Consider the following 72,089-nt stretch of genomic DNA (forward strand, 5'->3'; position numbering starts at 1 on the left):
TCACCATTTGGTCACCAAATTTGACCCTGATTTGGATCTGGATCACCCGGTGAGTGAATAACACTTCTTTCCCAAATCCTCTTCCACATTTCCTCACTGCCTGAACTCACGTTAGCTGTCTCCTCATGGGATAGCTTGGCTTGCTATGCTTCTGAATAGACTGAACAGAAAGGCAAGCTGTCATTGCATTTCTAGCAAAACGATTGCAGGCTTGCAGGTACATCTCATGCTCACCAGTTTAAAGCTTTAATAAATTAATTTGCACTCCAGCTTCTCAAGAAGATGAGAAGCATACATTGAGTTGACTTGGAAGTGCCTATTCACTCTAAGTAGAAAACATGGGAGGTGCTTTTTTGCTTGTTTAAACAAAGTCGCAACTGATGGTGAACACATCCTTGCCTGTCTAACCATGAACAACCTGTAATAAAAATTGTCCATTGTCAATATTACAACTGTACAGTGCAAAAATGTGAGGTAACATTCTGGCTCTGTTCTTTCCTCCAAGGGATTCTCTGATCAAGTATATCGGCAACGAAGGAAAATGATAGCAGAAATTGCCTTCCACTATAAGCAGTAAGACTTGCTGCCTTGCATAGCCTCACCTGCTGAGACTTCCATGCATACACTTATTTATCTCTTTGCTCTCCATATTCTGCCCTTCCACACTCTTGGTTTTTCCCTTCCACTCTCCTGCTTCATGTTTTCAGTGCTTCATGGCTGCCAGTTCCATAGAGCTTTTGCAGTCATCCCTGAAAGGTCCATTGCAACACAGATAAGCAACCCAAGAAGTGAATTGTTGAACGCAACCATTTCAGTGATACATATGGTGTCTTCTTTGCCCCATGTCTGGGATGCTGCTGCAGAAACTATGCATTCTTGGCATTTGTTACGCATTCAGACTCAAATTAAAAGATTGTAATGAGGCTTCAGGGCTGGTTTCTCTTCTCAATACCAAGAGGGATCCAGGATAGAATGGCAATTTAAATATTCTTTCCTTATTGTATTTGCAAAAAATGAAAATAAATAATCAGCTGCCCATTATTTGTATTTGTGATTTAGAATTTAAATATGTTTGCTACATTCATTTTATCTATTTATACAACATACCACCTATATTACTGTTTCCCCCATGCGGTACGTAATGTGGCAACACCCAGGGCCACTCTGGAGACCTTTCACAAGGCAGAAGGCTACCACATTGTCCTTGGCCTAAATCTTCCTAATAACTTGGAGGTGGCCAAAAAACAGACCCAGATGGTACAAAACAGCTGCTTGAAATGAGATGAGTTTACATTTGCATTTGAAATGATGATAAAGCAAGGATGCTTTTGTAACAATCTTTACTTTCAAAAGGAGCCAGTATTTGAAATGGGGATATTGGACAGGGAGGACATGCTAGAGAGTGAAGGGAGCTTTATTTTGGTAAGGCATTTTGACAAGTTTGTTATTTTTCTCATATTTATATTATATCTGAAATGACAGCAAAGGGAGAAAGGATTCGGTTTTTTTTAAGGTTAGCTGATTCCCCTGATGATTGTACACTTTCTCCTCAACAGTATGGCATAGCGTACTTGTTTGAGCTTCCTGATTACACTTATATTAACACCAATATTTCCAGCATTACTTCCAAGTGGGGCAACAGCTACCCTTTTATTGTCATTATTTATCACCCTTCAACAATCAAGGTGTTTTAAGTGTGCTAAGGGGTACTGAATTACCTTGTGCATCCTGAAGTGCCCCTTATAATCTAAATGGGGCAAACTAATCTGCATCATGTATGTTGGTGTTAGTCTGTTTCAGTGTCCTACAACCCTACTGTTCCTTACTATTCTATCTATACTCATACCTAGAAGTCTTACATTTCTCTGCAACCACAAGAGCTACTTGTTTTTAAAAGGAACTTTCAAAAGTCACAAAGATTTAGTCCTCAGATTTCTCCTCCTCATAGACAGGGCCTGGTCTGCATTGTAAATTTGCACCACCTTGTGTCTGGGCTGGGTCTTTGTGTGTTAGCTTTGTGGTTTTAAATATTGTCTATCCTGTTCAAACCTTGCTTTGTCTCTTGGACATGCATTAGCTATATACTCCATCTCAGTTATAAGTGGGCAAAGGTTTAGCTTAAACATTATTGGCCCCTAATATTTGTTGCATTGCTATTTTGTCTCCCTTCTCCTTGTTCTTTTTCTTACTATTACCTATTATAGTGGCGACCCAATTCCTCGAGTGGAATACACAGCAGAAGAAATTACCACCTGGTGAGTATGAATGCACCTTTCCTAGCTTCTGCCAGATGCGGCACAAATCAGTAGACTCCCAGCTATATACCCCACAATTTCCATTGGGTCTTTGGGTGGCAACATTCACTCACAGTCACTCTGGGTTAGTAAAACTGGTATTTTGCAGCTAAAATAGTTTTAACGGTTAGGAGAAGGATGGCAGACTAGATGTGCCTTTGGGCTGACCCAGTAGGGCTTTCCTTATGTTCTTATCGTTCTGAAGGAAGGAGGTGTACAGCACACTGAAGAGTCTCTATCCCACTCATGCCTGCAAAGAACATCTGGATGCCTTCCATTTATTGGAGAGATACAGTGGCTACAGTGAAAATAATATCCCTCAGCTGGAGGATGTTTCCCAGTTCCTAAAAGGTGAGGACTCAGATAAGTTTCGCTTCTGAAGTGAAAAGGCTTTGCTCTTCACAATGATCAAGAGGGTTGGGAAAACCCTTTTCAGCTAGAGCTGAAACGAAACCTCTTGCAACCTGCAAGCATTCTGAAAAGGTTTGTGCAAGTAAAGGCTATAAACATGAGCACTGCTCATTATCCAGGGGCAAAGGCTACAAAATGATGCAATACATGGCTCTTTAAAGCATAATATCACTTGCATTAATTCATACAAACCTGGGGCTATAACTCAGCAGTAGAGCATGTGTTTTGCACACAGAAGAAGTTCCACTCTGGCATGTCCATTTTAATTTTGGTGCAGAATTTGCAGGTAAGATCACACCTTCTTGTTCAGAAGCCTAGGCCCAGAGCTCTCCCTCTATGCCCTCCAGGCATTTTCCTTAGGCCACTGTTCTCTCTCCACACACCCTGGCATTTTTTCTTATATAGTAAGCTTAGATACATAATTTTGTTTCTGCTAGATGCTTGTCTGCAGCATTTTCTAAAAGTGTCTGTTCCAGAAAAGTACCACTTCATGGCTTGGTGGCCCTGCCTCAAGTAGATCCTGCTTGACCTCAGACAAGCCCCAGATCCCCCCATGGCACCCTGCCTTGACTCAAGGCAAATCCCAAGTTCATAAAATAATTTTTAAAATGGATTGGGGTCACTTATGAATACTGTCAATCAGTATATGCAGACCATCACACACAGAAAGGACTTGAATGTGGACCCAATGGAATTCCACTTGACTATAAGTATTCTTATGTACTTATAAGCACAAATTTGCAAAACATTAAAAAGCGTAATGGAAGAGTCCTGTGCAAATAGAAATATAATTTTGGCCAGATTTCTAAAATGAACAATTCCAACTAAAGCGTATCCATGGCAGTTTCTGCAGTGAATGATATCTTAGATAACTTGATGTTGCTTTAATTATTTATTATTAAAAATAATATCCCATCCTGCGTCTGACTCAGGGTAGAAAGCATGCAAATGATAAACACCTAAAAACTTCTAAAAAATGATTCTAGTACCGATGCAGGCTGGGAAAGTTCTCTACTTGTTCTTCTAACACAAAGTTGCACATACACAATTATTTATGAGCATTATTTAGTTTTTTTGAGTTCCTATACTGCCAGCGGTAGAAGCTCTATAAAATGTGGCTCAGATGCTACACTCGGCTACAAAGACTGGTTTGAACTATTTCAGAGAGAACTGGGTTCCAGCTCCGACCTGTAGCTGGTCTCCTGTCTGCTCGGGACTTCCTAGCCAGCTTGGCCTTCAGGGTGTTTCAATGTACACAGTACATCCGCCATGCCTCTTCTCCCATGCACTCTCCAGAGCCGTGAGTACTAGCTCTTGAATTGCCTCAAATCTATCATCATACTGTATTCTTGGACTTGGACGTGTTAATGTCTGGCTTGCTGCTTCAGACTCAGCTGTTAACTAAGTGTCTTTCTTCCAATGCCAGGGACTGCTGCCATGAGCTTCTGGGGCATGTACCAATGTTGGCAGATAAAACGTTTGCACAGTTCTCCCAGGTGAGCAAGAGGTGAAATGCCTTGTGTTTTAAGCACAGCCTATGCTTGACTAGATAGTGCATGGAGAAGTGCATAGCATTGCACTATAAAATGAGCAAGTTGGATGATCAACTAAAGCCATCCAAGCCAATTCCTATACATGAGATTATTCCTTTTGCTCCTAGGACATTGGACTTGCATCTTTGGGAGCAACGGATGAGGAGATTGAAAAACTTGCGACCGTAAGACCCTAATTCTGGATTTATTTATTTTAAAAAACCCTTTGCTTTCACTTTATCCAAATCTAGCTATATTTTCCTTAGTTATAACTGTATGAAATGCCCAGTGAAAGGAAAAGGTTCCATGTGGCCAGCTAATCTTGAATATGTATGGATTTAAAAGAGTCATTACAGATTTGAGTAACCAACTTCCTTTGGGATCCCGTTTTTGTTTCCCAGCTTTACTGGTTCACAGTGGAGTTTGGCCTCTGCAAACAGAATGGAATCATCAAAGCCTATGGAGCTGGACTCCTCTCCTCTTACGGGGAGCTAGTTGTAAGTGCTCACCTATTCCTCCTAGCTAAATTGAAGCACACGGCTGCCTCTTAGCTTGTGCTCTCCTGTTCCATTCATTAGTCCTTTGTCACAGTAGTCACTTTAGGGGTTTTCCTGCAAGAAACTTTGGCATTTCCCTCCCTTCATTCAGCACTCTTTGTCGGATGAACCAGAGCTAAGGGACTTTGACCCTGATTCTACTGCTGTGCAGCCCTATCAAGATCAAGCCTACCAACCAGTCTATTTTGTATCAGAGAGCTTCAGTGATGCCAAAGCAAAACTCAGGTAAGATATACCGTACTTTTCCGTCTATAAGATGCCCCCATGTATATTTTGGGGGACTCAAATTTAAGAAAATGGGGGGGGGGAGAGAATGATGATGATGTTGATGATGATGATGATAATAATAATAATAATAATAATAATAATAATAATAATAATAATTTATTTATACCCTGCCCATCTGGCTGGGTTTCCCCAGCCACTCTGGGCTGCTTCCAACAAAATATTAAAATACACTAGTGCTTCATATTTTAAAAGCTTCCCTAAACAGGGCTGCCTTCAGATGTCTCCTAAAAGTCTGGTACTTGTTTTGAGATGGCCCAGAATTGATGAGCTTTTTGGGGGAGGATTGCCCAAGGTTGTTGAGCTGTTGTTTTTTTTGGGGGGGTGTATGCCCAGGGTTGAAGACCGTTTTTTTTGGGGGGGGGAATGCAAAAAATCACTAACCCGACTAACAAATGCTGACAATCGCTCGCGCTGCCAAAAACAACATGCGTCTGCTCACTCACCAACAGCAGACACCAATAGCATGCCTGATTGTCGAAGTGGCAGCCAATCCAAAGCAACCCTTGACACAGCCACTAATCACACACAAAACCACCGCTGATGAGCTCCTGCTCCCGGCTGCAACCAATCACCCGTTACCCCCACGCACTATCCGTGTATAAGACGAGTCCCGGTTTTTCACATGATTTTTGAGTAAAAAAACCCTCGTCTTATACACAGAAAAGTACGGTAGTTGGGTAGATCAGCAGGGCAATGGGGATCCATATGTGGTAGCTGTACCTATATTCTACTGTTCTTGCTGCATGCCATTTATGATACATTTTCTTCTTAATCCAATATGAACATTTTCTCTCACTCACTCACGCACTCACTCACTCACTCATTCACACACACTTCTGGAAAAGCGTTAAAACTAAGGTTTTGCTGTGGATTGTTAAAAGGAAGTACAGATAAGTTACAGTGCAATCTCAGCATAGGTTTGGTGCATATATTCGGGGGGTACGTACATTAAAAAAATGCATCGTATTAGGGAAAATTGCATATAAAAATTAGGAAAAATTTGCTGGTGGCTTTTAAAAAGTTGGCAAATTGCTGCAGATTGTAGGGAAAAAATTAAGAATGGGAAAATGAGAAATTTAGATAACTATTGCAGTCCCCAACTGCAATATGTCAAAACAGGAACAAAACACAACACTTCCAGGGAACTGATAACACATTTGGGCACCATAGCATTTAACCAGAGTTTGGAGGAAAGAAGCTCAGAGGAAAAGGTGAGCACAATTTCTGTCTATGAAGGGCAGGGGAGCCACTTGACAATATCAGCAGGGAAATGAGGGTGCAGGAAAAGTTGAGCAGCCTGCCTGCTACTTCTCAATTGCCCCCTCTAGGAATCATTTCTCTCTTCAAAAAGGACCATTGGGGCACACTTACGCACACTTTACTGCAATGATATTTCGTTTTTGGCTGGGTTCTACAGCTAACTCTCACAATCTGACTCTTCTTAAGAGGATATTTACAACTAGAATACATGAAGAAAATCTGTTCAGAGGTCAAAGGCTCTAATATAGCAAGAACCAAAAATATGGGGAAAGGTGGGCATTTTCTTTCACTCCCCCCCCAGCTGAATGTCATTGAAAACACCACTAGAGGGTGTTCTAACACAAGCAATAGCAAATTCTTACAGCAAAACCTCCAACTCCTCTGCTGCAGCATGAGCTGTCCTGAGCTTGACCATACTTCATCGAATAAATCACATTCCTTCATGCACAAGGCATAAATGTCCAATAATACTCAGATGTATGCTCCTGGTACCTACCTCCAGCGGCTATTCTACTTTGCATTCTATTAACATGCTTATTATTATTTGTTACATTTCTATCCCATTGTTTCCTTCACCATAGAACTCAAAAGAGTGAGATTCCTGGGTGGCCTCCCATCCAAGGTCTGGTCAGACTCAGACCTGCTTAGCAAGTCTTCTGAAGAGGTTAGCTTTAGACCATGCTCCAGGAATTACTTTGCTACGGTCCCCTGTAATGAATTAGCACAGGATAAACCAGCCTTTGGCATCCTAGTGCCCTGCAGATGTTTTGGAGTGCAACTCTCATTATTGACCTTCTGCTTTTCATACAGATGGTCCCAGGTTGAATCCTGGACATCACTAGACAGGACTGGGAAGGATTCCTGCCTGAAATTCTGGAGAGCTGCTGCCAATCAGCAGTGACAATATTGTGAGCTAGGTGGACCAGTGGTCTGATACAGCCACAACAACTTCCTACATTCCTAGACATTGTTTGAAATGTTGAGTATATCAGGGATAGAGAACCTGAAGCCCTAGAATGGCATACCACTCAACCATCCCAATAAAACCAGGACATGCTGCTTTTTTTGCACGAGAACATGGCCATTTTGGGCACCATGATCTGTCCCCACTAAAAGAACTTTTTCACAGCTGCGATCTTGCGTGGCACCCCAAAATGCACATGTGAGAGCACACCACACCCCAAATCACTTTTTTTCAAGGCCGTGATCTCGCACGGGTTACATGACTCACAGGAAAGTATGGCCCCGGAAGACAGTGTCCCGGATTTTTGCCTTGATGTGTTGGAGGTTGTGTGATGGTCATTGTAATTCAATGACATCTGGAGGGCCAGGAGGTTCTCCATTTCTGCAGCATGTCTTCCGTTGCCCTTGAGTTCTAGCCTATCGAGGCCAGCCTCCTTTCATCTCTGCACTCTCTCTTGCAGGGCCTATGCAGCGCACATCAAGCGTCCCTTTTCTGTCAAGTATGACCCGTACACATACAGCATTGAGCTTCTGGACAACCCGCAGAAGATTCGCCACTCCCTGGAGATTGTGCGCGATGAGCTTCACTCATTAATCGACGCACTCAATGTTATCAGCTAACACACACATTTCTTCGACCCTTTCCCTCCTTCATGCCAACGCCTGTCCCTGCAGCTGCCAAACTGGCTTCCTGCAGTGACTCCCTGCCACTGCATCATTTGGGCCGCCACGGTTTCTTTTAGGGTTTGTGTTGCTATCCATTGCCAGAGTAACAACAATGGTGTGTGTTTGCTGCCCATATGTTGGACGAGAGAGGCATACTTATTATTTAATGGCCAGCTAGATTGAAGAAAAATAAAAGGAAATGGAATGTATCAATATATTGTATCAAACTAATCAGACTTGAAGCAGGCCCACTGGGGGGAAAATGAATAACTTCAGCCCAATGATTTCAGAGTGGGCCTATTCTGAGGATGACTTAGATGGATGCAAGCCAAACAGGACTTACTTCCTGATAAAAGTGCTTAGCGTGGCCTTTTAATTTTGCTAGAGAAGAATAAAAATATAATAAAAAAGAAGCAAAAACAAGAAGAGGAGAGGTATTGCTTTAACAGAATACCTACTCAAATAGAATTATTGGGTCACTGGAGAAGGCTTTCACTGAAACATGTCTGGCAATTTACTAGTTGCTAAAGTTCCCTACATTTCTTAGTACAAATCTGAGGCCTCTTTCCCCTGGCCCCGCTTACACTTCTGCTACATACCCAGTGACTTCAGAGAAAAACATTCCTTTATAAACTCGCCATTATGCCAAGAAGCCTTCTAACCACATTTTTAAGTGAATTCAGAGTCCAGACAGGTAGAAACCTCAGTATGCTGACCCAAAATCCAATTCTGATGGTAGGATGAGCTCTTAAAATTTCAATACGATGACTCAAAACAAGATCCAGAGCGCGACCACTATCTGATTGGAACAACCTTCTCGCTGATCCTAATCCCTCAGTCTGGGAAAAATTCCTTCAGGATGAAACAAACCTTTGACTGGCTGCAATGCTCTGTACTCCAAATAGAGGCAAATCCTCTGGAACTCAGCATAGCCTATTGCCATGCAAGTGTGTGGAAAACTGAAGCATTGCCTTCTTAGTCCAAAATGGAATCCCACACCTAGCAGCAAATGCTACCATCTCCTAGGGATAACTGTATTGGTCCTGGTCAAGGTAGCAGGAAACAGGTAAGGGAGAAGGACCCTCCATTTTGAATGCGCTGATCTATTTCTGTGGAGCACTCCTTAGCAAGGTGATAGATATGTCTCCCATTTCTGGTCATGTGATATTGATAGATGTATCATATAGCCTCCTTCCTTCTCTAGGCTTGGTAGGGAAATGCTCTGTCTTTGTCAGGATAGAAAGGAGTATCCTTTGTGGAAAAGCACCATGAAATTATTGCCAAAGTCGAAGAACATCTGGAGAGCATCAGCTACAATGGAAACATAGGTAGATGATATCGCAAGGACACAATACTCAAATGTATTGCTACTAGCTCTGCAAGGTCTAATAGTTGCCATACATTGTTCCTACATTCAGGCACAATGCTGAAGATGTTTGAATCAAAACAGCCTGGAGAGATGGAGAGAGAATCAGGTCACTGGGTCAAATGCTTCACGTTTGAGAATGAGACTCAAGAGAAGAAACACACGGAACCTCCCTTTTCTGTCTGGCTTTGGTTTGCTCATGGTATTTGTGTGCACTAAAGCCTCAAGGAATGGATCTCACTGCTATTGCTCCTGCTGTGTGGGTGGATCTGTCTGTCTTGCTGCATAATGAAGATATTTATTTCTCAGTTTTGAGTCATGCTGCTGCTGAGAGGCTAGGTTTATTCATAATAAAGTTATATTTCTGGTCTAGCATCTTGGGTTTGTCTTCGTGATCTCTCCCCTTTTAAACAATGGCACTCTGCTTCCAGCCCTCTCTGTCTTGTTCCCTTATCACACATGCTGTATATCCAGTGAGTTCCTGTGAAAAGTTCAAGTGGTTTCCTGGCCACGCATTTTAGAGGGATATAGCAGGTGCTGACAGTATTGTAGATTGGTGCCAGTTATGTGACTTCCAGACTGTTACATCACAACAGCTTAGCAGGGCGAGCAGGGAGGAAAGTGGCAAGGAAGTAAGACTTCAGTCCTGTTGTAGCTTTCACAGGGTGGGAAAAAACTCCCTCAAAGGAAGGTTCCACAGAACCGATGTACTGCCTTCCCCTTCATCTCTCCCACAGCAAATGTGCACAGTGTAGGGACATGATGAACCCATGTTAACAGACGAGAATTGACCTAGACCTTCATCCAGAACTTTCAGCAACAGAAGTTGATCCTTGAAAATAAGAGCGCTTTCCATACTTTCCCCTGGTGTGTGTGTGTGTGTGTGTGTGTGTGTGTGTGTGTGTTTTGCACTACACTTTTTTTTAAAGGTCAGCAATGTTGAGTCATTATTCTGGGGGGACAGAAGCAGAAGTGTCAGATTCTTATGAATTTTCTTTAAAAGAGATAAAGAAAGCAGGGAAGGTTAAAACACAGACAGGCAGGGAATTCCAAAGAGTAGATGCTGCCACACTAGAAGATCATTTTTTGCAAGTGTGGAATGAGTATTGTGTGGCCTTTGTAACGGGGTCAGTTCAGTAGATTGAATTGGTTGAGTGGGCACATATGGGGTAAGATGAACCAGCCGATCAACAGGTTCCAAGCCATTAAGGGCTTTATATACCAGCAGTAACACCTTAAAGTTAGCCCATAACAAATTAGCAAACAGTGCAGAGTTCTGAACAGAGGCGCTATAGGCTGACAGATTCTCACTCCTGCTGGCAACTGTGCTGCTACATTCTGCACTAACTGCAGCTCCCAGATCAAGCGCAAAGGAGGCCACACATAGAACCCCGCCTTTCTCAAAACATTCCTTTTTAACTCTGATTCTTGCTTCAGAACAGAAGAAGAGCCTTGCTGGATCGGGCTAAAGGCCCATCTAACCCAATATCCCATTCCCACAGTGGCCAACCAGATGCCTAAGGAAAGCCCACAAGGAGGACCTGAGTAAAACAACCCTCTTCCCACATATGATTCCTAGCAACTGGAATTCAGAGGCATATAGTCTCTGACAGTGGTGGTAGAAAATGGTCATCATTACTACAGGTAGCCTCAGATTTGTCTAATCCTCTTTTAAAGGCACCCAACTTGGTGGCCACCAACAGGAGCTGCTCATCAGGTAGAGTAGAAATGCTACTATAGCTTCCCAGTAGGTGGGTCACTGTTGCTTATGGGGAGGAAGAGGAGGAGGGGCAAAGCTGTGGGAAGGACTGTGTGGTGAAATACATGGTGTCTGCATTGGTTCCTCTGATGCATGTGCACTGTGCTAGCCTCCTTACTGCTTCAGCTCTCCCCTCTTCCACCAAGTAAGCTTCTTGTGGGAGCGAATTCTATAGTTTAACTATACAGTGTGTGAAGAAGTGCTTTGTTTTTGTCAGTTCAGAATCTTCTATCAACCAGCTCCATTGGATGTCGTCTGAGTTCTAGTGTTATAAGAAAACTTTTCTCTATCACTCCCTCCAGGCCATGCATAATTTTATACTGTGCTTTTTAGGGGTACTCTCATTTTGACTCAAGAAAATCACCATTTTACAGTTCAAATCGGGGAAAATAAATACACTGCTTCACACATTAAACGCTCGCTTCTGCCTGGGACTCAGGAAACAGCACGACAGGAAATGAGGCCACCATCAGGGGTAGCAACGGAATTGACTATTCACCGTGCTGGAGAAGAAACTATATATATGTTTCTTATCTCATTAGATTCACAAAATATTTAGGGGTATGCATTCCCCTGCATCCCCCCAGAAAAAAACACTGATTTTATATATTTCTATCATGTCTCCTCATACAGTGGTACCTCGGGTTAAGAATTTAATTTGTTCTGGAGGTCCGTTCTTAACCTGAAACTGTTCTTAACCTGAAGCACCACTTTAGCTAATGGGGCTTCCTCCTCCTGCTGTGCCACTGCTGCACGATTTCTGTTCTCACCATGGAGCAAAGTTCTTAACCCGAGGTAATATTTCTGGGTTAGCAGAGTCTGTAACCTGAAGCGTATGTAACCTGAGGCACCACTGTACTTGTCTTTTCACTAAACTAGAAAGTCCCAAATGTTGTAAGCTTTCCTCACAGAGGAGTTGCTCCAGCCCTTTGATGATTTTTGTTGCCCTTTTCTGGAGATTGCCCAGCTTTCTTCTTCCGCTTTGCCCTTTCACCTCCTTTTTTTCTGGACTGGGTATCTTGTTCAGCATCACGTGCTGGGGAGCAATCCACCTGCCTGGCTGCCTAGCATAAGAGGCAGACCTCCAGATTTGCAACAAAATCCAAAAGAGCACAATCAAATTAGAAGCTTAAATGCAGCAGCATCCCAAAATATACTTACTTGGATGTAAAGTATTGAAATTGGTGTGATTTACTTCTGGGTAAATGTCTTTGTGACCAGAGCACTGATAGAAACTGGGATTTCACCCAAATATTGTCTAGATGTCTCGGAAGCGGTGGAAGATTACAACAGCAGGAGACCTGGGGCATGTTGTTCAAGGTTAACTCCTGGGCACCCTTCCCTTCATTCTTATCAATGTTTAGAAGCAAGACTTGAAGCTGCTTGTTGGCACTTTGAAGTGGTCAATCCACAGTTCAAGAGAGAGTTCAAGGCAGCACCAGAAAACCAACATTGGAGGGTAAAGGCAATGCAGGGGTGAAGGCCTTTTCAAAGAGACAGCCTTCTCAGCCACAATATCTCTGCGTAGTATTCAGCTATGTTTTACCCAGAGCAGACCTATTGAAACTAATGGGCTAAACCCAATCACATCCATGAATTTCAGTGGGTCTACTCTGACTAATACTCTACATTTTCCGGCATGTGTAAGCTAAAAAAAGGGGTATCAATTAACAAATGCCCTGTATGCCATGAGGCAAGTGATGGCAGGCAGAAGGGAAGAAGGAGGAAATGTTCAGATTAGAGCTACCCTGATGTAACATGTAACACACTATGATGTAATGGACAAGACTTTCCGGGGGTGCTTCCTGACAACTTGCTGCTTGAGGATTCATCATACAATGTCACTGATGACTGAGAATTCCTTCTTATTTGTTTGCATGGCACTATATGGTATTGTGTCAAGTCGTCCCACCATTTTTCTAGAAAAATAGCTGCCGGAACTCACTATGAATGCCTTCCTTGTTCTCTTATAATGGCAGCCACCTGAGAGGTCCCGGAACTGAGTTCTGGTGAGCTCTGGATGAAAAAGTGTCCTGCATCCCACACTTTCCAGTGCATTTCCACATCACTTTCCTTAGTTCAAAAAGTCATTTTTTTAAAAAGTGGGTTTGTTGCACAATAATGCCAAACGCACTTTAATTGCATGACCTAAATTTGCCGGTATACTATTGAGTCAAACCCACAAAATAGCCTAGAAGCAATGTGGGTGTCTGTTGTCAAATGCATCTTACATTTTGATGACTTCAGCTGTCCTCCAGTAACTTTCAAAAGTGCATTTTTTGCTTACTCTGCAGAACAATTCTTTTTTTTAAAAAAAGCATCTCCCCAGATGCCACCCATAAGGTGAAGTTAAAGGATATTGGCAATCTACTGCATTAGTTTACTGCAGTGGCCAGTGAGATGGTTCTCTGATGGAATGATACCCCTTCTCACTTTGGGAGGGAAAAGAAGGTGGCACTGAGTGATTTGTACCATTGGTGGCTTACAAATCTCCCCTCCCTCAGATCATTGCAAGGGTCAACATACAGTCATACCTCAGGTTACAGATGCTTCAGGTTGCGCATTTTTGGGTTGTGCATTGCGCCGAATCCAGAAGTACCAGAACAGGCTACTTCCGGGTTTCAGGCCCTGCACATGTGCCAAACCACAACCTGCACGTGCGCACACACGGCGCTGCAGGTTGTGAACACTGTGGGTTGCAAACGTGCTTCCCACATGGATCACATTTGCAACCTGAGCGTCCACTGTATACCCCATGAAACACAGCACCAAAGTGACTGTCCCCTGTTGATCACCTCTGAACATGGTGGCAAACATGGTCCACCTTGGGAACCACTCAATGTCACAGAGGGGGAAAAAGCAGTGCACCCATCCTATCACACCCTAACCATGTCCATCTCCCTTGCTAGAATCCATCACGTCATAAATCTCTCTCCCCACCCACTCTGTCCTTGGCTCCTTCATTTCTGCATTCAAACATACCACTGTTCCCCATTAAAATAATAATAAAAAGAAATCCCTCAACCAAACCTTCCTCTACAACTGTGGCTCAATGTCTCCCCTACCCTTTATCTCCAAACTCTGCCTGGCCTTAGTAACAGATGAGAGTGAATAAACTGAAATCTGATCCAGATAAGATGGAGTTGCTTGGGTTTGTGAGCCAAGGAATCCAGGAGTGGTGGGTTGACCTATTTCTGAAAGGGTTACATTCCCCTTGAAATACAAGGTTCACAACTTGGGAGGCTCCTGCATTTGGCCTTGCTCCTGGATGCTCAGGCAGCAGCTTTAGCTGATATATGTTACCTGCCTTTCTGGATGACAAGGATCTCACTGCTAGGTTGCATTGATTACTGAAGCATGATCTACGAATCCAGAAACTTCAGCTAGTCTACAATATGCTGGTTCTTTTGTTCATTGGGTCCAAAAGCGCCAAACCTATTATCCAGCAAGAGATCCTTGGGCTGCTTTCTAAGTCTATCTAGAGTTCGAGACCAAGGGTGAGGAACCTCGGACTAGGAGCTGACTGTGGTCCTCCAATCCTTTCTATCCAACCTTTGGGATTCTCCCCAGGTCACACCGCTCTCCCAGACCAAACCCCTCACTGGCACTCCTCCATTCCCTCCTCAAGTGCTTTTGCCTGAGTGGATTGCGTTCCTGAACTGTGAACTCTTGCTTGTCTAGGTGGAGAAGACAAGTATGCATATATGGGAACCTCAAAACTAATGCATGACTGCAAAGGAGCTGGGCCAAGACATTTTGGCACTTGAGGCAAACCACAAAATGGCACGTGCTCCTGCCAGAGAACAGGGGTGAGCGAAGATCTACAACAGGCACAAGAGGAGAATAAAAATCTACACTGGGAACGAGGGCATAGAGGAGACCAGTGGAACCTTCTATTCACCAAGAGGCTGCTGGAGAGGCAGTATGGGGGCAGAGCTGAGGAGGAGGAGGCAGGTCCAGCTTCCAAGGAGCATGTTGCAAGTGTTGTTGCCACCTAGGCAGTGGCAATGGGCAATGCATTCCTTGGATCTGCTGCCTCTGTTGCCCGAGGGGTCGCCTCTCCTTGCCCCCTTGCCTCATGGGCACAGAGTCCTGGTACAGAGCTCCCAGGTACATTCCTTTCTCTACCCATTCTGGCTCCACCCACCACTGTCTTGCAGCCTCCAGAAGAAATTGAGCCTGGAAAAATGCTATCCATTCCTGCTCTAGACCAAACTCACTGTGACATCTCAGCCCTTTTTGGGAGAATTTTAATAAGCTTTTCAAAAATGTCTTGGGAGGGAAGAGGGACGGAAGGAAGCAATAACTAAAATCAGTAAGGAGAAGTGAAATTTTGAACCATGGGCCTGAAACAAAGTGCATAACTACTTATTCTCTCTTCCACTTCCTTTCCTTTCTGTCACGCAGGATGACCAAGAAGTTGTAAATTTAGACTTCACACTTCCAGAAGTGAATTTGTACTGGTGATAAACAGAGAAGAGAGCCTTGACATTTGTCTCATTTATTATTAAATTTATACCCCACCTTTCCTCCAAGGAGCTTAAGGTGGCATGTATGATTCCCCCTCCACATTTTATCTACACAACAACCCTGTGAGGTAGGTTAGGCTGAGAGACAGTGACTGACACGAGCTTGCTGGCTGAATGGGGTGTGAATCCAGGTCTCCCAGATCTTAGTCCAGCATTCTAACTACTACATCCCACACTGGCTCTCTTAAAGTGAGTAAAATTAATTTTATTGTGTGTTTTTTTTTAAAAAAACACGTTTCCAACTTTATATGCAGCCCAATAACTGAAGTCCTCTGTAAAAAATACAACATGAAAATAAAATCTAAAACAGATTAAAATCACCATCAGAGAAGAATGTTTGCTCCCTTTGGAGGTTGTAGAGATTTGTGTGCTGGTCTCCACTACAGCCCCTCTCCAGCCTGCCTCTGGCTCCATCCCAATGACCTTTGTAATACTAACAGCTCTTATCAGAAGGATTTACACCTCGTTGTCTAGATACTTGACAAGTTCATAATCAAAGTCTACCTACCAGTTGTTGGGCCGCCTCTGAAAATCCTCATCTCTTGCTAAACTGCTCCAAATAATCCACTCAGGCAGGAATTGTTATTGCAACATGGCCTTGGCAGGCTCGCACTTTAAACAGTGAGATGATGGAAGAGAGAAAAAGAAAGGCAAGGAGTTTCATTGCCCCTAAAGTGTTACCCTCCACTAACTTGATAATTACTCCGTGTAATGAAACAAAAGAGGAGGGGAGTCCTCCCCTGCCCTACAGAGGTTTGAAGGATATATCAAAGATCTTCATTCGAACAAACATATCCAACAGCTTTTGCATGTCTTTGAATCACTACACAAGCCTGCAAACTCTGGCTAGAGACCTTAATACAACCTTCCCTAACTTTGGACACATGCTAATGAAGTTCACCCCAACTGGTGACCATGCTGGCTAGGAATGATGGAGGTTGTACCCCAACAACCCATGGGGACTAAAGGTTAAAGGTAAAGGGACCCCTGACCATTAGGTCCAGTCGTGACTGACTCTGGGTTTGCGGCGCTCATCTTGCTTTATTGGCCGAGGGAGCCGGCGTACAGCTTCCAGGTCATGTGGCCAGCATGACTCAGCCACTTCTGGTGAACCAGAGCAGCACACGGAAACGCCGTGCGGTACCTATTTATCTACTTGAGTGGCATGCTTTTGAACTGCTAGGTTGGCAGGAGCTGGGACAGAGCAACAGGAGCTCACCCCGTCGCGGGGATTTGAACCACCGACCTTCTGATTGGGAAGCCCAAGGGGCTCAGTGGTTTAGACCACAGCACCACCCACGTCCCTGGTTAGAGATAGCTTCTTAGCAGAACAGAGAAAGTGAATGCATGCATCTGTGAGTGACACTAGTTTTATTGTGTTGAATGTTACAGGTAATCACTGATATCCTAATGGCAGAATAACTACCCTCCCCTGTATTCAAAATAATAAAATGTGTGCTTCAGGGAACAGAACTGCTACAGGAGGTGGTAGGCTCTCCTTTGCTGGTATTTAACCATCATCAGATTTGTTTGAGGGGGGGTAGCTTTCTCTGGTTGCACTTTTCATTGTGCAGTTCATACATAAGTAGACATAGCGGAAAGTCCTTCTAGTGCATTGTCATTAATTGTTTCCTTACAACATTCCCAAATTTTAGTCAGTTACCACTTCCATTATTCTTCTGCATTTAGAGAGCTGCTGCCGCTGCCTGTATGTGCATATGCTTACTTTCAGCTGACTTTTTGATTTTATTACTTTTTTGTTTGTTTCTGTTGTTTTATAGTTTTATAGTTTATATTGATGTTTTTATTGCTCCAATTGCAATTGTGTACAGTGCATATTGCCTTGCTGTATTTTTTAAAAAATGAAAGTGTGGTTTATAAACATTCAAATAAATAAGGTGTTATATTGCACACTCTAATCTGTATAGACAAAAAAAATTCCTTCCAGTAGCACCTTAAAGACCAACTATGTTAGTTCTTGGTATGAGCTTTCGTGTGCATGCACACTTCTTCAGATACTTCTTCAGATTCGTATCTGAAGAAGTGTGCATGCACACGAAAGCTCATACCAAGAACTAACTTAGTTGGTCTTTAAGGTGCTACTGGAAGGAATTTTTTTTGTTTTGACTATGGCAGACCAACACGGCTACCTATCTGTAATCTAATCTGTATAGAAATCTTGTTTCTTATTTGAGCAGAAATTCTTATTAAAACATGAATGAGCTACTCAAGCACTACAGAGCAGGGCGGGGGGGGGGCTGTGGCTCTCCAGATGTTGTTGGATTTCAACCCTAGTTGCCCCTGACCAATGGATATGCAGAGCCAGAAACATCTGGAAGGCCAAAGCATCCCTTCCCTTGCTGCAGAGACAAGGCTTTCAATTGCAATGCTTCTTCATTATCTCACAACAAGCTCATAACCTCTTTCCTCCCATTAAGAGGGGAAGATAACAACCAGGGCATCGTGAGATAGCAGGCTGAAAAGATAAAAGAATGGGAGAACATCTATGAAGGGTGCAGACACAGAAGAGAGATGCCCTGACCAATAGACATTACAAATGCATCCTGTCCTTTTGTGACTACAGCATTTCCTTTCTGGAAAAGTGGTTCACTTCTATAACCGACATTTCATTATAGCAGGCAGACACCCACAAATCCGGGGTTCTTATCCATATCACTCTCCAGTAGGTTTGCCACTATTTTAAGAGGAGGATTTGAAAAGGTTTTAGGTTATCAACAAAGGCGCTGAGGATTGGATAATCCAGGGATGGGGCACCAATGGTACTCCATAAGCTGTTGGACTCCAGTTCCCATCACCCCTGGTCATTGCTGGCTGGGGCTGATGGGAGCTGGAGTCCAACAATTTTGAAGGGCCAAAGGTTCCCTATTCCTAATCTAGCCCATGTTCCTCTTCATACAAATGATTGGAGTTGGGATAAAAAGTTCCCCTGCCCTGCCCTGGAAGATGGCATCAAATTACATTCTGAAGGTAGTTGGCACATGTGTAATTCCCATTGAAAATAATTACACATCATTTTTATTATCTCATGTGAGAAAAAGTTTAAAGGTTCCCAATGGCAGCAAACAAATAAAAAACGCTTAAATGTATACAGCAGTGGTTTTCAACCAGGGTGCCTTGAATGATAGCCAGGGGTGCTGCAGGCAACACTGGCCTCTGTCCCTCTTTCCTTCCCTCCTTCCTCTGATGCCCTCTTGCATCTCTGCCTCCCAAAGGTTTGCACATCAGTTTGTTGCAGCAACCCTGGCTATGAGCTCTCCAGGTGAATGATGCCTCAGGGGCTGGCCATTGGGTTGCTTCCCAGCCTCCTGTGGGGCACTGTGAGGAGGCACCTCTCTTTGGGGCAGGGGGAGAGCTCAGAGACCAGGGGCAACAGCTGCGACTGCCCAGAAGACTCCCAAGGAGAGGGGAGAGGAGGCTGAGGGAACACTCCACAAGGGAGGGTGTTTGAAAAAGAGTGAGAGGCTGCCAGCTCTGCAGGCGAGGGGTGCCGCAGAAAGAAAGTGGTTGGTCAAGGGAGAAATGGACTCAGAAAGGTAAAACCTCTGGTATACAGAGTTGACAGATTTTATTTCAAGAATTCTGCTTGATGGGTGGGGACAGGGACAACCTGGTGTGCATGAAGGCACCCTAAAATGATGCTGCCAAAAACCAAATAAACAGCTTTACACAGAAGAAGTGTGCATGCACATGAAAGCTTACACCCAGAACAAACTTAGTTGGTCTCTAAGGTGCTACTGGACAATTTTTTAAGCTTTACACAGATACATTCATTTTTAATCCAGATTATTAGTTCAAGCATTCTTCCCACAAATGCTGTTTCAAAACTTGTATCAAAACCTAGGAACTCCCTGGCTGACGTTCTTCTTGTAGAAGGAAGTGGGGCAGAGTGGGAGAGCTCATGCGCTGCATGCAAAATGTCCCAAGTTCAATCCTTGGTATCTCTGGGAAATGCATGTCTGAAATCCTGGAGAGCTGCTGCCATTCAGAGTAGTGATTACCAAGATGGACCATGGATCTAAGGCATGTTCTTACGTTCATAAATTATTGTCCCTTACCAAGTATTGCAAGTGACATTTTCCCCATTTGCTCCTGTGCATCAAGAGCACAGGTAGGCAGACGATTAGTGGACATGGGAAGTGGTGAAGAGACTCCTGGCCCATTGAAGAGAAACAGTAGAAAGGCTTTCTGCATCATCTGTACTGAACTGTGATCATCTGAGATACAATGGGGGAAAAGGTAGGACTACCTTACGTCCGGATTTCCCATTACTGGGATCTCAAAGGCAGAATTGACGTCCAGGGGGGAATTATGGCAACCCTAGAAAAGGGGGGGAGAGAAACTATTTCTTCAACCTGAAGTTAAGGGGGGGGGGAGATGTAAGCTGGGAACCTGAATCCGGGCAGCTGGGAAATAGTGCATGGTGACTAACTTGAATTAACTCCCAATCTCAACAAAGAAAGAGATTATTTGCCTCCCCTGCTCCTTCTGGTTGTCACACCAATAGTTCCTACAACCTGCAGGTGCTTCGTTTTGGCTCTGGTGTTGTTTTCCTGCAAATCTATGATCTCTGAGCTTCCAGGAACCAGATGTGTCGGTGCCTGATAAGTGCCTCGAACAGTGTTGGCACTGAGGGCCAGGAGGGATCAGAAAACAGGATAGAGGTTCTGCCACCAGTATTATGAATTCATATTCGCCCCCAATGCATTTATGACAAATGGTCAATCAAAATTATTTTAGGGCATGACCTAGAGAGACGCTTCAGCACATGTGAGGACTTGGGCAAGGGACACAAGTCCATGTTCTGTATCACAATCTGGTGACAGAATGTTTAGTGGCTCATGGGAAGGGGAGGCTCTGAATCTTTGGAACATGGGAAGATCTCTTCTTCTAGTTCATCTAGTTCAGGGACATCAGCTCTCCAGGATGTCAGATGGCAATCTTTCCTAATCCTAGATGCCGGGAAAAAGATCCTGGGATCTTTTGGATGCAAAGTGTGTTCTCTACCACTGAACTGGGTAATACTATATAATCCTCTGCAGGATTTGAAATATCAACCACCTGGAAATCTTCTTCTTAAAAATAAACAGGGGAGGGAGACCAGGTTCCTTATTTTCATCTTATCAACATGAAATTCACAGACCTGTGAAAGCATCAATGCTGGCTTGGCTTAAATAAAAGCTACAAAAAGATTTAGCTCCAAAGCTCTATGACAATTACATAATGTACTTGCTGAGCTAATGTAATTGCTTACTGGACAGTTCTCTTCCTTCCCTATTTTTTTCCATCAAGATCATCAGACAGGAAATGTCAAAGCCTCATCAAGAGACAGGCTGCCCGAGGACAGTCAATCTGTATCCTGAAACTCAGGGTTACCAAAAAAAGAAAAAGAAAAAAACCTAACAACCCCCCCCCCCCAAAAAAAAAAACCAATACCACACCACACACCAGTTTACAGATCATTCAGAAATATAGAAGTGAGACTGCCATTGCATTTCTTGGTTTCTGCATCTAGCCCACATCATAGTTGAACCCAAGTCTAAGCAAAGTTCATCTAGAAAGATGTGAATGAGACCTTACCGAATCACACAAAAAGCTTGTACTAGTGGCTTTTATTTGAGATTAGTTAAACAGGTATAAAATAGATAAAAGGCTTCTGGACTGAACTTGATACTGTATATGGGGGTCAGGAAACACCAATGGAGCTTTTGTGAAGGCAACCCTTTCTCCAAGTATAGTTAACCTGGGAGGAAATGCCACTCCTGTTTTTGGTTCTCACAGTTGCAAGATATTGCTGGTTCCAGATGCATTCTCTGGCCTCTCGATGTGATCTTGGTACTACATAATTCATATTATTAAATTTTTTTATTGCGTGCATAGTCCACCTTTTCCTCCAAGGAGCTCATGGTGATGCACAGGGTACTTTCTCTCCTCATTTAATCCCCATAACAGCCCTGTGAGGTAGGCGAGGCTGAGAGGCAGTTGCTGGTCTAACCACATAGAAGCATATTTTTGTTCACAGCATTTGTGTACTGAAAACACAATAACACAAGTTTTCAGCATATTTTATCTGTTCCGGATGAACAATTATATATACAAATTTCCCTAACAGAAACAAAGTTGCAAGCAATTTCCCCTAATACAGCATACATGGGAAATAACGTATCATCAATGTATGCAGTTTACGTACACTTTCACCTACCGTATGTATTTTTGTACACATTTTTGGGGTGGTTGGAGAACTGCAAAAATGTGCAAAGGTTGAAGATTAACTGCATTTTGGACTGTGTATTGTCCCAGGAACTGCACAATAGGTAAACTGAATTAAAATGCAAAATGGCACTGAATTTATCCTTCACTCCCTGGACACTTTCCTTGTCATGTCTGTACCTCCAGGCCATCCAAAAAGGGTATTTATGTGCTCAGCTCCCCTTTTTAAAGTGAACAGAAGGAAAGACATTAACAATGACAAAAAGGACTCAGAGAAGGAATGAACACCCAGTCCCCTGGCCTATCAGGGTTTTTAAAAGCTCCTTTACATGCTATTTCCATGACAGGCTCAGAGTCAGCAAGCATTTCACTTCCAGTTGTGGCAGAACTCTGGTCTATCTCTGTCTAAGGCCTTGGCTCTTTTTTGTATTTGCACATCCCATAAATACGTATATGAAGCTACCTTCATGAACCAGACCATAAGGTTATATAGCCCAGTATTTTCTACTTGGGCAGGCAGTGGTTCTCCATAATCTCAGCCAAAGGTCTATCCCATCATTTGCTACTGATTTTTTTTTTAACTGGCAATGCAAGGATTGAAACTAGGATCTTCTACATGGGAAGCATGCACCCTTCCCCTAATTTTGTATGGCCTCAGTCCAACAGAGCATGTGACCAGGTGCGGTTGTACAGCGGAATTGTAAACTAGCTGATAATATATGCAGATAAAATAACTTAGGGGAAGCAGACCTGATTTTTCAGACAAACTCTGTGAAAGTTGAAGGACAGACTTCTGAAAAGGAAGGCACAGCTTATCATCCAATGCTATGAGCTACTAGGCAGTGTTCAGAGGAACATTTTAATAAATAAGAGTGAGTGGGTGAATCTTCTGAGAAGAGTCCTAAACCTGCTTCTCTCAACTCCTTGGACAACTGCAAGTTTATGGTGGCTCATTATTCTCTCTCCCTCTGCTTCCTCTGCTTATGGCTTCTCCCTCCCATCTTTCTTTTGCCTTCACCCAGCAGCCAGGTGCTCTTGGGCTGCATCCTCTTGAGTGGCCAATGGTCTCTTCCCACTTCTTGTATGTGTTCCTCCTCCTTCCTCCTGTTCCTCCTTGCTTCCCATCTTGATGTGCCATAAACCCCAGTGCTCCTGCTCTCAGTCTGGGTGGCAGCAGCAGCAGCAGCAGCTATGGGACCTTCCTCTCTACACAGCCAGGCATGCAGTTCCCTCTTTTTCTCCTCCTCCTCCTCACTGGAGACTGGCAGCCGATGGCTCACAGACTGGCTTTGGTCCATGAACTACCACTTTGTGTAGCACTGAGGTAGGCCATGTGGCCTACATGGCTCTGTTTTCCAACAACTCACATCCACTCCCTGTCCCAAGTCTGTTTTCTGACTCTTTCCAATGGTAGGGCCGGCCCTGTGCCATGTCTGAGGTAGTTGGAACTGGGGGCAGATGAGTCCCACAGTCTCCCACCCTCCAGTAATTCATGCATTGGGCAGTGGTGCTTTGCCTCCCCCCCTCTCTCTCTCTGTTAAGACCTGAAAGTGTAGTTCTGCTACTTGTCATCCCCTCGTTTTCTTGTCTCTGTGCCAGACTATTAACACTGCTATTATTCCTCTCTTCCTGCTCTCTCAGAGCCCTGTCTGTAAAGCACATCTTTGGGTTTGTTTTTATATGGTACCTTTTTACATTATGGGTGCCATCGGAAGTAGCAGTGCAACAGGATGGGCAAAAGGAGCAGCAATTATATCCTTAGCAATTCGACTTCCCATCAAATCTGCAATCTCAGGAAAGTGGTTCCTATGCCAAAACATATTCAAGCACTCCATCAGGCATCCTGTGGTTGCTATAAAGGGATTAAAAAGCAGAGGTGTCTGCAGAACTATGCAGGAAAGGAATCAGACAACTGGTTTAAAACCCCTAGCATTTATTTATTGCACCTTGAGCTTTATTGAAAAACAGATTCTGGGCACAGTACTTTGGAAAGAACTCACAGAGGGGGCACAATTTGAGGCTTTAGAGAGGGGTGAAGGTGCCAAGTGACCCCCCCCAAATATTATGTGGGCTGCTCCTGTTGTTGTTGTTAGAATTTCTATACCACCCTATACCCGGGGGTCTCAGTTCATAGAATAAAATCAAGATATAAAACCATGAAATACCTAATAAAAATAACAACCACAACCTAATAGCCCCCCCTTTTTAAAGGGCATAGGGTGTAAATCAGATCAACCAAAGGCCTGGTTAAACAGGAATTTTTTTGCCTGGTGCCTCTAACAGCCAGGTAATGTGTCCAAAAATGCATATACTAGTATAAAGTGTGCATAAACATGCATATATTAGTAAAAGTAGCATACAAAAATACATCATACTAGGAAAAACTGTGTTGTAAAAGTGAATATATTAAGCAGAATTGTATACAAAGATGTCTCTATTAGGAGTATTTGCACAAACTGATGTGGAAATGTACAGAACAGAACTTAAGACTGTTAAAGTGAGAAACTGAAATTGACCATTTTCACCCATCCCTACCTGCCAACCAGCCACTCATTAATTAAAAGGCCCCATCTTGGATCTCAAGCCAGCAGCCGAACTCTGGCTCTTTACTTCCTAAGCCATTAGCACTCAGCTGCCTCATAAGGTCAGGCAGACTGGAGCTTATAGATCAAGGTCTGCCATTCCAGCCTACAAGGAGTCAGCTGATTCTCCCTTACCCTCAGTTGTCATGCTTTCAGCTGACTCCACAAGGCAATTGGCGCACAACAGGTCCTATAAAAGCCTTGAGGCTAAGCCAGCTCATTAGGTTAGTCTGGTCAATTTCTTGCCTGGTTTCCATCAGCCTGACTTGGGTCATTTTAGCTTGAGTGCTTATGACAGAGCCAGACTTTTCCACAGCTGCTGCATGTCCCAGCACTGGGCCAGACCTCACAACCAGTGGGGCTCTATTTGCACCCAGAGTAAACCTTTAGTCACTACCCAAAAGGTTGCTCAACCAACACACACAGAAAGTGTGCCTGCAGAAGCACTGGTATCATTTCCGTAGCTGTGAACCATCTACAGATTTACCACCAATATATCCAACAGCTCAAATGCTGGCTACAATAGCGTGCTAGTCATTAAGATCCTTGACAGAACACCCACAACCACAGCATTGTAGCAATGATCATTCAAACAAAGCTCAACTGGATAAATCAATATGGTTAGCATGAGAGGGGAAAGCAAGACTTCTGGAGAAATATTTTCAATGAACAGCTGAAGTTCTGGGGAAATCCTGAACCGATGGTTGGTGCCCTGCCAGAGTGCATTTACGTCAACAGCTGTCCTGGGCTGCATCTGTGAAGCTTCAGATATGTTCACACAATCAAATAATAGTTGTAGAGAGTAGCCAGTAATCTTTGTTTGTTATTTTTATAGCCCTGGATGAGCTGAGAGATTTTCTCCTTACCCGACTCATTAGTTTACATGAGCAGGGATGGCCGAGGAGGTCCAATTTCTTATCCTGTAGTATCAATCGGGATATCTTCAAAGGGGAAATAGATGCATTCGTGGAGAATACAGTTCCCCATGGTGAAGATGGCTGTGTACTACCTCCAGTATCAGGGTTGGTGTGCCTCTGAATACCATTGCAAGGAACACAAGTGGGAACAGTGCTGTTGTACTTCCGTCCCATCCATGAGCTTCCCATAGCCATCTGGTTCCCCATTGTGGGAACAGAATGCTGGATCGGATAGGCTTTTGGGACTCTACGTATGTAAGCAAAAATAGCTGTCTATATGGGCACTGTATATATTAGCAGTTAATAAATGACACCAATTGCTATTGTGTTTTTGTGAATTCTGTGATTGAGTGTAGGGTTCGCTTAACTTTTCTAGACCCGTGAACACTTGCCAGTTTTTGTCTTGAGGTGGGGAAGCCATTGTTTCAGGTGGGGATCCAAATAAATGAACAGAAAGCCATTGATCTCCTCAGAACCAGGAGAAATTTCTTGTCTAGATAAATATGAGCTGACTACATATGTTGTAAACTGTACAAATGACTCAAATGCCACAGAAAGGAATGAGGGCTGATTTAGGGGTTCCTGCCATTGAGGCATGCAGTCAATGGACTAAGGGGACTAGGTTAGTCCTCTAAATGCCCCTGGTAAATTAGAATATTAAAGTATTAAAGCCTGGCGCTTTCTTCCCAAAGCCCAGGAAGCTTCTTTCCAGCTTGGGGGGGGGGGGGGAGCAAAGCTCATATCCGTGATATCAGGACGTCATGATATCACACATGCAGTGTCCCCCCTCCCAATTGCCTTCATAAGCTGGCGTCTCCAGCCCTACAAAAAATTTCACCATCACTGATTGGGGTCTTAGTTTCCCTCCAGTCTATTTGGTGCACTCTGTCCTGTTTGTTGCCTTGGCAGGCTGTAGGGTGGAACTTTCCATCATCAATAGATAAGCATCTTCGTATTCCTCGACTACATAAACTAATTTGAGGTTCTTTTTTGCTGCTGTTGATTGGGAACAACCTTGAAAGTCTTCATAATTCCTTACTTGGCAGCCTGGCAGCATGTAAACAACCCTTAAGGGGAATGTCACTGAATTGGTTTATTTTACTGATACTATCACCTAAACTTTATGTCGTAAAGGGTGTTTATGGCTGTCCAGGCAGCCGTAATCCGTTACAAATTTCTGCAGAAAAACCTGGTTAGCTTAAAAGGAAGTCTATTTGCGTGTTTGGTGATGCAAACTCTCTGGATAAGAAACACACATTTAATTCCATTCCCTTTTCTTCTTTTGTTTTTGTTTGAAGGGGGCTTGTTATAAATGTGTTTTGATTTTAATTCTTTTTTCTATTTGGATATCATAAAGGCATTTGGTCAAAACAGCTGAACTTATGGTTCATATTAATTTCAAAATTTCAAGCTCTCTTTCACCACTATGTGTTTTGGAAACGATTGTAAAAACAAGACTATGATTCTGCTGTGAAATAGTTCAGGGTATTGTTGCTATGTTATACCCACCAAGTGTTGTTGGATAAACAGGGAATAAAAGTGAGCTTTCAGTTTTATTCCATTTTTTAAAAAAATGAACCGAGCAATATAAAGGTTAATAGTCCTTGTATCCGTTTGGGTGTCAGCAAAATAGGTCTTCCAGTTGCGTTTCAGTTTTGATGAAGCCTAAACTGTACCCAATATCTTATCATTCAGTGGCACCACTCAATGGCTTTCTGTTGAATACTGTATGTAAATAACCTCCTCCATTTAATAACATTGTCTCTGAGTTAATATGAAAACTCTAAACTTGATCTATGATGGGCTGTTTTGGACACATAAGGCATCACTTAGAAGTAATGTCATCAGGTAATGATCATGCATATATGAATGCTCTCTTCTCTCTCCCCCTAGGGTCCATGTCACATTTTTATTTTAATGGGTTTAAAGTAGGGTTGAAGAACCAGATGTTGTTGGACAGCAACATGCATCACCCCTGACCGTTGTCTATGCTGGCTACAACTGGACAGCAACTGCAAGGAATACTTGACACAGAAGAGTGAAAACCTCTTTAGATAATACTCTTCGCACTTACATGCCATTTTAGAGTGCCTCAAATGCTCCACAGACATCTCTTCTGTATTGGTGTCTGCAGCCACAGCAGGAACCATAACTCTCCAACAGTTTGACTTTACCTGTGATGGTGTGCTCTTCCTGTCTCTTGAGACAGACGGATGCCAAACACTTCCATTGTGCAACCACATAAGCTTTCATCATTTCTCCTGTTCACATTATGTTGAATCTCATTATACATTAGCAGAACTTAATTCCCAGTGAAATCAATGGGACCTGAATAATGACTAACTTGTTCCATTGCATCAGAGCCAACTCCTAGAGGCTGAGGTCCTTTGGCCCTCTCCATAAAATATTTGAGGGGGCTGCCTCTCCCAAGTTGACGGGCATTGCCATTCAAATGGGGTATGTGCGCACACAACTTGTGATTGATTATGTGAAGAGAGGCTTACCTGACCCCCTCCCCCAATACTTTATGCAGGTTGGAACCCCTGTTCCATTGATTTAAAGAGGACTAAGTTCAGCTAACGTTAGTCTGGAGCCAACCAAATGAGTTTGACCAAGATCCAAAGGCTTGTGTGCAGTAAGGCTTTTCTGTCAGGAAACCCTCCAGAGCAGCATTCAAAGTTGCGCAAAGTAATGCAGGCAGCAGAGGGTGGAAGCAAGGTTTTGATGCATGCAAGTGAATATCTGGAACCTGGCCTTAGTGTTTAACATGCCATAAATGACTTTCCTGATTTTCCTGTAAAATAAGTTAATATTATTACCCCCCTGGACCAAGCGGATAACTTTCTTGCAAAACATACAAAGGATAAAATTATCATTCCATCTCCACCCACCTCCAGGTTTGTTCATTCACTCACTTGTTTTGGACTTGGGGCATTGCCATCTATGCATGGCTCTTTAAATACATTGGGAGGAATTCAACATCTCGCTCGCAGGGTCTTTCAATCAGTACTTCTGCTAGCCAGATGGAAAGATCTTCCCCTCTCCTTTCCCCTGCACACTGTTCTATGGATTCTCCCCACCCTCCAGGGTGAATTTGGGGAAGAGGGAGGAGAAGGGGGAAATGCCCATTGCACTGGCTTCTGCAAGCATGCTGGGATACCTAAATCCAGCCCAGGAGGTGGCACTTGGTGCTCAGGGTAGACCCACTGAAGCTAACAGACATGACTAACTTGGGTTCATTAGTATCATTGAATGTACTGTGAGTTGGACTTAGCTAAATACAACCCATAAACCAGGCATCCCTGGTACTTTAGCTGCATTGAATGTCCATAGTCCCAGGGGTGGTGGTGGTGGTGTTCTTCTACCTTATGCCACATGAAATGAAAGCTGTAATGATATCGTTAAAAGATGGAAGCTCGCTGGCTCCCTGCATAAAATCTCCATATCTCTGTGTCTGTACATTTACTTCAAGTAGTCAGTGAATGTGATCTTAGTGATCCTTTGCTATAATGAAGTGTTTTCTTTCCTCTTGAACACCTGGCTATAGCAGTGTCCCATCAACAGCTTTGCCTCATCACTTGTTACCCAGCAGGGGTGAAATTAACCTAACACGTTAACATGTTTGTTTTTACTTAATTCCGAACTTCAGAAACAGCTGGCACATTGGTGGCCACCCCAATCCCAGAACTGTCTATTGCTCAGCATTCGTGTAATTGTGGAGCTTTAATAGCCCCATTATCTCTTCTGCTAAAAGGGTCACAGCAACTCAAGGCAAAGATTCTGTGAAGCAAATGCAGGTTGCCGGTTTAATGAGATGGAAACTGCAACCTGTAGCTTCCATTTCCCCCCATCTTTAAGACTTGTTGACTAGGCACACAGTTGACTTAATGTGCTCAGCCAGCAAAAAAAATGGTCTAGGACTATGCTGGGAAGGTGGAGCTGTGCCCAAATCTTACGCAATTGGAACTAGCCAAAGGGTTATAAATATCGAAAGGAAACAAGGTGGAAGTCACTTATTTCCTTTAGTCTCTGAGCCATCTTCGACCCTACCACTGACTCATCTTGGTTAGGTAAGTCTATTGGTCTCCACCATGTCTTTTTTGTCGTGATGCAGCAAGTTGAGTTTAAACTGGGGAGTTCAGAACCCTGCTTGGGTGTTGCACTCATGGGGGAGGGTCATAAGTAGGTCTTGAAGGTTGACTTCAGAAATTGCAATGGAGCGACCCCAAGTGATGCACAGCCATGCTTCTTTTGTAACATCTGAAACTGCAGCCAGAACATCCTGTTGCTGGGCAAATGGAAGACTTCAAAGCATTTTGCACCCTTAAGAAGTTGCTCCCAAAGTCATGTGTAGAGACATATAAATTCTGTTTTCAAAATTAATGAATTGCTATTGACTGTCAACCAACATCGTTTGATGGTGCCCACATTCAGGGGAAATTTCGCATGCTGTGTTTTGCAAATTTCCGCTTTGTGCCATGGGCGCATATAGCAGTGGGCAGTTACATTTGATTTCAAAAGATGAAAGTTCCCCAAAGGGAAGAGAGGGGTCAAAAAGGAGTAGTTGAAAGGTGAAATCAGTAAGGTCAGATCACTCCAAAATGCTTGGGAGTTGTTTAGAAACTCAACTGGAGTGTGCACTCATCAGGAAAGGTACCATGAGAATGGTGAAGAGCTCCAAAAGGATCTCTCCAAGCTAACTTGAAAGGGCTATAAAATAGCAAATGCAATTCAGTGTAAACCAGTATGAACTGATGTGTGTTGAGATAATAAAAAAAGGTGTGTGTGTGTGCATAGTCCTGATCCAGAATGCTCTTCTTAGGTTCTCTTATGGGCTATGCCAGTCTCAGCCCCCTACCATGAATACATCTGGAGACATGAACTTTGTAAAGTATGCCCTGTCACATGTTAGGTATACATGTAAAATGTATTTAAGTGTACAAAAATATATATTATATGGCCTCAATGTTAAAAATCAGAGTCCTATTGCCATTAGTATTTTACCACTTCAGCAAAAACTTTCTGTAAAGAGAAGAATAGTGAAGATCAACTTCATTAAAAAAATAAGATTTAGAGTAATTTTAAGTTTTAATTATTTTTATTTAGCAAAAGTTTGCCACTCAATAAAAAATTAGTTTATACAGTCGTACCTCAGAAGGCGAACGGAATCTGTTCCAGAAGTCTGTTCGACTTCTAAAATGTTCAGAAACCAAGGAGCGGCTTCCAATTGGCTGCAGGAAGCTCCTGCAGCCAATCGGAACCCACAGAACCCGTGTCGGACGTTCGGGTTCCAAAGAACATTCACAAACCGGAACACTCACTCCTGATTTTGCGGCATTCAGGAGCCAAAACGTTCGCCTTGCAGACTTTAAAAACAGTAGACATAATAAAATTACCATGGATAAATTCAACCATTTTGCTTTCTTAAAACACACACACAACCAAATATAATTACATGCCTGGGTAGGCTTACCTAAACAAGATTTTTAGCAGGCTTTGAAAACAGTAAATTGAAGACATCTGTCTAATATTAATGGGCAAAGGACTTCCAGAATAGGTGCGGCCACACTAAAAGATCAATTTCTCTTTTAGTGTGGAACCAGCATTCTGTAGCACTTTTTAAATTGCCAGTTTCACAGATCAAAGCTGTGAAGTGGGTACAAACTGAGGAACGGATTTTTAAGCTTCAGAATTTTATGATATATACTACTAACATTTGTATTACCATTTAAAGTTTGTTTGCCATTTGTAACATTTACATTTACCATCATTCTGAAGCTCCTTTTTAATCTGCTAGCAACCTATTTCTCTCCTCTCTCTTTCCAAGGTCTCCTGTTCATCAGCATGACTCTCTGGATCAGATCTCTGCCTCTCCTAGCGCTGCTTGCTGTTTCAGCTCCTACTACTAGTTATGCTGTTCCCAATCAGCACCTATGTGGCTCCCATCTAGTGGAAGCACTCTACCTTGTATGTGGAGAGCGGGGTTTCTACTATTCCCCCAAAACACGGCGGAATGTTGAACAACCCCTAGGTAACTTTTCCAACTTCCTAAAAAGCATCAAAGTGTTTTATACTATAGTTTCTTCATGAATGGCTCGTCCACGTTTCCACTTGTCCTGTGCCTAGAAAGCATGGATCCAAGTAGTTTTCCCTTTGCTCCGCTCCTTTCCCCAGGGAAAACCTGATCTTTAGTGCTCAATCGGAACAAACATCAACCCGGAGAAAACCGGGTTGCTTCGACTGGATGCTAAAGAGCGGTTTCCCCTGAGGGAAAGCAGTGGGACAACAGGAAATGTGGTTAAACACAGAGTCATAACTCTAGATGCAGAGAATCTTGTGTTGGGGGCTGGGCAGCATACACCAATATTTATATCATGGTTGACATTCCCAGGCAAGCAGTTCCAACATGATGGTGAACCCATCAGCACTTTAAAGAATTAATGTAAGGTTTGAAAAGAGCCCTTCAGGTCTTCCCTTGGTGCCCATGAAGTCTCCAAGCCTACTGCTCCCTCACTGCTCTCTTGGTCATGAGGTGGTGAGTGTGGTAACTTTATCATCTCGTGTAAAGTATGTAGAGATGAAGGAGGAAGTTGGAAGAGCTGACACTCTTCCCCACTTCCTTTTTCAGCTCTGTATGCTTTCTAAGGTCGGATTAATTCTCCTGGATCTCACGTTTACTCAGATCCTTTGGAAAAGTAAAGTGCTGTGTGTTTCTTTGTGTTGTTGGTGGGGGCAGGTCCAGGGGGAGGGGGAAGAGAAGTGAACAGAACTCACGGTATACCCTGTATTCCAGGAATCTGCTCTCTCTGAAAGTTCAATGTTTATAATTAGAAATGTAAGGGAAATGTGAAGTCAGTGTTCTGATCAATCGATCCATCAGGAACCCATTGCATATTTGGCTTCTCAGCTCTAAATAAGTAATTGGTTTCAATTGTTTGTGATATGTACACTGGCCTCAATATTCAAAAAACTTGTTTTTTCCACAGTTCTGTCTCTGAAGCCACACTTAATTTTGGTTGCATAGTTAACTCTTTTCTGTGTTTGAAAAAGATTTTCAATTTGCTTTTTTTTTTAGCCTTCAACTCTCATCCTCACATGTTAAATGTTCTCCTAGTTCTTCTTGTTACTTTTAGCCATGTTAATTTTTATAGCATGCAAATGGAGACTGTCCAGAATTGCTTCCATAAAATGGCTATCCATATAGCAAATGTATTACAGTGGTACCTCGGGTTACATACGCTTCAGGTTACAGACACTTCAGGTTACAGACTCCGCTAACCCAGAAATAATACCTCGGGTTAAGAACTTTGCTTCAGGATGAGAACAGAAATTGTGCTCTGGTGGCGCGGCAGCAGCAGGAGGCCCCATTAGCTAAAGTGGTGCTTCAGGTTAAGAACAGTTTCAGGTTAAGAACGGACCTCTGGAACGAATTAAGTATGTAACCGGAGATACCACTGTATTTGAAAGCCCTGTTCCATGCAAAAAGAGTGTTCTGCATCCTTACCAATGGAATGCTGGATGTGACCAAGCCAAAATATGCTTTTGAATGCAATGATTGCTGCATCTATCACTTACCCCCTGAAACATTTTTATTTTACTTGCCTCCACATTGGGACAACAACCTTTCAATCAATACTTTGATTCTTTTTATTGCATAGTACAGTAGATACAGTCTGTCTTGTATTATATATTATGTATCAAGTGTTTTTTTCTACTCCCATTAACTGAGGAAGCAAGGCTGTTATATATTGAAATAAGGCAGGTGTGGAGACCCTTTGGCCCCCCAGAAGTTTCTGAACCACAACTCCCATTATCCTTGGCCATTGACCATGCTTGCTTGGGCTTCTGGGAGTTGCAGTTCAGCAACATCTGGAGGGGCAAAGGTTGCCCACCCTTGAAGTAGAGGGAGACACGATGGCGGCTTACAGTAGCAATGGAGAAAGACCTGCTATAGCACACATTGGGGGGCTCTTCTGAGGGATATGTCTGCCCAAATGTTGAAAGGTGGTCAGAGTGGAATGCATCCCATCAGTTTCTCACTGCTTCTTCTGTGTGGGAATTTGCTGATGGTTCACTTCATAAAAAAGACCCACAATGTGGAGAATAACATTCCAACCGTGATATAGAATATGCCACTTGTTTTTAGTTAACTGGCTCAAACTACTGCAGCAGTCCAGGACAGCCATTGCAGAGATGAGTTAGACATGAATATGAAACCAGAAGTGTTCCGAAAGTATATACTGCAGTGGATCACATGGCAGTATGGGAAACCCCCCTTTCTATCTTAACCTCGGTTGTCTCTTCAAGCTGAGTGATTGGTTAAATGAAACGAAACGAAACGCTTCTGGGTGCACATGTTTGCTCCACTTTACAAGAAAGCTGTTTTAATGGCTGAAGCAAGATAGGAATGCAGGTTTTCTGGCGGACATATGCACACATAGAGTACATTTCAGAGATGCATCAACCTGCATATTCTCTCCATCCAACAGTGAATGGGCCTTTACAGAATGAAGTGGAAGCACTGCCATTCCAACCCCAGGACTTTGAGAAGGTGAAGAGAGGAATTGTGCAGCAATGTTGTCAAAACTCCTGCTCCCTCTATGATCTAGAGAGCTACTGCAACTAACAGAGGAAGACCTGGCTGTGAATGGGGGGCGGGCGGGGGGGGGGGGGAGAAAAGCACTTTGCTATTGCACCTTTGAAGTAACTGAATAAAAACCCCGTGAATCTACTTAAGCAGCATCTGTGTTGATTATCTGTAATGAGAGTGGGGAACCTTTATCAGCTCAAGGATAACCTTCCAAGGACTACATGCCAGTAACAGGGTCAGAGGCAAAAGTGGGGGATCAATGTGCTTCTTCTTTTTTGTACAGTAGGCAACATTTGACCCATACAACATGCTGTTCATGCAAAAGTAAGAGCTTTCTACATCAGCGCCCCATCACACCTCTCTCCATCCATGCAAGGAAGAGGACACATTCCAGCCAGGCAAAGCATCTTCAAAACATTTAGAACCCCCTGGATTCTAAAGTTTAGAAGAATATCATTGCTTCAATCTCTGGCTTGTCTACTGCTATAGGACTTCTAATGTGATTATGGTGGGCCCCTGCCTGCAAGGGTATCCCCATTCATTTCAGTGAAGGAACCTGATCCGCCTGCTTAAAGGAACGCTTCTGAAGATTAGACCCTTTCATTCAACTGGATGGAGAAACCTCAAAAAGTAGAAGCTAGTGATCATCATGGCTAGTAGCCATTTATAGCCTTATCTGCTAGGAATGTGTCCATTCTTTTAAAGGCATCCAAGTTGGTGGCCATTGCCACCTCCTATAGGAGTGAGTTCCATAGTCCAGCTTTGCTCTGCATGAAGAACTTTCTTTTATCTGTCCTGAATCTTTTTACCCATGAGTTCTGCACCTCTTTTCATATATAGTGGTGAGCTTCAAAGCTTTGCCTACATAACCCTACACCAAAATGGACAGGTCCTGTATTGAAGAGCGAATTCAGAATCTGAAACCAAGTGGCTTTAATTTCAGGCAGATGTGGTATTAGCCAAGGCATACTCTAGATGCTGTTCCACTGCTTGTTAGTATTTTGTGTGCATGAGCATACCGTAAGCACTTCTGAGAGCTACATGCAAAATGTTCAAATATGGAATCATTGGATGTAGCTGAACACAGAGGAAGTAGCAATGTCTTCCATTTCTGTAAACAAAGACCTCATTGCTCTGCAATTTAGAGATTCCTTGTTATTGGTGGAAGGGGAAATTAGCCACAACAATTAGCCCACATACAATTTGAACATTTTTGTATGTGCATTACCCATTTTCTGCTCATTTTCTGTTTGCTCTTACTTGAGGGATATCGTTGAATAAAACAACTATCTCTCTGGAAGTTCCAAAATTCACTTTAGAGGAATATGCTTATTAGACCAACTGAAGGCGACATTTGGCCTTCTCCAAAACACTATTTTTCTGCATGCTGATTTTGAACTTTTTCCATTGCCTAATAAAGATATTGCCCTAATGTTTATTTTTGGGATTTTACTTAAAAGCTAATTGGGTTGTCATAGTTGTAGAGCGTGCATATATTTTACTTTCAATATGAATGACAGTTGCAGGGATCTCAGCACCCATCACCACCACTGTGGTTTTGTACAGTTACTACTGGACAGAGCCTATTGGCTTCTACCACCTCCCCGTGACATTAAGATTTTTTTTATAAAAAAAAATAGGGGGAGTGCTTTTTAATTTGTTGCTTTATTGCCTTTTCTTTAGAGACAGTAAAGAAGAGAACTTCCCCCCTCTCTTTACAAACTTTTATAATTACCATTACCCTCCATTTCTTATCAGTACTTTCCTTAATGAATATTTTTATCACACCCACACTGTACACTTAGAGCAAATATAAAGCATATGGATTCCCTCAATGAATCCTGGGAACTGTAGTTTGCAATTCCTGGGATATTTTTTTTACCATTCCTGGGATTCCTGAGAAGCTATGTCCTTTAACTGTGTGACATGGATTCTCCTTGGGTCTTCATGTAGTCCTTTACATGAAAAAAGGAGCAAAATACTCAGGGAAGGTTCCCCGGCATTTTGGGAAATGTTCATTATATTTTGGAAAATACATGTTCTTCACTGTTTTCATTGTGATGCCCCCTTTCACACTTGCTGAAAAATAAGAAACATGGTGCTGCTGAAGGGTGGATGGATGAGTTGGTAAGTGGCAAAGAGGCTGCAAGGAGGCATTCTATGGGTGCCTGTAGTGGCTGTCAAAACGGACAGCTGCTACAGTTCACCTGGAAGCTTCTTTCCATAGGAAGCCTTGCCCACAAGTTGCTCTGGGAACTGATCCTGAACAATCCATGGCTTAAGAGGTCTCATAAGGCAGAAATATGCAAAGTAAAATAAACCCTGCATTCCTGATTTGAAGAAATCATTTTCCAGGACAGCTAACTCCTAGGAGTAATGTTAACTGGAACCAGGGTGTACAGTTGCTATTTAACACCCGTTTGTATATTTACACCATGCGTACCTGGCATTCAGCTTCAAAGCCTGAGGTAGCCTTCCCTGTGACAGCCTATTCACATACACGTGGCTAATCTAGGGTTACCAGATCCCCCCCCCCCAATGAATCTGGGGACACTTTTCAACCTCAGTGGATTTTGTATGGGGACTGATTTGTACAGTAAATCCGGGGACTGTTCCCGGGAAACGGGGACGTCTGGTAACCTTAGGCTAATCTGCATGCTTGCAAGTAATTAGAATTGGGGAGAAAGACAATACCAGCAGCTGTCAGGCACTTTGAGTTACATTCCCAGCATATTTAAAGCATTCAGATACCACAGGGATGAGTACATTATTAATGCTAGGAGAGCGGCGTTTTAAAGTTGGCATCATGATCCTAGAAGGATATGTGGGGCAGCTGCATTTTAATAACATTCTCGGGGGCACTAAATAGCTCCCTGAGCACGCCTGTCATTCACATTGCTACTTTGATTTAGAAAACAAAACAATGAAGATTCGATATTATATTAGAAGCAACAAAGGCACACCCCTGCTTTGTAAAATGGAGTTGCTGACAGGAAGAGGAAAGAAGGGGGAGAGAGGAGATGCAGCAGTAACGGTCCATGAGTTTGTTTCAGAAAACGGAGACACATCACAAAACATCCTTTTTTTAAAAAAAAAAAGGAGAAAAAAAGGGACATGGTTGTGTGTTTGTGTGTCAATCTGTGTACACAAAGGGAAAGGGTGCAAAATGAAAGCCAGTTTCTCTTCCAAGCATTCCCCCCCTTTTTTTTGGTGGGGCGGAGGCAGATCTAAATGTTGGGAAATTCTGATATCCATTAACCACACATGCCTGAGCATCCCCATGTTGCAGTTTTGTTTCTCTGAACAAAGCCTGCCTCTCTGGTGGTCCATGGATCTGCTAAAAACAAGAAGAGAATTCCAGTGATAATATTTCACCTTTTCAAACATATGCACACAAATACTCACCAAGCAGAGAGGCAAGCTGTTTGCCTGTCACCCTGACATTTTTGTCCGTATCTGTGGTTGTCACTGACTCCACTCTGTCTGGAGAAGGTAAGCTGAAACAGTTGATACCCCTCACTGTGAAAAAGACACACACACACACACACGAAATGGTGGTCTCATTTGACTCCAGAATTGCAGCCATTTTCTTAATCTCAGCCAGCTGGAGAGATCCTGAGGGACGCAACAGGTGGGTAATACGGCAGTGTCTTCTCCCTCCAAAATACAAAGAGCACACAGACACCCCACCCCCTGTTAAAATTGGTCACTGCCATCTTGTCATTCCTGGCTTAACCAAGGGACCATTTAGGGCAGGAGGAAACCAGTCCTCAGCCCTGGGACATGACAGGCCATTTGTGATTATGGCTCAAATAACTTTATTTCTGCCAAAAAAATTACTCGCTATTGCTATAAACAATGAAATGTTTAAATCTATTAGGACCAAGTAATTAGCCATTCATACCAAAAATATTTAAATGTGACCACTTGACTTTTTCTGTTGACATGGTTATAGTTACATAATTTTCTCTCTCTGCTTTTGTACACTATCATTTGGAATAAATTCAACTGCAAGTCTGGCTGACTTTTACTCTCCTTATCTCCCCACCTTACCCCTGGCAAAATTTCTTTCTCGCTATCTCCCACCACTGACTCCTGAAATGGGGTGGAAGAGAAAATATCTAGCCTTAGCACTCAAGCCAGTTTTTAGAGGCTAGAACATGGGTCCAAAGTCTTTTTCTTCTTCTAGTTCAGCACATGCAGTATTGATAAGGTTTGTCCACTTCTGACAGCATAGCAACACGGACTGCTTTGATAGCGATCAAGCTGGTCTCTTTCTTTTATTGCTATCAGGAGCAAAAAGCCACATGCAGAGCCACTTGGCGAGGGTAATAATTGGCAAATGGCCACATAGAAAACTATATTTCATGCTTTTCTGCTGACAGTGAACCCTAACAGAGTGGAAACGCCCCCCCCCCCGAAATCTGCCTCTCTTGGCTACTGACTGGAATTTGGAAGTCAGGCAGTATGGGCCAAATTGTTTGAAGATGGTCATGTGTCTTGCTTGAAGATGGTCATGTGATCCTCTAATTTGAAGGGCTGTCAGAAGGCAGGCCTCTCTCTGAATGTGTCCTCTATTTGAAAGTTTGTCAGGTCCAAGTCCAGTTTAAAAGATAAAGAGTCGTAAAAAGTTGCCCATGAAAAGCACCAGACAGCAGACTGAACTGGCGCACAAGTCAACTGAGCACATTCTTTCCCACTATAGTGACATGTGAGAGGAACTTCTAGTTAAATGACAGAAGATGCTTCTACACTTGCATATATATGTGTGTGGGTTAGCACATGTCAATTTAATGCAAACAAAAGTCCTCTTTTGTTCTTTTTTGTGGGTGCTGCATTTCTTCTTCTTAGGCACTGCGCAAGTGTTCACCCTAGATTGTTAATGGACTCATTCACTCTGTTTGCTGATAAACTGCATTCTGTCATAGTTCCATCTCGTCTGGACTGCTTCCTCCAAGAACCTCTGGAATTCATTCAGAAAGTACTAAGTGGTGCATCAACTAAGGGGCCAAAAAACACTTCCTCATAAACAGCCTAGTATATTCTGTTTGAGAAGGGATGAAGAGAAAGAAGTATGGATGGAGATGAAGCAAGAGAGGTGGAGAAGAAAGCATATTGCTCACCCAAATTGAGATTCCATAAATGGTCTTCCTCATTGCGGTTTGCAGTTCAAGATCTTCCTCTACTGGCCTGCCATTTTAGGAAGGGCTGTTCTGGAGCACCTTCAATCCAGCACCATTCATGATTAGCAAAGGATTTATACAGAAAGACTGAGAAGCAATTGTGCCTCACTTAGTTATTCTGGGTTGCATACATAATACCAGGCGTGATCAATGTGGGTTGATTTCCACCCAACTGTTTAATGAGAATTTAACCCTTGCTCACTTTCTTTCCTCTGCTCCTCTCTGAATTGGTTATCTTGTTCCATTGCTTCCTCTTACATGCCCCAGTCCTCTGAGCTGTGTGGACTGGCTCTTTTACTTGAACCATCTGCACTGTTTTATTGAACCGCTATCCACCAGAGAGATGAAGTTCTAGGCCTAATACACAAAACAAGAACTAACAAATCACCAGGCTGGGGCAGCTTCCACTGAGGCATGAATGGATAGGAGACAAGAGTGAAGAGAGGTGGAGTGGAAAGTATAAGCAATTTCTCAAAGAACTCAAATGTGAAAATGCTGACCTTCTAACAAAAATATGCAACTTGTCCCTTGGATCAGCCTCCATATCTGCGGACTTAAAAGTACCCAGTACAACACCCATTTCAAAGATGAGTTCAGGCACTGGGATCTGTCCCATATCTTTGGTCATGAGGACAGATGCAAAGAATCCATTCAGCTCCTCCTTATCCTCCTTTAGCATTCCTTTGACTCCCTTGTCACCTAAGGGTCCTCCCTGGATGGTTTTCTGCTACTAATATATTCAAAAACTTCTGCTTATGCAGTGAGGCTTCCCCACACTCTCTTCACCATGTACACCCATTGAAATTGGCTATGGGAAAGCCAGGAAAACCCCCAGAACGGGGGAGGGGAAAATCATTTCATCTGGCAAGGTAAAATGCTTGTGCTGATGGAAAGATCACCTTAATGTGACATTGAATTTCTTCCAAAATGTGCAACACTGCCCTCCATGTTCAGATTCCAATCTTCAAATCATAGCTCTTCTCTGCTAGCAGAAAGACGCACAACATTTATATTATTTTCAAGAATGAGATCAAGAGAATGGGACAGGAACACTCCAACAGCCTGGGGATTCCCCTTCCATCACTCCAGAAATAGGGTGTGAGTCAAACTGACCATAACCTTCCCCTGTAGTTTTGCTATCCTCTGCTATTTGGAGAGACTGGGTATGGGATGACTATGCCTGCCCCTGCTTGACATACCAGCTATAAATACATTGTTGGAGTTAAGTACATAAAAGACAGAGATGAAAGAAAGCAACAGGGAACCAAGAAACTACGATGCAAGAACATATGGTTAAAAAATGCCACAATCTTGTGAAATATATGCCTGTTTTACATGTGCCAAAGATCTCGCTCCTATGGTAGAGGTTCTGAAACTGGCATGTCCCTCCCCCACCACTTAAAATGTAAGGTGAAGATCAGATGTTCCTCATGGATACTCACTTGTGCAGGGACATTCCTCCCTTCTCAAAAAGGGGGGCGGGTCAAGATCACATCAGTAGCAGATGGCATGGTGAGTGATGCTGCTCACCTGAGCTTCAGTCAGTTGTGTTGCTGCTACTTACAAGGGAGTAGAGGGGGTTGATGGAGGTAGTGGTGAGGGCAGTGCAGTGCAAAGGCACTGGCAGACCTGCTCTGGTGCTCCTGCTGATGCACTTGCACCACAGCAACCTCCCTGCCACCTTGCCCCTTTTGGTAAGCTGCAAGAGTACAAGTGACCAGCCATCTGGTGTGTGGTGACACTGCATATATGGGCTTTTGCTTGGAATATATCAATCACATACTATATTACCAGTATGAGGCTGCACCCACTTCTCCACGATGGAACCAGGATATCAGATTTGGATAAGAATCCAAGCTATAGACATTGCTTGTGTCATGAATTAAAAGGAAGGTGACTTGTGGAACACAGGAGATTTAGTTTATTATACCCAAACACTTGAGAATGAGGACCTTGCGGCACTGTTCCATAGAGGTTGAAAACATTCTTCTCTCGAACCCAGCCAGCCAAATTTGGGTGCAGACGGGAATACTTCCATGCCTCAATCCTATTAATAAAATCAGAACAGGGATTCATATTTCAGAGAATTAATGCATCAATAGTCAGTGGTAACATAAACATCAAACAACTCACTCATCTCAGTGTTTACACAGACCTAAGTTAGGAATTCAATCCCAAATTGCAGCCAATCTTGGTTAAACTGTGTGAGAGATTTATTCCTAGAATGTTGGATTATGGAATTAATCTTTTCATTACATTCTAGCTTCACTAAAACTAGAAAATAGTTGCTGGCATGCCAAGGGATAGTGAAATCTTCTGCCAAATCAAGTATTGGGAATGCCTTGCGTCAGTGATGGCTGACTTCTTCAGCTGGGAGAGGAGTGGACATGATCCTTAAGCCCCAACCATCTCCAACTTGGTGCTCTCCATGTGTTTTGGACTACAACTCTCATCATCCCTAACCATTGGCCATGCTGGCTGGCAACAGGCTAGGGAAGGTTGCCCCAGCTGAAGAACCTCTGGAATGTAGTTCAGTGACATCCCTGTGACCCTGCTTATGCCATGGCTCCTGCTGTTGGGAAGTGGGAGAGTCCTGGGTCTCTGCAATGGCACATCAGGCTCCAAGGGGACCACCCATTTATTCATGGAATGGAACAGATTATCTCCAGTTCTCTGACTTGACCTAAGCTTGCAAGCTATCTGGGAGCAAATGTGGTTGGTGCAACGCCAAACAAACGTCAGCTTATGAGGGAAGAAGCAGTCTGAGTGGTAGCCACTTGAAGGAAGAAGCACTGCTGCTGTATGCCAGGGCTATGAAATCTCAGGCCCAAAGATCATGCTGTTTACGGACCTGTTCTGCCTTCTCCTTCAGTGCTTTGGCCAGTCTAGAATGTGGCCTTGAACTATGATGATGGATCTTGCTTGCCTTGATGGAAGATGGAGAGAAACCTCCAATTCCTGCATGCGTGGAATGTACCCTGCTCTACAAATTAAGGATCACACCTGTTGTTCCATCTACTTTTGTTACTGGTCCCATCCACCACTGTCATGTGGCCCCTGAAAGGTTTCCTATGATGAAATGTGGCCCTCTGGCTGGAAATGTTTCCCTGGCCCTACTACATGCAATCCAATCTCAGGAATGCTTCATTTGGCCTTAATGTTTGGAACGTAGGTTCCAAGAAAGAGATCAAGAAAGGCCTAAACTACCTCTTCACAAATAAATCAACACAAGTGAGCAATGTTGGATAGCATGCACATGGTTAGGATTATTTGTTCCAGCATGCATCACCTTAATGCTTAATGCTTAAATGAGATTGTAAACAATGAGAAAAAACAGTGTATGCCATCTCAGTTCTCCATAATATTGCATGAATGAATGGATGCATGAGTGAGTGAGTGAGTAAGTGAGTGAATGAATGAATGATGTCAATTCCAGAGAATACAGCAAATGTCGAAGCAACCTTAGATTGCTGTCCAGGAAAGTGATACACATACTCAAATATTCAACAGGACTTAAAATAAACAGTTCTGATCTTTTTCCTTTCCAGTTTAAACAGCCATAGACGTACCTTTGTGAATACAAAGCTCTTTGATTTATAAAACGTTCAACTGTTATTGTTATATGGCGAATGGAAAAAGAAAAACAACCTCACACAAGAAATTCAAGGTCTTTTTCTAGAGAACAGAAGTTTTCATTCTGCTCTGCTCACTCCCGGCACTATCATCAGTTACTTCAATGGCAGCGTGTTTAGAGTCAAGGACAAACGCTGAGATGGATCAGCAGCTGGAAGGTTAGGAAGCAATGGTCCTTTCTTATGGCTCCAGCACATGCCCACAAAAAGAAAAAAGAAGAAGAAAACAGTACAGAAGGGTATGGTAATCAGTGGCTACTAGTACTGGCAGCTGTATAATGGAGGCAGCCTGCCTCAAAATACCAGAGACTTAAATCTTCCCCAGCTATTGAGCCCAAGCCCTGCTTGTGAGTTTCCCATAAGTGGCTGTTGGAAACAGGCTGCAACCCTAGATGGGCCTTTTGGTCTGATCCAGCTCCACATACATTCTTATGTCCCTCTAGGTCAGGGCTGGGGAACCTCTGGCCTGCAGGCCCAATGAGAGCTGCAATTTCATCTGTAATGCCTTTTCACCAAGCCATGCTAAGGTGCTGTGATGTCAGGTGAAAACCTGGTTCTGCTTAAAGGACGTTTGCAGGCACTTGCTGATGACCTGATCAGCAACGCTTGCAGAGGCCCATTCAAAGTGCGATACAAAATAGCACTTTGAAAGGGGAGTCTGAAGACACCTACACTGCGGACTGTCTCGCCAGAGTGGTGCATACTCTAGTTATCTCTTGCTTGGACTACTGCAATGTGCTCTACGTGGGGCTACCTTTGAAGGTGACCTGGAAACTACAACTAATCCAGAATGCGGCAGCTAGACTGGTGACTGGGAGTGGCCGCCGAGACCACATAACACCAGTCTGGAAAGACCTATACTGGCTCCCAGTATGTTTCCGAGCACATTTCAAAGTGTTGGTGCTGACCTTTAAAGCCCTAAACGGCCTTGGTCCAGTATACCTGAAGGAGCGTCTCCACCCCCATCGTTCTGCCCTGACACTGAGGTCCAGTGCCAAGGGCCTTGTGGCGGTTCCCTCGCTGCGAGAAGCCAAGTTACAGGGAACCAGGCATAGGGCCTTCTTGGTAGTAGCACCCGCCCTGTGGAATGCCCTCCCACCAGATTTCAAAGAGAAAAACAACTACCAGACTTTTAGAAGACATCTAAAGGCATCCCTGCTTAGGGAAGATTTTAATGTTTAATAGACTATTGTATTTTAATATTCTGTTGAAAGCTGCCCAGAGTGGCTGGGGAAATCCAGCCAGATGGGTGGGGTATAAATAAATTATTATTATTATTATTATTATTATTATTACTACACACAGCAGGGGGTGGGAATCACATTGTGATGCCAGGTGACGGACAACTGGGCGGAGCTGGTAGCTGACAGTTGGGTGGAGTCAGGGAATGAGATTAAGTGAGTCAGAAGGGGCACAGAGCCACGGCCACAAGAGGAGCCTGTAATACCAAGGCCTCTCTGGCCTAAGGCTGTCACACTGCTGTCAACTGACAGAAGTTCTGGGACAACTATTGTCTCCCTTGCTCTGGTGTGGTAAAGGAGTGCTGGAGCAGACTGGGCCCCTTCAACTGAAGAGGCATTAAAGGTGGTGCTTATAACTGAGCTAAAGCTGGTGCCCCTATATAAAGCTCAGCCTAAGGCTAACTGCATCAGAGCTCAGCTCTTGTATAGCACAAGGCTTGAGTCCCCAAAGACTTGCCTTGCCCAGGATGCTTGGTTCATAACACCATGGTCATCTGGACGCATCACACCCTCCCAACGTTACTTTTACACAGCCCTCTGGTATTCTGCAACTGCTGCACTTAACAAAAATAATATTTTTCTTAGATTCTGTTGCATGACAGCGCACATGCTATAATAAAATGTCATTTCAAAACATTCTGTTTACGTCGGTATGCAACGACATTGGAATATTCTGGATGCAACTTCATCAGCTTTCACATGGAGCAACTGGACTCGGCTCTGATTTGGGAATCATTTATTCATTTCATTTGGAAGCTCTTTGGGGCAGGGACTGGTAAACTGCAAGCAAAGTATTATCCCTTATTTTGGAAGGGCAAAACGAGTAACCTTTGCGGAGGGCAATTCAGCATCCTTCATCGTTCAACAGTTGCCAGGTTAAGTAGGGGGATTCCTGAAGCAGGAATGCTTCAGAGCCACAAAACAGAGCATCCATTTACGCTGGGGGAGAAAAGGTTTGTGTGCATTTTTTTTTTTTACATTGTGATTCTAGTGAAGAAGGGGGAAAACACTATATACACATCCACAGAGACTAATTTATTCTGACTCAGCAACTGCTTTTAAAGCAATTTTGTGGTGGCAGCAAGGCACCATGCCCGGCTAAAATATCTTGGCTCCACTAGGCTTAAAACAAATATGCCAAGGTCTCATGCCAGTGGCAGAGGGCAATTTGAAGGGAATGCAAATAAAGACTTAAGTTCATTCATATTGTTTGCACAGAGAGCTTGAAAGCTAATCTGGAGAGTGGGTTTTGTGAGATGGAAGCCTTCAGGCTGAGGCATTGTTAGCATTGCCTAGAAAGGCCAGGAGTCCTTTTTCCTCATCTGTGTTTGCCAATGCATACCGAAAAAGATCTTGCTCAAGTTTCTAGGAAAAAAGGTTGAATCATTTTGTGATTACTGGTCCAAATATAGGACGCCGGGATCTAGGTTGCCTAAGAATTCTGGAAACTAGTGGTGGGGGGGGGGGCAGAAATGAGATCCAATCCAAATGGTAGAGTCCTTCCAGAGCTACATGTACAAAAGGAAATTCCAATGAAACGCTCCACTTGTGCAATCGGTAAGGTCAGGTGTTGCGTTCTCAGATAAACCCTGCTGCCCAGAAGAATGGTCTTTAGCTGCATTTGAAAAGGAAGGGGGAGGTGTTTTTACTGTCCAGTTTGCTAAGGTCAGCATGGTATGTAGCAGACATTGTTGGACTTTGCCAAAGAAGATGCGACTCCAGATCTCTTGTTCACCTGTGAAGCTCACTACATGACCTCGGGCCAGTTACTGTCACTCAGCTTGACCTCCATCATAGGGTAGTTGTGAAGAACAAGATGGAGAAAGCAGGGTATTAAAAAATGTACTAATTCTTCCCCCTATATTTCTTTCCTCTTCCTGAAAGTCATTGATAAGAAGGGGATTCCTTTGTGTCTTGCGATGAATCATCTATTTCAGACCAATATTTTGGTTCATTTATTCTTTGCTGGCCATAGTATTTTGGAGAACACGTCAGGCAGCAAAGTGTATTGGACTGTCCCTTGGAATTTCATGTCTAACTTCCTTAACCACTACACTTCGCAAACCTAGTAGCACTCCTGCCTTGAACAATAGCTGGACTGAATACATCATTTGAATGAGATGGTGAAATCATGCTAGGCAGAGGGTTAGCATTGCTAGTTTGTTCCCATTACACTGAAACATTCATGGGTCAGGGTTGAATGTTTCCTTCAGCCATCGCTTGTCGTGTATTTTCAGTATCCTGGCATAGGAACACAAAAACAATTCATCCCTTCTCACCATTTGCTCTGGAAAAAGGTCTTGTATTGTAGTGGTGAAGCCTCTGGCTCTGATTTGAAGAACCACTGGGGTGGTATGGAATACTCATAAATATCCAAACACTAGGTGAACAAACGTGTCTGAGGATTTGCTGTTGAGCTTCTGTGAGAGAAAGGAAATTTGTTTGGCTGGAAATGAAACATCAGAAAATTCAGAGAGATTCAGCCTTTAGGAGCAGGCATAGGATTGGGAAGAGGTTCCAAGAGGCAGGCAAGGAACTGAAAAGCAAGTTGAATGAAGAGCACAGGCTAGTCAACATACTGAGAAAAATAGGAATCTGATCTGTGGGATGGGTAGAGGAATGGGCAGAGGAAAGAGGAGTCTTGGTTGGAATTAACCAGCCATCATTTGCACAGCAGACATTTATTTTTTCTTAATTATTTGGGTGTTGGGGGCCACCTCTGCTTTTTAGAGTTCCTGGAAAATCGTAGGTATTGAGTTTGGGTTCAGGGTCACTGTGATGGAGAGATCAGGAGATACAGTCTCCAGCCACCTTTGTTCCTTTTTTCTGTTTGCTACAAGGGGGTAGCCATCTCACTCCAGCCTCTCATCCCTGCTGGTCAACAATGGAGAATCCCAGCCCTCCTTGCACTAATAATATCACCAGTGAGTCATGTGAAAACCTGCCAGCCCAAAGGCATCCTCGTTTGGGGATCTCTCAGCTGCTGAGCAGGCAGGGGCTGGTGGGGGGGGGGGGGAGAACCAAGGAAGAATAGAGCCTGCCGATGTCTGTCATGAGGGGAGGCCACAGCTGTGGATGTGCCGGTGAGGCAAAGCAGGATAGAAATCTCTCTTTTCCACTCCAGCAGCTGAGAAAGAGAGTGTAGGGGAAGCCAGGCTGTTGTCTGTCTCCATCAGTTTGCGGTCTGGCAAGAAGGAAATTCCATCTCTCCTCTGTCACACCAACAACTGTGTCGCCCAATTTGCCATACGCAATGAGCAGAAATAGAAATCTGAGCACTTGTGCTATGCCCACATTATCATCACCCATATTAAGGGATGAACATTTTTGCAGGAGGACTGCAAGCATCCCAAGACAGAGAGTTATCTGGTTATTATTGTGGGGGAGCCTAAACATCAGGCACACGCTTCCAAAATCTTGGCCCCAGATTAACGTGACAAAAGTTCTGGGGAAATCTACTGTGGAACTGCTTTTGGGACACAGCCCTAGTCGTGAGTACAAGTGCTCCTTCTGCACCTTACTCCCCAAGTGACAGTGGGGAAATTGAAATATTTGGCTGGCCGTTCAGGAAGTCGTCATGCCAAACTGCGGCAAGGAAGCCATCAGGTGCTGAGATAGCAGGCAGTTGTGTGGTGACGGTGGCTACATGCCCTGCTTTACGGAGGACAATGGGCAGAGCTTAGCCCTGCTCCCAGAGGGAATAAACTGAGGCCAGTCCAGCCCCCCCCCCAGCTTTTCCATCGGATCTCGTAGGACAGAGATTGTCCATCGTGGGCAGAGATTAAGGACACGGAGCATCGTGAAGGAGCATAAGGGTTTATGATCTGGAGAAGGGCTCCTTTTCGTCCTCTTTTTTTTTTGGCAATGTATAATTAGCCACCCAATATGCGATGAGCCTGGATGGGGTCAGGAATGCCTTTGAGCCTGGCTATGGCATGAGGTCCTGCCTTCCCATGTGCCGTGCTGCTGCCTGAATCCAAGCTGAGTAGACTAAGTGTTCCAGGGTTCGGAGTGGTCAAGGGCACCCCAGAGGCGGTTTTAGGTTAGCAGTTTGGCCACATTGGGTGCCGCACTGCAGGGGGCACTGCAACAATGATGTAGAATAGAGTGCAAGAGGTGGGGGTGCTGAATTGTAGCGTTGCACAAGGCACCAATAAAATTTGATAGCCCAAAGTCCTCTAGTGGGGACCCTCCTGAGCCCTTCTTTACCTTCTAGGAGCAGCCTGTGCAAAAGTGAGAATTATCTGATTTGGCCTCTTGGCTCCTTGGCTCTGCCAACAGTGCAAAGGGAGAATGCTTGGCCCTGGCAAATGCCACCATCTGGAGCCAGCTCTCCAAAGCATGGGGTTGGCAATGTGTCCTGCAGCATGCATGAGGGTGGCAGCATCTCTGGACATGACTTCGGTGGCACACTTGCCAGAAAGGTCAGCCACCGTTGTACCGCTCTCTCCCTCCCCAAGAATCCCTGGCGCAGGCTGTGTCAAAGCAAGGCCAAGGGTCTGAATTCCAAAGTCTAAAGCCCATCGCAGAAAATGCCCCGCCAGCATTCCCTTTTCCTTTGAAATGATCTGTGACCTGGCAGTGGGGACACCGGTCATACGTCTTAGGTTGCTGCAATTCCTCTGCTCCCTTTGCACTTTGCTTTTCAAATTACTCAACAATGTAGCTTTTGGCACCCCTCAGGAGAGCAGGAACATGCTGCAATCCGACAGGCATCTATTAAGAATGGTGTTTGTGGCCGGGGCGGAGCATGCTATTTTCCATCTCAGCTTTCAGATTCTGCCCCAATAAAATCCAAACTCTTGCACTGACAGCTCAGATTCTGTGATCAAAATAAATCACCCATGGTGATCATCAATAAGCTTTGTGTAATATCGCTTCTGTTACTGTTATGTTAAGTGGCTCAGTTTCCATATTGCTGCTCCTTACAGAAACAAACATGGTGTTAACTGGAGGAAAGGTCCCCAGCTAGAGTTGTACTGTAAAGCTACAGAAGGAAGAAAATCTACTTTTCAGGAGCTGTGCTTCACTCATTTATTGATTTGTTTGTATGTTTTCAAAACTTACATCTCTCCTATTTAACTATAAAATAATTCAAGGTGTTTCACAGCCATTCAATATCAAGCATGCATTACACCACCATAATAACAAAATAACCAAGGAGCCAAAATAGGAAGCAAAAAAATCTAATAAGCGGGAAACCAGAAACAAATGGAGGGCAACAGGAACAGCATTGATATGCCCACATAAGAAGGAATACTGGAGGCCCTCATCATTAACCAGGTGCCAAAGGCATATAGCACTGAACATTGGCAGAACTCAGCTGAGGGAAGATGGGCACCACCACTGAAAAGGCCTTGCTGCCCACTGCACCTCAGACGACCAAAGGAGGCCTCTGTGAAACTTTAATTGAAACTGTGGACACATTTTCAAACAATGAGGATGAGAAACTTGCTTCTTTAAAAATGATAGCTGGCATTCTCAGGTATTCACCCCAGGAAGCAGTGATTAGATTCCACCCCAAAAGTGACATGCATAGCATTGCAGAAGGCCAGCAGCCTTGTGTTTAGCACATTGCTGCTACTGAGATCTGCCCGTCTGCCTGTGAATGCTAGGCAGAGCCCTGCTTTTAGCCACCGTCCCCAACACCACTGCTTACTGCAGCAGCTGCGCATTGCATGCAATGGCTTGTTGGAAAAAAACCCAACAGTCAAGGACCTATAAAGACCAGGTGTCATGATCATATGGAGCTACTACAAGCAAATAGGTCCTCGCCCATTGGGATTTCTCTGCAGACAACCTTGTGTGGCGTGTGGTCGCTATAGTAAGCTGTTACAACATCAGAGAGGGTTGGCTCTGAGCAGAGCCCTGTTCTGCAGTCTCCACAGAAATGTCCTACATGTGAGGAGAGCACAAACTGGGTTATTTACATGTTCCCCTTGAATATTTGGGGAGCCTGATTGTCACCCCACCATAATTAACTTGTGTGCAACTTTATTTTTGAAGGGAGGTGTTCCTTTTTGGGAAAGAGCAAATGTTGTTTCAATGCAATCTGACTCCAAAATAGCTTAGAATTGATCATATTTATTTGTGAGCTGTGCAATTATACTAGAGGGTGAGTGGGAGAGTGCAAAGATACTCCACCAGTGAGCTATGATCCTATCGGTTAATATTATGAGGTATTAACAGTGGAGATTGGTCCATGGGGGCAAATGGGGCACTACCCCACCAACTTCAGCCTGCCCTCAGCCAATCGCCTACCTCCTTATTTACAACCAATCGGGGGTGTCTCCACCTGTTGTTGGCTCTGACTTCACCTACCCTTGCTTTCTTTGCCTTACACCCAACTGGCACCAGTCACCACTGGGTATTAAATAGATCAGCCACAACAAATGTCCTTTAAATAAATGGGGGCTTGCTTTGTTGAAGCCTGAATGTATCTAAGGGGGGTCCTTTGACCCTTGCTGTGAATGCTGCCTCCATCCCAGGAGACCCGCTCCCTTTCTCCTCCTAAAACAGCAACCTTCTCCCCACATCGCAAAGCTGTTGTAACGATAAATTGGAAGTGCAGCTGTACGCAGGCATAATCTGGAGGCAAATCTCATTCAGATTAACAAGGCAACAATTTTAGGACTGGGTGACAAAATTTGATTTGTAAAGCACTTTGCAGTGGTACCTCAGGTTACATACGCTTCAGGTTACAGACTCTGCTAACCTAGAAATAGTGCTTCAGGTTAAGAATTTTGCTTCAGGATGAGAACAGAAATCGTGCTCCAGCAGCACAGCGGCAGCAGGAGGCCCCATTAGCTAAAGTGGTGCTTCAGGTTAAGAACAGTTTCAGGTTAAGAATGGACCTCCGGAACGAATTAAGTTCTTAACCTGAGGTAGCACTGTATGTGGTGAAAAGTGCCATAGTGATGATGGCAGTCGCCTTTTTACCAAGGTCCTCTGTGCCCGTTCAGAGAAACTTCCAGCTCTGCTATGCAAATACCACTGATTCAATAAAAGTTATGCACAGGGGAAAATAAAGGACCCTACCTGCATTTCACAGTCATTGAGCAATCCGTGTTTTAACAACATAAAGATATTTAAGAACACTGCCACACCGGCCATGTAAACAGTAAAAAAAGGTAAAGGTAAAGGCTCCCCGACAGTTAAGTCCAGTCACGAATGACGCTGGGGTTGCGGTGCTCATCTCGCTTTACTGGCCGAGGGAGCCGGCATTTGTCTGCAGACAGTTTTTCTGGTGAAACCAGAGCAGCGCACGGAAATGCCGTTTACCTTCCCACTGGAAGAAGAAGAAGAGGAAGAGTTTGGATTTGATATCCCACTACCCTAAGGAGTCTCAAAGCGGCTAACATTCTCCTTTCCCTTCCTCCCCCATAACAAACACTCTGTGAGGTGAGTGGGGCTGAGAGACTTCAGAGAAGTGTGACTAGCCCAAGGTCACCCAGCAGCTGCATGTGGAGGAGCGGAGACGCGAACCTGGTTCCCCAGATTACGAGACTGCTGCTCTTAACCACTACACCATACTGGCTCCCGCTGGAGCGGTACCTATCTACTTGAACTTTTTGGCATGCTTTTGAACTACTAGGTTGGCAGGAGCTAAGACTGAGCAACGGGAGCTCACCCCGTCCCAGGGATTTGAACCGCCGCCTTCTGATCGGCAAGCCCTAGGCTCAGTGGTTTAGACCACAGCGCCGCCTGCATCCCTATGTAAACAGTAATGTTATATAATAAAATATTCCAGGAGAAAATTTGACCCATTTCCATCCACAGCTAATGTTGGATTTTAAAGGACCAGAATGCCTATGCTTTGTGGTACACCAAGAGTGACTTCTACTAGGGTTTGGACTATATGGATGCAGACTTTTTCACTGCCAGCAAAATCTGTTTCCCAACAATCCTAACCTTGCAGTCCCAGACGCATCCAGGAGATGGCGTAAAAGTTAACCAAAAGAATACTTCTGAAGACTTGGCTGTGTTTGGATGGAGAAGCAAATATCTGTGCCATGGCCATTGTGAGCTCTCTGATCAGTAGCAAATGCTGCCTGACGTGACACATGGAACTGCTCGCCAAGTGGAAATAAAACCCATGCTTCATGAAAGGAAAAACATGTTGTTGTTGGGTTTGTTTAAAAAAAAAGAGAGAGAAAAAAGAGAAGAAACATCAAAAATTCATAGGAAGTATGATGACTGGCAAGCTGGACTCATTAGGCTCAGTTCAGATCATGTTTACACTTGCATAAATCCAAAGCGGTGCCACTGAGGTCTAGAGGGATGCTCCAGTAAAGCAATCTGACTCTGCTCACTAGCTTTAACCATATCCCAGGAGAGGGGCCAGAGCTCAGTAGTCAAGCATCTGCTTTGCATGTAGACAGTTCAGTCTCTGGCATCTCCAAGTATGGCAAGGATACAGCCCTTTCAGAAACCCCGGAAGGCTACTGCTGTTCAGTGTGGATGGTTCTGAGCTAGATGGACCAAGTGGCAGCTTCCTATGCTCCTATGTTGTGCAGGATATTAGATATGGTGGGGGGTCGGGGGCATGCACTTGCCCCCCAGATCTGTAGAGCATGGATAATACGGTATGACAGTGCCTGTTACCAATAGCTTTTGGAAACTAGCAAGATGACCATCATTATGATGCGAGATGAGTCTGCAAGTGCACCCATGTGGTCAACATGCTGCCATCCAAATGCTGTTGGACTCCAACTCCCACAAGCCCTATGGTCAAGGATAATGGGAGTTGGAGTCCAACAATATCTGGAAGGCATTACTTTTACATTACTGCCTTGAACTACTGGGTGGTGCCATTCTGTGGTGCTTTGCAAGCAGTTACTTATTGCTCTGCCTTGAAGCAAGCCTTCCCCAGTGGAAGGCTTGAAGAATAAGCTTTGTCCTCCCTTCAGCATGGCTCAAGTAAGCTTCTTTTCCCTCCAGCAGTGAATGGCTTCTGTTTGCTTGTATGGCGTACATGGGTGTGCTCTGAGATGTCACTGAAGTGAGGATTAAGCCTGCTCTCCCTGCTGTTGTGAACCCCCAGCTCTTGTGAAGCAAGCCTGCTCTGGTCTGTACAACCTCTGCTCTTTATTTGCACAGATTATTTCTGTCCCCACCCCCACCCCCACTAAAAAGTGGGACAAAATGCTAACTTATAGCTCAGCAGTGATGCAAAAGATCCTATGTTCTCCAGCATCTTCAGGTAGGGCTGGGAAAGACCCTCTGAAACCCAAGAGAGGTGCTACAGTACGCTAGTACAATGGTCTGACTCAGCAGGCAGGATCCAACTAATGCATCTCTTCAGTGGAAGGATTTCTGCTAGCGCAATGGGACTTTATCCCTCTCTTCTTCCCCCATGTGTGCCCTACAACCTCCCCAGATCTGCTTGTCTGGGGGAACCCTTACAACAGATTTAGGGGCTGTGCAGGGGAAGGTGGAGGGACAGTCCTGTTGCACAAGCATGACTCCTTATGCTGATGGAACATTTTACCCAGCACTACTTTGGATACAAGGCAGCTTTCTATGCTCCAATACACATCGACGCCCTGCTCAGGCGTCATGCCTCAAGAGGAAATTTCCACCTGCGTCAAAGGTAGGAGGACCACACATGCTGGGCCCACTCCCAAAATATCTGGCTCTGCCTGCTCATTCCCAACCTTCGTGCGTCGAATGGGAAAGCTCTGAGGGGGGCATTTGCCCATGTTTGCTTGAATGTGAATATAAAGCTCCAACAGGATGGGGAATCCAGATTAAATAGGGTTCCTGGTCACCCAGGGAGTTATACTTGCATTTAAAGGAGGGCAATGCACCTGGCCCAGGCCTCCTGCGTGGGTATTATGCCTCTATTTATTGAACCCTAGGGAACGTTCACCACTATATCAAAAGACAGAGAATGCTGTCACCTTGCCATTTCAAATTTCTGTAAATATTTATCAAGTCCTAGAGGTACGGCTTGGGAGACTATGGCAAAACTGGGTGATGTGTTTGCTTTGTCTGCCATCTGTAAGATAGACAGGCAGATACCGACAACCACAGACCCGGCAAGTGACATTGGGTCATTGTGTTTCCATGGGCCTTCCACCATCTGTTTCAGTCTGCATAGTCTAAACACGAAGGCCACAGTTCAGAAGAACCTGACAAATATCTCTGTGCACCCAGCAGATCTGAGTTCTGTGTTTCTCAGAGAGCCCTCCCTGCTGCTCAGCAAAGCACTTTTCAAATCAAAAGCCGTTTCTGATGCAGCAGGTGAGGGCTGCCCTCGCAAGAAAATAAGCGGAAAGCAAGGCTATGCCAAACTCCCTTGAGAAATTTCGCTCATCTGATCAAACTTTCATTTGACCTCTCTCAAAATTCCTCAGATGTTTTGGCTGGAGAGGGGCCTCTGTAGTCGCTTGAATTTTGCTTTAAGCAAAACCTGGGGGTAATCCAGGAACGATACATGGAACCTGGCAAATCCAAGGGTAAAACTGCCTGTATTTAGAAGGCAAGTGCATGTAGAGTCCTACCCTTCTCCCAGACATACTAGCAATCCACATGCAGGGGCATTAGATGTAGGCTTGGGGTTTTTTTTGGGGTGGGGGGCAGGCAACAGAATTCAAACCAGCAATCCCCTCCACCAACATTCTGAGATGGTGCTCTGCTCTCTCATAAGGATATTTTCTGAATGCTTGTACCAGCTTTCAGTTAACTATCAAAACAACAGAGATCACACCTGCAACTCACTGTTAAACAGTTTAGAGAAAATAATAAATATAGTGCTCTAGGGCTGCCATACACCCGGAAAACCCAGAAATGTTCTCTTTTGGGGGGCCAACATGCCCATCTGGGTGGATTTTTACATTTTAAAGGAAATGTCCTGTTTTTTGGGCTTGGGTAGCTAAGGCTTGGGCTGCTCTGCACATTACAGCTGCTGCCAGCCTGAGCCAGGGAAAGCAGGCACAGTGGCAGCCCTGCATGCCCTCACACCTCTTTCTCCAGCTCAGGCTAACAGCAGCTTGGGCTGTCCTCTTTTTTTGCTCTTCAGGATATGGCAACCCTACCTAGTCTTGATTGTTTAAGCAGCTGAAATGAATGGGAGGTCTAATCTGCTCTAGCTTGGAAGTTTAGGGAAGTGTTTGGGGAGGAAGGAAGCTAAAGGAAGGGAGAGATCTTAAAGATCTGTGTTTCTGTGCCACATACAGTGAAGAGAAGTCACCTCCTCATTTTGGGGGGGCTGCTTTGCGGGCAGGAATACGGGTCTTCACAGCCATCCGGCAGTGGGCGGAAGAACGCAGGCCATGTCAGCAGGATCCCCGGCCATGTCACACACCCCAGCCAGCCAATCGGGTTTGCCTGGGGCAGTGGCTACGGCTGTTTAAATTGTGGGGAAGCAGCCTCCTTTTGCCTCCATTTTTGGGATCTCCCAGCCCGCCCGCCCTCTTTTCTTGCGTGGATTGACTATGGCCTTGCTATCAGTAATGTCAGTCGCCTGGTTGTGGGGGCCGGGTAGGAATTTTTCCACTTGGCAAAATTGGCACTAGCCATTTGGTTTTTGCCTATCTAGTAGCAATTGTCAGAACTTTGTAAGGTTAGGCATTGGGTAAGCCTTATTATGGGAGGAGAGGGTGTTGCCTTGGCCTGCCCCTCCTCGTTAAGGGTATCCTATTAAAGGAATCCGGGGGTGTGGTTCCTGTCTGAAGCCTAGGCGTGGGCTAGGGTCATGCCATGACCCCAACGGTGACCCTGGGGGTGCTCTTAATCAATGTATATCATATGGCTCCCCCTTCCGGTGGTTGACCTTTATGAGACTTCTTGCAGGAGTCAGGATATAGTCTTGCTTCACCCAGTTGCCTAAGCCAAACTGCTCACATCTGTAACCAATAAAGTTGTGGCCTTGTTTTCCCCATGAACCCAATATACTTGTGTTGGTGTATTTATTTCGGAGCAGGCTGCAGGGCCCGGGGCCTTGCCGTGCAATGAGACATCTTTCTTATTGTGGATTCATGATTATTTCTGCCCCTGGTATTATCAGGGCAGTTACCGTAAGTGCAAGAATGCTTTCAATAATGTTTGCATCTTCAAAAGTTTGGGGTGCTCATTCATTCTGTGCATGTCCTGTAACTTCCTGCTGAAATCTGCAACTTTTTATACCTCAGTAGTTCCATGTGTGTGTTTTGTCCTACTTTTGTTGCGCTATAGTGCAAGTGTGCCCATAATATGACAGTCTTAAGGAAGCATTGCAGAACAACTAATAAGGTGGAATGATGTGTGAGTGGCAGACCCGTGCGGAGGAGAGCCTTAGAGGGCTAAGCCAGCTGTGGGATGTGGGCTGCCAGGGGCCTGCCAGACTTACACTGTCATACCAAAAACCTTACTTTAACAAGACTCCTGCCCAGGGCCTCAGACAAGCTCTGCAAGAGCCTGGTGGGTTGCCCAAGTATAAATATACCACTAATGTACTATTAGGGCTTATTGACACTTCCCCTTGTCCCACTGCTTTCCCCCTGGGGAAAACTGCTCTTTAGCACTCAGTCAGAGCAAACAGCAATTGAGGTTTCCTTCCAGACTAACGTTTGCTCTGATTTAGTACTAAAGAGTGGATTTCCCATAGGAAAGAAGCAAGGAAGGGGGAAACCATTTGGACATGTGCTTTCTGGGCATGGGACAAGTGAAAGTGTGAACAAGTCCTTAGTGTGTAAATGGCGTGTTGCAGAATACCCTTGCAAACATATGCCAGTCTGGAAGGGCACTATATCTGTGTTATATCAACCTGTGCAAATTAACTATGTCTTATTAGATTTGAAAAGAAGATCACTCCTTGCAGGCAGAAATGCCTTTAGGACAGACCTGTAGATGAGCACAACGGCACATCACACCTTTTGACTCTGCAAAATCTGTTTGACCAGAGGCAACAATGGGACAAAAGAAATACCAGTGTACACTGAAGGAAGTGATGCCTCTCTTAAAGCACTTTCAACTCTTTTAAGAAATAAGTGATTCATGATACACTCAGCCCCCTATTCTCTGCTAAGCCACTGGGTATAAGGTGACCTGGAAAGCAAAGCGATTACGATCTTCTGATTAGGATTAGGCCGGCCTGGCAACACAATTATCTTCCCCCACCTCTGCTCTTCTGCCTACCCTTTGTAACTCTGGCCAGTAAACATCATTATCATTGGCTTCCCCGTGAGAAAGTCAGCTTGTTGCTGCACCATGCTTACGGCATCAGTCAAAAACAAAAATCAAAATGTACATTGGAGGTGTCTCTAAAACAATCGCTTTGCGCAAGAGGCGGCATAAAGTGCTGGCACCAAGGACAGAAGGCAAAACAGTAACTAGCAACAACCTGGATAATGAAGGGAATTACACATAAATTCACGGAGTACTTCAGATAAAGAATTCAGCAGTTTTCGGAGTTTGGTAAACAGGATGCAGACAACACACCATATCTGTTTGTAGAAGCACATTTTGTGACCTCAAAGCTGCAGCAGCGAGCAATTTTGTTAAGAAAGGCATTTGGTCAAAAATAAAGATATTCTACATTGTAACATTGCATCTCTCATGCGGAGATTTGTTTTTGCAGCAAGTGGCATTATTGTTCAACTTTAAAACAGGGAAAAAATCCCTGATACTCAGATATAAGAAATAGCTGATTGCCAGTGTTCTGGACATCTTCGATTGAGGATGTGGAAATAAGGGGGTGCTAACAACCTGACCTTAAGCAGCTTTTGTGAAAGGTCACATAAAGAAAAAGTCAAGGTCTTAGAGAGAGATACAGAGAAAGTGGCAAATCCAAGGATAAAACTGCCGCTTTCCAGTCACTTTCGTCATATTCATGACATCAGACTAACTGGCCTGGAGGAAAAATGATATTGTAAAGGAAATAGCTCACTTGAAGTCATTTGGAGCTAGTCCCTTCACCCCAGATTTGTGCATGCACTCTGCCCCAGGGGAGCGAGAAATGTCTTGTGGGTACAAGTAGTGCTAGCAGGCTCTCCTATCTAACAGCCAATGTCTCACAACTGCATAAAGCATCCCAGGCAATTAGTTTTACTTTGTAACTTTGCAAAGGAAAGTTCCAGTACAAAATGGTAAAAAGGTGAAGGACCCCTGGGCGGTTAAGTCCAGTCAAAGGCGACTATGAGGTTGCGGCACTCATCTCACTTTTCAGGCAGAGGGAGCTGGCATTTGTCCACAGACAGCTTTCTGAGTCATATGGCCAACATGACTAAACCTCATCTGGCACAACAGAACACTGTTACAGAAACCAGAGCGCATGGAAATGGTGTTTATCTTCCCGCCACAGCGGTACCTATTTATCTACTTGCACTGGTGTGCTTTTGAACTGCTAGGTTGGCAGGACAGAGCAATAGGAGCTCACCCTGTTCGGGGGATTCAAACCACCAACCTTCTGATCAGCAAGCCCAAGAGGTTTAGTGGTTTAGTGGTTTAGACCACAGTGCCATCCATGTCCCTAGTACAAAATAACATATACTGGCCATGCTAGTGTGTTGGTGTCAGGGCAAAATTATGAGTTCTGCTGGTCATGTTGAGTGTTCCTTAACTGAAGCAACCACCCATTGACAAGGGCAATGAATAAGCGCAAGTCAAACTACAATGAAATTTCACAGCTCCCATGTTGACTCAAAATGGGTATCTCGGAGCATCTCCAATCAACTCCTTAAAAAGCATTTACCTCTTAACTGCAGATCTTAACTGCAGATCATGCTGTTAATTTTTAAGCAAACTGTCAGGTGAGATGAGTGGAAATATAATCATCGATCATGTGCTGGTATCACTTTGAGTTACTTGGGAAGGATCAACCTGATTCATTTTATTATTTTAAAATTAAACCTAGGGGATCCAGAACGTGCATGTGAAGTATTTTACACAAATGGGTGCCAAATAATTTAGGAAATGATGGGGCTGAGGAGCAGAAAGAGACTGAGATGTTTCTAGATATATCCCCAAACTCTTTATGAGTAAGAAGCAGGCATATTTCTAATTTTTTAAATTGCCCTCTGAAAAGAAGGAGAAATGTCTGTTTGAGATCCTCTGCAATCTAGAGAGCCAATGTTGAAGATCAAGATGGCCTATGTGGATGTCAGAAACCCAAAGCTCAGAATGCATGATTTGGATGCAGAAAGTCCCAAGAACAATCCCTAGTGTCCCCAGGTAGATAAAACCCTAGAGAGCCACTGACACTCAGGGATCAGGGAACAGAGGCCCTCAGAATGTTGCTGGACTACAACTCTCATCAGCCCTAACCATTGCCCATGTTGGCTGGGGCTGTTGGGCCCTTCAGCATCTGGAGGGCCTTCACTCCTGGTGCAGATGATACTGAGCTATTGTATAAGACTGCTTTCTGATCTTTGGCTCCTCTGGATGCAACACCCCCTCAAGAAAACAAGAAAATCAAGGCTATTTTACTATTTTTATCCCCAAAGGTATAGGGAATATTAGGTCAATTTTCCAGTTGAGAGGATCATCTTTAGTCAATAATTTACCAGATGAATTAAGCTTCTGTTTGTGGAAAGTCTCTAGGCAGAACTGGGATTCTCTCTCTTTGTCCTCCCGCCCTTCAGTCAATCAAATGTATTTGCTTTTTCTAGCTGCTGCAGGGATAAAATACAGATAAAATGTTTTGCTGGAATTTCCAAGGTCCCAACAGCACAGTTCCTCAAAAGTCTTCTGTGCATTCCTGTGAGGTAAGGAAATTCTACAATATCATTCTGAAGAACGATGTAACTAAACTAGGTGAAAAGGCATATTAGAAGCCCATGAAAGGCCACAAAATCAACTCAGTCATTCTGTGGCTTTTTCTCATTTTATGGGAAACAAAACTGTCTTTTTGTACAATATGTGTGTGGTGTGTGTGTGTGTGTGTGAGAGAGAGAGAGAGAGAGAGAGAGAGAGAGAGAGAGAGAGAGAGAGAGAGAGAGAGATATCTTTATTATATACTGGCGGCGAAAAAGAGATGTTTCTTGACATCTAACTTGTAAAAAGCCCAGCTTAACATCCAAACCACTCAATGCCTGAGGGCAACGGTGATCTTAGGGCAGCAGTATCTAACATGGCTCCCACCCAGATCTTTTTGGAATGCAGCTCCCACCAGTCCCATCCAGCAAAGTCAATGGTGGTGGTAGTTGTATTCCAATGCCATTTGGAGGGAACCATGTTGGCTACCATTGTGTTAGGGAGCGACCCATGTGGCCCTGAGCCTCAGATCCCACACTCCTTTCCCTCTCTTTTATAAAGAATATTTTTTATAAAAGGGGGTGTGGAAAACATTATTACAGGGTGCAATGGCAGTGCAGAGCTTCAGGCTCACTCTCTGTTCTGAGAAAAGAAGTGATTGCTGTTTTCTGCACCACAAACTGCTTTCACCTTGACTGCTTCAAAGAAGCTCATTATCCCCTAAGTAAAGTGATGGGCACAAACAAGCAATGGGAAAGGGCCAGAGTAGGTCCCTGCAGATATGCGGGGGGTGGGCGTGGGGGAGTTCTCGGAGGTATGCAGAAAACATTGCTTTATTGAAGGGGAAAACTCTCCTTTTCCTCTTCCTCCTCACTTCACATCTACAAAAGATAGGGAGGGCCAAGGCTGCACTTATGCATTGCCCTCATGCTGTCTGGCAGCACAGAGCAGTACACAATCCATGAGCCCACAGCTGTTGCCTTAGGTCCAGGGGATACGCAACTTTCAACACACATCCCCTTTGAGCCCAGCTTCAAGGGAAACAACCTTGGAGGAACAGAGAGAGGGTCAACAAATCGTAAGGCCCGCGTGCCTTTGGACATGCATCCTCTGAAGCCAGTTCTCTCCCTCACCCCTTTTAAGCCTTTTCCCCTTCAGCCAGGCCAGGACTCTGTGATGGCCTCAGGGGTATCACTGTCCATCCTGATTTCATTGTTGGGCTTTTAGTCCAGGGGATGAATGTGCTGTGTTCATTCCCTAAGCCCAAGACAAGTCGTCATCATGGTTTCAGGGTTGAACAGGGGGAGGGAGCAAGGTCTCCCCCCCCATACACACACACACACACACACACAAATCTTCAGACCCTGAAACCATTACAGGAGTTGGACAGCTGCCACTGTAGCCCCTCTGCTTAAGCAGGGAATTACTTTGCTCCCTCAGAGTTCTCCCAAGCCTACCGAGTCCTTTGTTACCCAAATAGCATAAAGAGGCTGATGTGGATGGCTCTACTCGCTCTGCCTCTCTTCTCTTCCCTTCTCCCTGCTCCATGGTGTAACAGGCATCCCCAACCCGCAGCCCTCCAGAAGTTTTGGCCTACAAGTCCCATGATCCCTAGCTGACAGGACCAGTGGTCAGGGATGATAGGAATTGTAGTCTAAAACATCTAGAGGGCCGAAGGTTGGGGAGGCCTGGTGTAAGAATGACCATGAAGGAGAGACAACTCAGATTCAGAGAATGTGCACCTACAGACAGGCATTCCTGAGCCCCATGTTCCGTTTAAAGATGGCAACATGCAAGGAAGTGATGTCAATTCTCCACTGGGCTCATCCGTGATCAAACCTGGACACACACGTGTTCTTGCTATGATGAACTGTCTAGAATATTCTTCAAAATTATCATCATAGAGAGTCATTTCGCACAAAATTTCCAAGACAAATGCCACCTTTGTGTAGGGAAAGTGCATGCTTGTACACTGAGATGTGTACAACAGGCACATGTCCCTGAATGCTTCTGTTTGGGGTGAAGAAGCAGCCATTATCCAATCCCCCAGAAGTGATAAACTATGGGGACAATGTTCTGCTGCCTCCTACAGCTTCAGATAAGTGTGCACTAAAGACAGGGGTTTGGCTCAGTTAATGACACCAGTGGTATGAAATCTGTAGACTCCTTGGAGCTTGGTTTAAAGCTTTTCAAACGACTTTTCCATCATGTTATATTAATTCACTTAATTCACTCAATATGTGTCCATGCATATGTATTTTTCCTATGAGTCTTGAATGTCAACATTCCCTGCACAGGTATTTCCCTCCACAGACTGCTGCTGCTGTGTAAGTGTGAGGGGTATTTCTCTCTCTCTCCCCCCTCCTCTCACTCTCTCTCTCTCTCTCTTTAAAAAAAAAAACTATTTTCAAGCCTAGTTGTCTAGATAAACAGCTCATCCTGTAGTTAAAGTGTTTCTGGACTATACCACTTCAGGCTGCAGGTAAAAGTTTGAATGGTTGAATGTTCTTCTAAATTAAAAACTACCATCACATAGAAAATTAGATTCAAAGAGAGTAAGAGATCTAGCTTAACCTTCTCCCCTAGGCCTTCAATATATAGGATACGCCCCCTCCAGTGGGGAAACATTTATACAATCTGAAATGGTATAGTCCAGGAACAGTTTACCACATGCTGCGCGTTCTGTGTAGGGACATAGGAAGCTGCTTTTTACTGAGTCAGTCCAGTGGTCCATCTAGCTCAGAATTGTCCACACTGACTGGCAACAGCTTTTTTGGAATTTCATACAATGAACCTCTCCAGTCCTACCTGGAGATGCCAGGGATGGAAACTGGGACCTTCTGCATACAAAGGAATGTTCTACCACTGAGCTGTGGCCCTTCCCCATATATCCTCCTCATTTTCACCCATTGCTGCCATACTTCCTGTGTGATCTTGAACAACTCACCTACTTCACCATGCCTCTGTTTCCCTATCTGTAGAAGCAACAACAAAATTTCCCCTCCAGAACACCCCCACTCCACATCTTGGGATGACACATCACCTCCCTAAGCTTCCTCTCACCATTAACTTCTGACCCCAATGCATGTCTTTATGGCAGCATTTTATTCCCATTCCCTGTTGATTTCAACATTCACATTGACATCCTGTCTCTACTGCTTCCGTCTTGCTACTCCCTCGATCATCAATATGGCATCTCCCAACTGGTTTCCCCAGGCACTGCAATGACTTTTCTTAAAGTCATCTTCAGGGAGTTATTCTAAATTCTGAAGAAACCACCTCTTGACCTTCTTTGGAAGTGCTCTGAACATTTTGCATAGGAAAAGCATAAAAGCATACAGTGGTACCTCAGGTTACATACGCTTCAGGTTACAGACTCCGCTAATCCAGAAATAGTGCTTCAGGTTAAGAACTTTGCTTCAGGATGAGAACAGAAATCGTCCTCCAGCAGCAAGGCAGCAGCAGGAGGCCTCATTAGCTAAAGTGGTGCTTCAGGTTAAGAACAGTTTCAGGTTAAGAACAGACCTCCAGAACGAATTAAGTTCTTAACCCGAGGTACCACTGTATTTATGCATTTATGTGAAATTGTGTTTGAGACTTGCCAGCACAACCATGTAGTGGGGAAGGATTTTACGTCTAAAAATTTGCCTACCTGGAAAAGGGTCCTATCTAGCCAGATGGAAAGTTTTACCCCGGTGGGAAACTTGCCATGAACAGTATTATTTCCCTAAATCAGAGGGAGTAGCTGTGTCAAAACAACGAAGAACATCTTAAAGGCTAACAGAATTATTGAGCGCAAACCTTTGTGGACCAGTATCCACTTCATTAGGTGTGTGAATTGTAAGTATTATCCACAACTGTTGTTTGCATGCATACATATACAAAGGTATAGATGGGGAGGAATGGGGCCAAATAACAAAGAAGTGCAAAAAGTTAAAGTCTTTGACAAATTCTTTCAAAGCTTAAGATAGGCAAAGTAACCATTCACAACTACATTAATGGGTGATGACACAAACACAGCCATTGGGGTGGGTGATAGTTCAGAAATCTCTGGTGGGATGATTGTGTTATCCTCAGTTACAGCTATTGTGAATGATCACATTGCTTATCACCAGCTCGATACAGAATTGTATATTTTTCTCATTTTGTGGTGATATGGCCCTATTACCCCCTCTATTGATGGATGCTTTAAAAATCCTCTGCATGTGACGTGAAAGAGAAAGATAAAGCACCAAGTGATAAGACTTCATGCACTTCTAGACCATTAAAAAATTGTTATTCTTTAAGATACCACTGGGCTGTTTTCTTGTTTTACATCCAAACAGGAATTCAGAAGAGAGCATGGGCAGCAAAGAGAAAAATGGGTAACGTGACCAGAACATCGGAGGAAGATGTGTGAGGAAGAGGAAACGGTAACCAGGGTGCAACCTAAGAAGTATCAGTCTAAGCAACAATGAGTTAGGGAAGTAAGCTGATAAGTTTACTGGGATAGTCTTTGAATGTTGATGTCCCTCACCTTGTCTTAACCCCATGCAAACCCCTCTTCTGCAAGCTGAGTTGCACAATTATAAAAGACATACCTTTTCTAAATCCATGACACTTCCAGACTGTCACTATTTTTTCAATGATAAACCTCCAAATTCAGGTTGGACAATTCAAGTTGATGCAGAAGTCTTGGGCAACAAACCCATTTCTACCCCAAAATTGGACTTGTTGCAATAAGGAAAGTGGCAAGGAGAGGCAATGGCAAGTGTGGGATGACGCTTGTCACAATTGTCATCTAACTTCTCTGAAAACAAACTAGAATGAATTCTCGATAAACAACCAACAACATCTGCTCTCATGGCAAACAAATCAAGATGGATGTTCAACAAATGGGTCATCCAGAAGTGACTTCAGATTTTCTCTTGGAGAAGACTGTCAAGAGTTTCAAATATATTGGGTTTCTGTTACATTTTCTTGTAGCTTAACTTGGATTCATTCATTCTGATGAGCTGGAGACTGGTCCTAGCCATCTCCCCTCTTCTGCAACGTAAGATCAATGTTGCTGTCATCCTCAAAGGAGAGACAGTTGCATCTGCATAGCCAGCCAAGGTGTGCAGATTGAGTTGCAATCACAGCAGTGGAGGAGAGGGCTGTCAATGGCTTCTAGTCTTGATGGCTATGCTCTGTCTCCACAGTCAGAGGCAGCGATGCTTGTGAGTAGCAGTTCCTGAGAATTGCAGGAGGAGAAGAGTTCTTGTGTGCTTGAATCCTGCTTGTGGGTGTCCCACAGGCATCTAGCTGACCACTGTGAGAATATGATGTTGGGCTAGATGGGCCATGGGCCTGATCCAGCAGGCTTTTCTTATGCTTTTATGTTTGGTGTTGTATGGTAAACCATATATTTATCAGATGACAGATGCTGAGAACTTGTGACCAAGACAATTGTAGGGTCTGTATGCAAATCTCTAGATCCAATGAGGTAGATCATATGCTCATCACAAGGTATTTTGTATGAGAATCTTGCATTTATTGAAGTCAAATGTCTAGCCCACATAATTACAGAGGAAATGATTTTTTTGTTTTACAAAAGCACAAAAACATTGATGTAGTGAAAATGGGATGAATTTGAGCAACAGCTTGCCCCATAACCTGCCCAGTATGGTGGGTGGGAACTATTTTTCTTTGTCAGAAATGATTGAAACAGAATATGTCATAAGCAAGTTTCATAATGGTTAATGATTGGCATATATATTATTTGCAAAATCACTTTGCACCAGGATTTAGTGAAAATGTTTGTTTCTCAATAGGTTTTGATGATGAGCTCCTCTTTTTATTGCTATAGGTTTAAAACATTGGAGGAATCACCAGCATTAAATGAGAGCATTAGGGGAGAAATGTTAATGGACTGGATCACAGGGTGTAGTTTGCATAGAGAGGTTTTTTACGAAGTACAGCTTCAATCTTCTTTGTACTTAGATCAAGTGTTATCTTTTATTACATCATAGTTTTCCTTTAAGCTGTTGGGATGTTGGATTAGGTGAGGAATTCCACCGTCCTTTGCTTTTAAATAGCATGGCTATGATATCACTAGATTCCTTTCTGAACCCCCCACCCTGAATTCTCTCTCTCCAGTTCTCCACCCTGGTTTCAAAATCCCATTTGACCCTTTCATTACCATGGTCTACAAACCTTCTTGTGACACTAAAACAACATGGGTAATTGCACTGAAAATACCAATACCAATAACACAGTTAAAATACATAAATCTTAGAGGACCAGACCATAAGGTTTAAGTTATTTGGGTGAATGAGAAAGACTTTTACCCAGCACAAAAATGACCATAAGGTGGCAGATTAACCATAACCAGGGTGCAAGTACCAACAAGGTCCTCTCCCTGGTAGTTACCTGTCACATTTCATTTAGTGGGGGAATTCATAGTGGGGCTTCTGAAGAAGATCTTGCAAACTCTCCCCATGCCCTACTGCTCAGTGGTTGGACTCCTTGCACACATGGTATTGCCGGGTGCATGAGTGAGACTGGCAATGCCTCATTCAGTCAGTGAAAAGCTCAAATTAATTAGAAGTCAGTGACTGGTTCCTGGAGGAGCAAAGCAGCACATTTCAGAAGAAATCTCCTAAGTGTACAGGAAGCATTCTCCGTGCTCAAAGTCAGCATTCACTAAATGCCTTTATGCAGAAGAGGCTTTCACTAGAAAGGGAATGGTTTGGTAACGTTTCAGTGGATGTCCAGAAATCATGAGATCTGATAAGGACATTGTCCATCCGTTGCTTAGCTATGATGTAGACTGGATTCAGATTTCCAGAGTCTGGCATCTTATTACTATTTGGATTAAGCTCATGTGCATTTTCAGAAAATTTTCTTTTGTGCTGCTGTTCTCTAGGCATGGAAGGTGTTGCCTGAAAATCTCGCTGCTTCTCATTATTCCTTTTAAACCCTCTTGCACCATGATGTGTTGATTTAAAGCACCAAAGCAAGAAAGCTCTTCTGTACATTATATGGACTCAATTTTTACTATACATGGGTTGCTCAGACTCCGGATTTTGTCCAAATCTAGGCCATGTGTGCTATTTTACAGGTGACACACATCTCAGTTTGAAGGAGTCCTCTCTTCGAAGGGCTGTTCATCAGAAGTCCAATTTAAAGAGCCATAAGAAGGAAGGGTCTGGATCTTGAAGTTTGCCACCAGCAGATAGCACCTGGGCAGCAAACAGATTAGAAACACAGATTGTCACTTGGTCCCACTCTTGTTTTCCACTATGGTGAAACACATTGTGTTTCTATTTTAATTATTGTAATTCTCTCTAAATTTGAATTACATATGCAGATAAAGCTCCTAGGTCCTAAGCAACGGTGAGGACATAATCAGTGCAAAGCATATTGGGCACGTAGAAAACTCTTTCATGCCAAGAATAGGGTCTGCTTGCATCCCCTTCTTTTTTTTTACATTAGGTCTCAAAGATGGGCATTTGTGAGGGACTGAATTAGTGGTATGGGGGATTTGACCCCAAATAATGTTATTTTGTGCTATAGCCCAACCTCTAAAGCAGGTGTTGCTAACCCATGGTGGGCCATTCATAGCAATTTTTATGGGACACTCCCAACACCCAAACAATTTTGGCGACTGGAGGAAAAATAATAGAATAATACAGTTGTAGAGTTGGAAGGGACCATGCTCAATTCCCTTCACTGCAGCTATTTTTTGCCCAAGGTGGGGGTCAAACCCACAGCCCTGAGATGAAGAGTCTCATGCTCTATTGACTGAGTAGATATGGCATCCCCCCACAAACACCCTCCTAAACTAATCCACTAGAGAGGGCTGTATCCTGTTTGTTTGTTCTGTGTCCTGACTGTGTGGTATATGTATGCCATGCATATACGAGAGAGAGAGAGAGAGAGAGAGAGAGAGAGAGAGAGAGAGAGAGAGAGAGAGAGAGAGAGAGAGCGCACATGCCCACATTTGGCCACATCTGCCACTGGCATGTGGTACCCGGAGGATTGGCTGAGGGTGAATTGGACCAAGAAAGATTAGCCATCCTTGCACTTAAGGTCCTGTCCAGATCCGTTTCAAAACAGATCCAGATCCAAAATAGATATGTGAATATGAAGGGTGGAGTCTCAAGATCTGGGGGAGGAGGGTGTTTGAGTCCAGGGAGGTTTCGTGAAATTAATGGGCATCTTTAATTTGGGAGACAGGACTCTAGAATTATGTAATTGTCAAACAGAGATTATATAAAACTCTGGAAGATTAATATTTTCTTGAACTGCCCTACAGAGCCAGTGTGGCAAAACAGAATGGGGGCTGAGTTTAAAGAGGCAGAAAGTTCAGCTCTTCCATGAAACTCTCAGGGTGGTCTTGAAGAAGCCAAAATGCCTCCTCACAGAGGCTGTCTGTAGGATAAAAATAAGATAGCCCCATGTACGCCACTCTGAGCTCCTTGTACAAGCACATGCCATAAATATAGACTTCATAAAGTAGGGGCACTAAATCCCCAATCCACCACTGATAAAGCTGCCTAAAGTGGTTGATGGCTCTACAATTTCTGATAAAAGCCCACACGAGGATGCAAATGTTCTTAATAAGCAAAACCCACATGGTCACCACTATCTCTCCAGTGCTTAACATTCTGCTCTGCGCTGGAAAAAGAATAAAACAAAAGCCCTGGCTGGAAAGTCTTAGCAATCTAATAGGAAGAAAGGTTTGGAGTGAGAAGGAGGAAGCAACCAAAATCAAGTACATGAAAGCTGTATAACATAGGAGCCAACTCCCAGGGGCCGAGGTCCCTTCACCCCTCCAATAAAATATTTGAGGGGGCTCCCCCCAATTTGATGGGCATTGCCATTCAAATGGTGTGTGTGCACCATATCATGTGATTAATCATGTGGGGCAGGTGCCACTCTCAATGTTTCATTCAAGTTGGCACCCTTCCTGTTCAATAACCAGGTGGTCACTAAAGGAATGAGTTCTTTGACAGGAGGGGTGAAGAGGCAGTTAATTGCTGCTGATTTGACAATCCCCCCAGCCCCAAATCATTCACACACAGTGTTTGTGTTCCCAACCACCGCTTTCCTCCTTTGCTGCACTTTGGCACCATTTTGTTTTCTTTAATCTCAAGCGATCTCAGCCAATCGGGGGACATGTAGCGATGTAATGACATATGCAGTGGTCCATGAGGGAGAATGGTGCTGCCTCACCAACCTCAGGGTGCCCTCAGTCAGTTCCCAGCTGCCTGCCTTCTTATATACAACCATTTCAAGGGAGGGTACTGCCTATTGGCTTCCTCACCCCGAGCCTCAGTTTTGCCCTTGTAGAACTCAGCAGGGAGAAGGGTAGCTGGTTCCACCTATCATTATTAGCTGGTTCCATCTGTTGTTGGCCTTCTGCCCTTCCAGCCCCAGTGGGCATCATCCACCATGGTGTCAAGTGTGGCATCTGTAGCCAATCTGGTTTAGCTACCAAGGGCCAAGGCAACAGGGCCAATGCTTTTGTTTTGCCCTGCTGTGCTGTGGCAGTCTTGTTGCTGCAACACAAGCAGCCTCAGCTTGATTGTCTTGGCAACCAGGACATTTTTCTTCTCTTGCCCTCTTTTGCAACACTATGAAAAATGCTCAAAAAGGGGCAATTCCTGTACCCCCACCTACCCAGAAACTGTATTGGTTGCCTCCACTTTTTGGCTGAGCACTTGTTTTCAACTTCTCTTTACTTGATCCAACAGCATGAATCACTTGATCCAAATGAAGCCTACCAATGTTGTGGCTGCCCCATTGCTTAGATTGCTTCACAAGTGTTCCCATGTTCCCATGTGATAAGCCATTCATATGGATCAGGCTATGGTCACCATGCCGTTGCAAATGGCTTTAAAAGAAAAAAGGTGTCCACATTGACATGGAGAAAAATAATTCAATCAGTAGCAGTTGGAGCAATTTAAAGTGACAGCACACATACACACCTGTAAAGTCATACTTTGCAGTAGTCCTTGGATTGCAAAGTTTTCCATTTACTCAAGAGAGATAGGGGTCTAATGAAAACAACAAAGAAACAGTTAATAACATCATGCAGATTGGAGTGCAAGTTACAGAGAGACGAACTGCCCCTGGAGCTACCTAGCGGGTGGGGTCTTTTGCCTTTCAGTCTGGCCTCCTCTCCTGAATTTTTGAGCAAAGCACCTACAAGGCACTTAAATGGCGGGGTGGGGGGTGGGGTGGGGTGATAAACCCTCTAAATGGCTTGTAAAAAAAAAAGCCACCACTATATTAAGAAACTATTCAGTAATGGCTGTCAAGTAGCTCAGCTTGTCCTCCACTCTGCTTTGGGAGTTTTCTTCTCCTGCAAGACAATAAGAAGGCACAGGGAGGGATCTTTATGGCCCCATAGCCACAACCAAACAGCCCTAGAATAATGGAACCACCGGAATGTTAATTGGTCAAGCAAAGACTCAGAAAGACTTTCTGCTCAAACAAAAAAGTGTTCCGTAATTATGTTTCCTTGTTGGTGTGACACCTCCATAGTCCCTACTCAGCGCCAAAAGAGGCACTACTCCAGCAGTAAGGCAGTGGGATGACTCCCCTGCTCCCTTCTATGAGGTCAATAACTTAGGCTCAATGGAAGAGTACAAGCTTTTAAAGAAGAAAAATAATTTAAAACAGGGAGGGAATCACCCCTCAACATGCATGAAGGGAACAGAGGATATAAAGGAGATCTTGCTCTCCTTTATAAGTTGGGTGGCGGTGGTAGGGCTATAATTATTTGTGCTGCAGCAGGGAAGGGGTTAAGGACACCAAGTTCACACAAAAAAATTATTTCACAATGTGGGAATAAGAGGGAGCTGAGCACTCATCACTAACTTTGTCGGGGGCAGTATCTAATGTGACACTTGCACTACTACATTCCACATTGCAAGCACAACAGCAGTTGCAGTTTTCCAGGGTTGTTTTTTTATCCTTATTAAAAAAAAAAAGAATCCACATGGTGCCAAGAAAATGTGATATCCCCACAACAGAACCATAATCTTGAGCAAAAGCGTCTGGGCTGTTTGCAAAATCCTGTACGCATTTACAAATTACTAACAAATGTGCATCATCCTTCCAGCTAAAAAATAATCATCATAAAAAATGTGATAAAAAATGAACATTGGGTTGTACAGCATGGCACCCACCCAAGGTGTGTAATATTCAGATTTGGGAAGTTCCCAATTGCAATGATTGCACTTAGTGTTTCATTCAGTTTCCTTGAGTGTGGCCTGAGTTTCCCAATGGTGTAGCATTTTCGGGAAGAATGTGCATGGTTGAAATATGTAGGGAATTCTGAAGAGGGGAATAAAATCTGTTTTTCAACCAAGTTTGGGCCAACATCAGTGGTTTGATCTGATGCGATTTTGATTTGATTTACTATTTGCATCCTCCTTTTCCAACAACAACATTGAGGTCAAAGCAGCTGAACCAGCTGGGCATTAGCCAAGGTCCGCACCACATCAGGAGTTCCCCTACCAACCCCCAGAGCCCCCTGACCCTATGGCTCTCCCTCCTTGCTACTGACGCTTGTTCACCTGCCCTCTCTGAACATGCAACCACAGATAACAGGAAGGAAAATCAGAAACCCTGGCTTGCCTTCGCCTCTTGCTTTCTCTCTCTCTCTGGCTAGTGTTACTGATTGGTCCTAGAAGGAGAAGGCAAGCAAATGGGCATCGACAACCCCAGTGAAGAGGAGGTGGGGTTACTCAGGAAACCCCACCCAAAGGGCATCTGCCCAAGACACCCCCCAAACCCAATACATGTTCTTTATTTTCCTGCTGCTTCTTATGTGCCCCCTCTTGATTACTGTTATTACGCTTTGTATACCATATAATAGAAATATACGTGATCAAGCAAAGACATAGGTGGCATTTCACTGGTACAGTTAAATCAGGCATAGGCAAACTCGGCCCTCCAGATGTTTTGAGACTACAGTTCCCATCATACCTGACCACTAGGGATGATGGGAGTTGTAGTCCCAAAACATCTGGAGGGCAGCACGGCACTCCTAGCTGCCTTCCCTTTCCACCAAGAGCCAGAGCGGTGCAGCGGTTAGAGAGTCAGACTAAGACCTGGGAGACCAGGGTTCAAATGCCCCACTTGGCCTTGAAGCTCATCTGGTCCCATTACTGCCTCTTTGATTAACCTGAACTACAACCTAACTTCCTCCCCTTGCTGCATGCAACAGAACTTGAATTTGCCTGGCAGCATATTGCGCAGGGAACTGAAAGAGGGAATGATGGCGAAAGAGGGTACCAGTATCATTCTTACACTGATATCCCACCTTTCCTCCAAGGTGCTCAAGGTGGTACTAAGGAGAGGTAGGAGGCACAGCGGTGGCCGAGGAAGCATGTAAAGGTTGACACAAAGGTACCACCAACTTTGGGTGAGGACCTAAGGTA

At 44.1% G+C, this 72,089-nt stretch overlaps 2 protein-coding genes across 2 annotated transcripts in view; both read left to right on the forward strand.

The window, feature by feature from the left end:
* Nucleotides 1–9,698, forward strand: part of TH (tyrosine hydroxylase) — a 21,389-nt gene extending 11,691 nt beyond the window's left edge. Inside the window, exons 4-13 of the mRNA XM_081904130.1 lie at nt 1–49; nt 506–573; nt 2,205–2,255; nt 2,500–2,645; nt 3,870–4,005; nt 4,132–4,201; nt 4,366–4,422; nt 4,639–4,734; nt 4,886–5,019; nt 7,767–9,698. The exon at nt 1–49 is cut by the window's left edge and continues 40 nt beyond it. Coding sequence (XP_081760256.1) covers nt 1–49; nt 506–573; nt 2,205–2,255; nt 2,500–2,645; nt 3,870–4,005; nt 4,132–4,201; nt 4,366–4,422; nt 4,639–4,734; nt 4,886–5,019; nt 7,767–7,926 — 967 coding nt within the window. The 3' untranslated portion in view covers nt 7,927–9,698. The remainder of the gene's footprint in view (nt 50–505; nt 574–2,204; nt 2,256–2,499; nt 2,646–3,869; nt 4,006–4,131; nt 4,202–4,365; nt 4,423–4,638; nt 4,735–4,885; nt 5,020–7,766) is intronic.
* Nucleotides 9,699–29,396: 19,698 nt separating this feature from the next.
* INS (insulin) lies at nt 29,397–33,978 on the forward strand (the record flags this gene model as incomplete). Its single annotated transcript, XM_081906619.1, has 3 exons — nt 29,397–29,422; nt 31,180–31,383; nt 33,842–33,978. Exons 2-3 carry the CDS (start codon nt 31,197–31,199, stop codon nt 33,976–33,978), a joined length of 324 nt encoding a protein of 107 aa, XP_081762745.1. The 5' UTR covers nt 29,397–29,422; nt 31,180–31,196.
* Nucleotides 33,979–72,089: the final 38,111 nt, after the last annotated feature.

The sequence above is a fragment of the Podarcis melisellensis genome (genome assembly GCF_964234715.1).
Source record: "Podarcis melisellensis genome assembly, chromosome: 1".
NCBI classification, from domain to species: domain Eukaryota; kingdom Metazoa; phylum Chordata; class Lepidosauria; order Squamata; family Lacertidae; genus Podarcis; species Podarcis melisellensis.